Source organism: Ambystoma mexicanum, chromosome 5q (assembly GCF_040938575.1).
Source record: "Ambystoma mexicanum isolate Mex_15411 chromosome 5q, UKY_AmexF1_1, whole genome shotgun sequence".
Taxonomy (NCBI): domain Eukaryota; kingdom Metazoa; phylum Chordata; class Amphibia; order Caudata; family Ambystomatidae; genus Ambystoma; species Ambystoma mexicanum.
In genome coordinates this window covers 1,377,152,233-1,377,222,875 of record NC_090933.1, presented here as the reverse complement: position 1 = coordinate 1,377,222,875, position 70,643 = coordinate 1,377,152,233, and positions in this window count along the sequence as shown.

Sequence of the window (70,643 nt, the reverse complement as noted above, 5' to 3'; positions counted from 1 at the left end):
TATCAGACTGGAGCGAGTCAGGGTTTGGCTTCTAGGCTTCACTTTTCCATCCATATCAGACTGGAGCGATTCAGGATTTGGCTTCTAGGCTTCACGTTTCCATCCATATCAGACTGGAGTGATTCAGGGTTTTGCTTCTAGGCTTCACTTTTCCATCCATATCAGACTGGAGCAAATCAGGGTTTGGATTCTAGGCTTCACTTTTCCATCCATGTAAGACTGTCGCAGTCAGGGTTTGGCTTCTAGGCTTCACTTTTCCATCCATGTCAGACTGGAGCGAGTCAGGGATGGCTTCTAGGCTTCACTTTTCCATCCATGTCAGACTGGAGCAGTCATGTTTTGGCTTCTAGGCTTCACTTTTCCATCCATGTCAGTCTGGAGCGAGTCAGGGTTTGGCTTCTAGGCTTCACTTTTCCATCCATGTCAGTCTGGAGCGAGTCAGGGTTTGGCTTCTAGGCTTCAGTTTTTCATCCATATCAGACTGGAGCGAGTCAGGGTTTAGCTTCTAGGCTTCAGTTTTCCATCCATGTCAGTCTGGAGCGAGTCAGGGTTTGGCTTCTAGGCTTCACGTTTCCATCCATGTCAGACTGGAGCAGTCATGTTTTGGCTTCTAGGCTTCATGTTTCCATCCATGTCAGACTGGAGCGAGTCAGAGTTTGGCCTCTAGGCTTCACTTTTCCATCCATATCAGACTGGAGCGAGTCAGGGTTTGGCTTCTAGGCTTCACTTTTCCATCCATATCAGACTGGAGCGAGTCAGGGTTTGGATTCTAGGCTTCACTTTTCCATCCATATCAGACGGGAGCGAGTCAGGGTTTGGCTTCTAGGCTTCATGTTTCCATCCATGTAAGACTGGAGCGAGTCAGGGTTTGGCTTCTAGGCTTCATTTTTCCAACCATTTCAGACTGGAGCGAGTCAGGGTTTGGCTTCTAGTCTTCACTTTTCCATCCATATCAGACTGGAGCGAGTCAGGGTTTGGCTTCTAGGCTTGATGTTTCCATCCATATCAGACTGGAGCGAGTCAGGGTTTGGCTTCTAGGCTTGATGTTTCCATCCATATCAGTCTGGAGCGAGTCAGGGTTTGGCTTCTAGGCTTCATGTTTCCATCCATGTCAGACTGGAGCAGTCATGTTTTGCCTTCTAGGCTTCATGTTTCCATCCATATCAGACGGGAGCGAGTCAGGGTTTGGCTTCTAGGCTTCATGTTTCTATCCATGTCAGACTGGAGCGAGTCAGGGTTTGGCTTCTAGGCTTCATTTTTCTATCCATATCAGACTGGAGTGAGTCAGGGTTTGGCTTCTAGGCTTCACTTTTCCATCCATATCAGATTAGAGCGAGTCAGGGTTTGGCTTCTAGACTTCATGTTTCCATCCATATCAGACTGGAACGAGTCAGGGTTTGGCTTCTAGGCTTCAGTTTTCCATCCATATCAGACTGGAGAGAGTCAGGGTTTGGCTTCTAGGCTTCACTTTTCCATCCATATCAGACTGGAGCGAGTCAGGGTTTGGCTTCTAGGCTTCACTTTTCCATGCATGTCAGTCTGGAGCGAGTCAGGGTTTGGCTTCTAGGCTTCAGTTTTCCATCCATATCAGAATGGAGCGAGTCAGGGTTTGCCTTCTAGGCTTCAGTTTTCCATCCATGTCAGTCTGGAGTGAGTCAGGGTTTGGCTTCTAGGCTTCATGTTTCCATCCATGTCAGACTGGAGCAGTCATGTTTTGGCTTCTAGGCTTCATGTTTCCATTCATGTCAGACTGGAGCGAGTCAGAGTTTGGCTTCTAGGCTTCACTTTTCCATCCATATCAGACTGGATCGAGTCAGGGTTTGGATTCTAGGCTTCACTTTTCCATCCATATCAGACGGGAGCGAGCCAGGGTTTGGCTTCTAGGCTTTATGTTTCCATCCATGTAAGACTGGAGCGAGTCAGGGTTTGGCTTCTAGGCTTCATTTTTCCAACCATTTCAGACTGGAGCGAGTCAGGGTTTGGCTTCTAGTCTTCACTTTTCCATCCATATCAGACTGGAGCGAGTCAGGGTTTGGCTTCTAGGCTTGATGTTTCCATCCATATCAGACTGGAGCGAGTCAGGGTTTGGCTTCTAGGCTTCAGTTTTCCATCCATATCAGAATGGAGCGAGTCAGGGTTTGGCTTCTAGGCTTCACTTTCCCATCCATATCAGAATGGAGCGAGTCAGGGTTTGGCTTCTAGGCTCCAATTTTCCATCCATGTCAGACTGGAGCGAGTCAGGGTTTGGCTTGTAGGCTTCACGTTTCCATCCATGTCAGTCTGGAGCGAGTAAGGGTTTGGCTTCTAGGCTTCAGTTTTCCATCCATATCAGACTGGAGCGAGTCAGGGTTTGGCTTCTAGGCTTCACTTTTCCATCCATATCAGACTGGAGCGAGTCAGGGTTTGGCTTCTAGGCTTCACTTTTCCATCCATATCAGAATGGAGCGAGTCAGGGTTTGGCTTCTAGGCTTCACTTTTCCATCCATATCAGACTGGAGCGAGTCAGGGTTTGGCTTCTAGGCTTCATGTTTCCATCCATGTCAGACTAGAGCGAGTCAGGGTTTGGCTTCTAGGCTTCATTTTTCCATCCATATCAGACTGGAGCGAGTCAGGGTTTGGCTTCTAGGCTTCACTTTTCCATCCATATCAGACTGGAGCGATTCAGGATTTGGCTTCTAGGCTTCACGTTTCCATCCATATCAGACTGGAGTGATTCAGGGTTTTGCTTCTAGGCTTCACTTTTCCATCCATATCAGACTGGAGCAAATCAGGGTTTGGATTCTAGGCTTCACTTTTCCATCCATGTAAGACTGTAGCAGTCAGGGTTTGGCTTCTAGGCTTCACTTTTCCATCCATGTCAGACTGGAGCGAGTCAGGGATGGCTTCTAGGCTTCACTTTTCCATCCATGTCAGACTGGAGCAGTCATGTTTTGGCTTCTAGGCTTCACTTTTCCATCCATGTCAGACTGGAGCAGTCATGTTTTGGCTTCTAGGCTTCATGTCTCCATCCATGTCAGACTGTAGCAGTCATGTTTTGGCTTCTAGGCTTCATTTTTCCATCCATATCAGACTGGAGCAGTCATGTTTTGGCTTCTAGGCTTCATGTTTCCATCCATGTCAGACTGTAGCAGTCATGTTTTGGCTTCCTGGCTTCATGTTTCCATCCATGTCAGACTGTAGCAGTCATGTTTTGGCTTCTAGGCTTCATTATTCCATCTATGTCAGACTGGAGCAGTCAGGGTTTGGCTTTTAGGCTTCATTTTTCCATCTATGTCAGACTGGAGCAGTCAGGGTTTGGCTTCTCAACTTCATTTTTCCATCCATGTCAGACTGGAGGAGTCAGGGTTGGCTTCTAGGCTTCACTTTCCCATTCATGTCAGACTGGAGCAGTCATGTTTTGGCTTCTAGGCTTCATGTTTCCATCCATGTCAGACTGGAGCGAGTCAGGGTTTGGCTTCTAGGCTTCAGTTTTCCATCCATATCAGACGGGAGCGAGTCAGGGTTTGGCTTCTAGGCTTCATGTTTCTATCCATATCAGACTGGAGCGAGTCAGGGTTTGGCTTCTAGGCTTCATGTTTCTATCCATGTCAGACTGGAGCGAGTCAGGGTTTGGCTTCTAGGCTTCATTTTTCTATCCATATCAGACTGGAGTGAGTCAGGGTTTGGCTTCTAGGCTTCACTTTTCCATCCATATCAGATTGGAGCGAGTCAGGGTTTGGCTTCTAGACTTCATGTTTCCATCCATATCAGACTGGAACGAGTCAGGGTTTGGCTTCTAGGCTTCAGTTTTCCATCCATATCAGACTGGAGAGAGTCAGGGTTTGACTTCTAGGCTTCACTTTTCCATCCATATCAGACTGGAGCGAGTCAGGGTTTGGCTTCTAGGCTTCACTTTTCCATCCATGTCAGTCTGGAGCGAGTCAGGGTTTGGCTTCTAGGCTTTAGTTTTCCATCCATATCAGACTGGAGCGAGTCAGGGTTTGGCTTCTAGGCTTCAGTTTTCCATCCATGTCAGTCTGGAGCGAGTCAGGGTTTGGCTTCTAGGCTTCATGTTTCCATCCATGTCAGACTGGAGCAGTCATGTTTTGGCTTCTAGGCTTCATGTTTCCATCCATGTCAGACTGGAGCGAGTCAGAGTTTGGCTTCTAGGCTTCATTTTTCCATCTATGTCAGACTGGAGCAGTCAGGGTTTGGCTTCTCAACTTCATTTTTCCATCCATGTCAGACTGGAGGAGTCCGGGTTGGCTTCTAGGCTTCACTTTCCCATTCATGTCAGACTGGAGCAGTCATGTTTTGGCTTCTAGGCTTCATGTCTCCATCCATGTCAGACTGTAGCAGTCATGTTGTGGCTTCTAGGCTTCATTTTTCCATCCATATCAGACTGGAGCAGTAATGTTTTGGCTTCTAGGCTTCATGTTTCCATCCATGTCAGACTGTAGCAGTCATGTGTTGGCTTCTAGGCTTCATTATTCCATCCATGTCTGACTGGAGCAGTCATGTTTTGGCTTCCTGGCTTCATGTTTCCATCCATGTCAGACTGTAGCAGTCATGTTTTGGCTTCTAGGCTTCATTATTCCATCTATGTCAGACTAGAGCAGTCAGGGTTTGTCTTCTAGGCTTCATTTTTCCATCTATGTCAGACTGGAGCAGTCAGGGTTTGGCTTCTCAACTTCATTTTTCCATCCATGTCAGACTGGAACGAGTCAGGGTTTGGCTTCTAGGCTTCAGTTTTCCATCCATATCAGACTGGAGAGAGTCAGGGTTTGACTTCTAGGCTTCACTTTTCCATCCATATCAGACTGGAGCGAGTCAGGGTTTGGCTTCTAGGCTTCACTTTTCCATCCATGTCAGTCTGGAGCGAGTCAGGGTTTGGCTTCTAGGCTTCAGTTTTCCATCCATATCAGACTGGAGCGAGTCAGGGTTTGGCTTCTAGGCTTCAGTTTTCCATCCATGTCAGTCTGGAGCGAGTCAGGGATTGGCTTCTAGGCTTCATGTTTCCATCCGTGTCAGACTGGAGCAGTCATGTTTTGGCTTCTAGGCTTCATGTTTCCATCCATGTCAGACTGGAGCGAGTCAGAGTTTGGCTTCTAGGCTTCACTTTTCCATCCATATCAGACTGGAGCGAGTCAGGGTTTGGATTCTAGGCTTCACTTTTCCATCCATATCAGACGGGAGCGAGTCAGGGTTTGGCTTCTAGGCTTCATGTTTCCATCCATGTAAGACTGGAGCGAGTCAGGGTTTGGCTTCTAGGCTTCATTTTTCCAACCATTTCAGACTGGAGCGAGTTAGGGTTTGGCTTCTAGACTTGATGTTTCCATTTATATCAGACTGGAGCGAGTTAGGGTTTGGCTTCTAGGCTTCAGTTTTCCATCCATATCAGAATGGAGTGAGTCAGGGTTTGGCTTCTAGGCTTCACTTTCCCATCCATATCAGAATGGAGCGAGTCAGGGTTTGGCTTCTAGGCTTCAATTTTCCATCCATGTCAGACTGGAGCGAGTCAGGGTTTGGCTTCTAGGCTTCACGTTTCCATCCATGTCAGTCTGGAGCGAGTAAGGGTTTGGCTTCTAGGCTTCAGTTTTCCATCCATATCAGACTGGAGCGAATCAGGGTTTGGCTTCTAGGCTTCATGTTTCCATCCATGTCAGACTAGAGTGAGTCAGGGTTTGGCTTCTAGGCTTCATGTTTCTATCCATATCAGACGGGAGCGAGTCAGGGTTTGGCTTCTAGGCTTCATGTTTCTATCCATGTCAGACTGGAGCGAGTCAGGGTTTGGCTTCTAGGCTTCATTTTTCTATCCATATCAGACTGGAGCGAGTCAGGGTTTGGGTTCTAGGCTTCAGTTTTCCATCCATATCAGAATGGAGCGAGTAATGGTTTGGCTTCTAGGCTTCACTTTTCCATCCATATCAGAATGGAGCGAGTCAGGGTTTGGCTTCTAGGCTTCAGTTTTCCATCCATATCAGACGGGAGCGAGTCAGGGTTTGGCTTCTAGGCTTCATGTTTCTATCCATGTCAGACTGGAGCGAGTCAGGGTTTGGCTTCTAGGCTTCATTTTTCTATCCATATCAGACTGGAGTGAGTCAGGGTTTGGCTTCTAGGCTTCACTTTTCCATCCATATCAGATTGGAGCGAGTCAGGGTTTGGCTTCTAGACTTCATGTTTCCATCCATATCAGACTGGAACGAGTCAGGGTTTGGCTTCTAGGCTTCGGTTTTCCATCCATATCAGACTGGAGAGAGTCAGGGTCTGGCTTCTAGGCTTCACTTTTCCATCCATATCAGAATGGAGCGAGTCAGGGTTTGGCTTCTAGGCTTCACTTTTCCAACCATGTCAGTCTGGAGCGAGTCAGGGTTTGGCTTCTAGGCTTCAGTTTTCCATCCATATCAGACTGGAGCGAGTCAGGGTTTGCCTTCTAGGCTTCAGTTTTCCATCCATGTCAGTCTGGAGCGAGTCAGGGTTTGGCTTCTAGGCTTCATGTTTCCATCCATGTCAGACTGGAGCAGTCATGTTTTGGCTTCTAGGCTTCATGTTTCCATCCATATCAGACGGGAGCGAGTCAGGGTTTGGCTTCTAGGCTTCATGTTTCTATCCATGTCAGACTGGAGCGAGTCAGGGTTTGGCTTCTAGGCTTCATTTTTCTATCCATATCAGACTGGAGTGAGTCAGGGTTTGGCTTCTAGGCTTCACTTTTCCATCCATATCAGATTGGAGCGAGTCAGGGTTTGGCTTCTAGACTTCATGTTTCCATCCATATCAGACTGGAACGAGTCAGGGTTTGGCTTCTACGCTTCAGTTTTCCATCCATATCAGACTGGAGAGAGTCAGGGTTTGGCTTCTAGGCTTCACTTTTCCATCCATATCAGACTGGAGCGAGTCAGGGTTTGGCTTCTAGGCTTCACTTTTCCATGCATGTCAGTCTGGAGCGAGTCAGTGTTTGGCTTCTAGGCTTCAGTTTTCCATCCATATCAGAATGGAGCGAGTCAGGGTTTGCCTTCTAGGCTTCAGTTTTCCATCCATGTCAGACTGGAGCGAGTCAGGGATGGCTTCTAGGCTTCACTTTTCCATCCATGTCAGACTGGAGCAGTCATGTTTTGGCTTCTAGGCTTCACTTTTCCATCCATGTCAGTCTGGAGCGAGTCAGGGTTTGGCTTCTAGGCTTCACTTTTCCATCCATGTCAGTCTGGAGCGAGTCAGGGTTTGGCTTCTAGGCTTCACTTTTCCATCCATGTAAGACTGTAGCAGTCAGGGTTTGGCTTCTAGGCTTCACTTTTCCATCCATGTCAGACTGGAGCGAGTCAGGGATGGCTTCTAGGCTTCACTTTTCCATCCATGTCAGACTGGAGCAGTCATGTTTTGGCTTCTAGGCTTCACTTTTCCATCCATGTCAGTCTGGAGCGAGTCAGGGTTTGGCTTCTAGGCTTCACTTTTCCATCCATGTCAGTCTGGAGCGAGTCAGGGTTTGGCTTCTAGGCTTCAGTTTTTCATCCATATCAGACTGGAGCGAGTCAGGGTTTAGCTTCTAGGCTTCAGTTTTCCATCCATGTCAGTCTGGAGCGAGTCAGGGTTTGGCTTCTAGGCTTCACGTTTCCATCCATGTCAGACTGGAGCAGTCATGTTTTGGCTTCTAGGCTTCATGTTTCCATCCATGTCAGACTGGAGCGAGTCAGAGTTTGGCCTCTAGGCTTCACTTTTCCATCCATATCAGACTGGAGCGAGTCAGGGTTTGGCTTCTAGGCTTCACTTTTCCATCCATATCAGACTGGAGCGAGTCAGGGTTTGGATTCTAGGCTTCACTTTTCCATCCATATCAGACGGGAGCGAGTCAGGGTTTGGCTTCTAGGCTTCATGTTTCCATCCATGTAAGACTGGAGCGAGTCAGGGTTTGGCTTCTAGGCTTCATTTTTCCAACCATTTCAGACTGGAGCGAGTCAGGGTTTGGCTTCTAGTCTTCACTTTTCCATCCATATCAGACTGGAGCGAGTCAGGGTTTGGCTTCTAGGCTTGATGTTTCCATCCATATCAGACTGGAGCGAGTCAGGGTTTGGCTTCTAGGCTTCAGTTTTCCATCCATATCATAATGGAGCGAGTCAGGGTTTGGCTTCTAGGCTTCACTTTCCCATCCATATCAGAATGGAGCGAGTCAGGGTTTGGCTTCTAGGCTCCAATTTTCCATCCATGTCAGACTGGAGCGAGTCAGGGTTTGGCTTGTAGGCTTCACGTTTCCATCCATGTCAGTCTGGAGCGAGTAAGGGTTTGGCTTCTAGGCTTCAGTTTTCCATCCATATCAGACTGGAGCGAGTCAGGGTTTGGCTTCTAGGCTTCACTTTTCCATCCATATCAGACTGGAGCGAGTCAGGGTTTGGCTTCTAGGCTTCACTTTTCCATCCATATCAGAATGGAGCGAGTCAGGATTTGGCTTCTAGGCTTCACTTTTCCATCCATATCAGACTGGAGCGAGTCAGGGTTTGGCTTCTAGGCTTCATGATTCCATCCATGTCAGACTAGAGCGAGTCAGGGTTTGGCTTCTAGGCTTCATTTTTCCATCCATATCAGACTGGAGCGAGTCAGGGTTTGGCTTCTAGGCTTCACTTTTCCATCCATATCAGACTGGAGCGATTCAGGATTTGGCTTCTAGGCTTCACGTTTCCATCCATATCAGACTGGAGCGATTCAGGGTTTTGCTTCTAGGCTTCACTTTTCCATCCATATCAGACTGGAGCAAATCAGGGTTTGGATTCTAGGCTTCACTTTTCCATCCATGTAAGACTGTAGCAGTCAGGGTTTGGCTTCTAGGCTTCACTTTTCCATCCATATCAGACTGGAGCGAGTCAGGGATGGCTTCTAGGCTTCACTTTTCCATCCATGTCAGACTGGAGCAGTCATGTTTTGGCTTCTAGGCTTCACTTTTCCATCCATGTCAGTCTGGAGCGAGTCAGGGTTTGGCTTCTAGGCTTCACTTTTCCATCCATATCAGACTGGAACGAGTCAGGGTTTGGCTTCTAGGCTTCAGTTTTCCATCCATATCAGACTGGAGAGAGTCAGGGTCTGGCTTCTAGGCTTCACTTTTCCATCCATATCAGAATGGAGCGAGTCAGGGTTTGGCTTCTAGGCTTCACTTTTCCAACCATGTCAGTCTGGAGCGAGTCAGGGTTTGGCTTCTAGGCTTCAGTTTTCCATCCATATCAGACTGGAGCGAGTCAGGGTTTGCCTTCTAGGCTTCAGTTTTCCATCCATGTCAGTCTGGAGCGAGTCAGGGTTTGGCTTCTAGGCTTCATGTTTCCATCCATGTCAGACTGGAGCAGTCATGTTTTGGCTTCTAGGCTTCATGTTTCCATCCATATCAGACGGGAGCGAGTCAGGGTTTGGCTTCTAGGCTTCATGTTTCTATCCATGTCAGACTGGAGCGAGTCAGGGTTTGGCTTCTAGGCTTCATTTTTCTATCCATATCAGACTGGAGTGAGTCAGGGTTTGGCTTCTAGGCTTCACTTTTCCATCCATATCAGATTGGAGCGAGTCAGGGTTTGGCTTCTAGACTTCATGTTTCCATCCATATCAGACTGGAACGAGTCAGGGTTTGGCTTCTAGGCTTCAGTTTTCCATCCATATCAGACTGGAGAGAGTCAGGGTTTGGCTTCTAGGCTTCACTTTTCCATCCATATCAGACTGGAGCGAGTCAGGGTTTGGCTTCTAGGCTTCACTTTTCCATGCATGTCAGTCTGGAGCGAGTCAGTGTTTGGCTTCTAGGCTTCAGTTTTCCATCCATATCAGAATGGAGCGAGTCAGGGTTTGCCTTCTAGGCTTCAGTTTTCCATCCATGTCAGTCTGGAGCGAGTCAGGATTTGGCTTCTAGGCTTCATGTTTCCATCCATGTCAGACTGGAGCAGTCATGTTTTGGCTTCTAGGCTTCATGTCTCCATCCATGTGAGACTGGAGCGAGTCAGAGTTTGGCTTCTAGGCTTCACTTTTCCATCCATATCAGACTGGATCGAGTCAGGGTTTGGATTCTAGGCTTCACTTTTCCATCCATATCAGACGGGAGCGAGTCAGGGTTTGGCTTCTAGGCTTCATGTTTCCATCCATGTAAGACTGGAGCGAGTCAGGGTTTGGCTTCTAGGCTTCATTTTTCCAACCATTTCAGACTGGAGCGAGTCAGGGTTTGGCTTCTAGTCTTCACTTTTCCATCCATATCAGACTGGAGCGAGTCAGGGTTTGGCTTCTAGGCTTGATGTTTCCATCCATATCAGACTGGAGCGAGTCAGGGTTTGGCTTCTAGGCTTCAGTTTTCCATCCATATCAGAATGGAGCGAGTCAGGGTTTGGCTTCTAGGCTTCACTTTCCCATCCATATCAGAATGGAGCGAGTCAGGGTTTGGCTTCTAGGCTCCAATTTTCCATCCATGTCAGACTGGAGCGAGTCAGGGTTTGGCTTGTAGGCTTCACGTTTCCATCCATGTCAGTCTGGAGCGAGTAAGGGTTTGGCTTCTAGGCTTCAGTTTTCCATCCATATCAGACTGGAGCGAGTCAGGGTTTGGCATCTAGGCTTCACTTTTCCATCCATATCAGACTGGAGCGAGTCAGGGTTTGGCTTCTAGGCTTCACTTTTCCATCCATATCAGAATGGAGCGAGTCAGGGTTTGGCTTCTAGGCTTCACTTTTCCATCCATATCAGACTGGAGCGAGTCAGGGTTTGGCTTCTAGGCTTCATGTTTCCATCCATGTCAGACTAGAGCGAGTCAGGGTTTGGCTTCTAGGCTTCATTTTTCCATCCATATCAGACTGGAGCGAGTCAGGGTTTGGCTTCTAGGCTTCACTTTTCCATCCATATCAGACTGGAGCGATTCAGGATTTGGCTTCTAGGCTTCACGTTTCCATCCATATCAGACTGGAGTGATTCAGGGTTTTGCTTCTAGGCTTCACTTTTCCATCCATATCAGACTGGAGCAAATCAGGGTTTGGATTCTAGGCTTCACTTTTCCATCCATGTAAGACTGTAGCAGTCAGGGTTTGGCTTCTAGGCTTCACTTTTCCATCCATGTCAGACTGGAGCGAGTCAGGGATGGCTTCTAGGCTTCACTTTTCCATCCATGTCAGACTGGAGCAGTCATGTTTTGGCTTCTAGGCTTCACTTTTCCATCCATGTCAGTCTGGAGCGAGTCAGGGTTTGGCTTCTAGGCTTCACTTTTCCATCCATGTCAGTCTGGAGCGAGTCAGGGTTTGGCTTCTAGGCTTCAGTTTTTCATCCATATCAGACTGGAGCGAGTCAGGGTTTAGCTTCTAGGCTTCAGTTTTCCATCCATGTCAGTCTGGAGCGAGTCAGGGTTTGGCTTCTAGGCTTCACGTTTCCATCCATGTCAGACTGGAGCAGTCATGTTTTGGCTTCTAGGCTTCATGTTTCCATCCATGTCAGACTGGAGCGAGTCAGAGTTTGGCCTCTAGGCTTCACTTTTCCATCCATATCAGACTGGAGCGAGTCAGGGTTTGGCTTCTAGGCTTCACTTTTCCATCCATATCAGACGGGAGCGAGTCAGGGTTTGGCTTCTAGGCTTCATGTTTCCATCCATGTAAGACTGGAGCGAGTCAGGGTTTGGCTTCTAGGCTTCATTTTTCCAACCATTTCAGACTGGAGCGAGTCAGGGTTTGGCTTCTAGTCTTCACTTTTCCATCCATATCAGACTGGAGCGAGTCAGGGTTTGGCTTCTAGGCTTGATGTTTCCATCCATATCAGACTGGAGCGAGTCAGGGTTTGGCTTCTAGGCTTCAGTTTTCCATCCATATCAGAATGGAGCGAGTCAGGGTTTGGCTTCTAGGCTTCACTTTCCCATCCCTATCAGAATGGAGCGAGTCAGGGTTTGGCTTCTAGGCTCCAATTTTCCATCCATGTCAGACTGGAGCGAGTCAGGGTTTGGCTTGTAGGCTTCACGTTTCCATCCATGTCAGTCTGGAGCGAGTAAGGGTTTGGCTTCTAGGCTTCAGTTTTCCATCCATATCAGACTGGAGCGAGTCAGGGTTTGGCTTCTAGGCTTCACTTTTCCATCCATATCAGACTGGAGCGAGTCAGGGTTTGGCTTCTAGGCTTCACTTTTCCATCCATATCAGAATGGAGCGAGTCAGGATTTGGCTTCTAGGCTTCATTTTTCCATCCATATCAGACTGGAGCGAGTCAGGGTTTGGCTTCTAGGCTTCACTTTTCCATCCATATCAGACTGGAGCGATTCAGGATTTGGCTTCTAGGCTTCACGTTTCCATCCATATCAGACTGGAGTGATTCAGGGTTTTGCTTCTAGGCTTCACTTTTCCATCCATATCAGACTGGAGCAAATCAGGGTTTGGATTCTAGGCTTCACTTTTCCATCCATGTAAGACTGTAGCAGTCAGGGTTTGGCTTCTAGGCTTCACTTTTCCATCCATGTCAGACTGGAGCGAGTCAGGGATGGCTTCTAGGCTTCACTTTTCCATCCATGTCAGACTGGAGCAGTCATGTTTTGGCTTCTAGGCTTCACTTTTCCATCCATGTCAGTCTGGAGCGAGTCAGGGTTTGGCTTCTAGGCTTCACTTTTCCATCCATGTCAGTCTGGAGCGAGTCAGGGTTTGGCTTCTAGGCTTCAGTTTTTCATCCATATCAGACTGGAGCGAGTCAGGGTTTAGCTTCTAGGCTTCAGTTTTCCATCCATGTCAGTCTGGAGCGAGTCAGGGTTTGGCTTCTAGGCTTCACGTTTCCATCCATGTCAGACTGGAGCAGTCATGTTTTGGCTTCTAGGCTTCATGTTTCCATCCATGTCAGACTGGAGCGAGTCAGAGTTTGGCCTCTAGGCTTCACTTTTCCATCCATATCAGACTGGAGCGAGTCAGGGTTTGGCTTCTAGGCTTCACTTTTCCATCCATATCAGACGGGAGCGAGTCAGGGTTTGGCTTCTAGGCTTCATGTTTCCATCCATGTAAGACTGGAGCGAGTCAGGGTTTGGCTTCTAGGCTTCATTTTTCCAACCATTTCAGACTGGAGCGAGTCAGGGTTTGGCTTCTAGTCTTCACTTTTCCATCCATATCAGACTGGAGCGAGTCAGGGTTTGGCTTCTAGGCTTGATGTTTCCATCCATATCAGACTGGAGCGAGTCAGGGTTTGGCTTCTAGGCTTCAGTTTTCCATCCATATCAGAATGGAGCGAGTCAGGGTTTGGCTTCTAGGCTTCACTTTCCCATCCCTATCAGAATGGAGCGAGTCAGGGTTTGGCTTCTAGGCTCCAATTTTCCATCCATGTCAGACTGGAGCGAGTCAGGGTTTGGCTTGTAGGCTTCACGTTTCCATCCATGTCAGTCTGGAGCGAGTAAGGGTTTGGCTTCTAGGCTTCAGTTTTCCATCCATATCAGACTGGAGCGAGTCAGGGTTTGGCTTCTAGGCTTCACTTTTCCATCCATATCAGACTGGAGCGAGTCAGGGTTTGGCTTCTAGGCTTCACTTTTCCATCCATATCAGAATGGAGCGAGTCAGGATTTGGCTTCTAGGCTTCACTTTTCCATCCATATCAGACTGGAGCGAGTCAGGGTTTGGCTTCTAGGCTTCATGATTCCATCCATGTCAGACTAGAGCGAGTCAGGGTTTGGCTTCTAGGCTTCATTTTTCCATCCATATCAGACTGGAGCGAGTCAGGGTTTGGCTTCTAGGCTTCACTTTTCCATCCATATCAGACTGGAGCGATTCAGGATTTGGCTTCTAGGCTTCACGTTTCCATCCATATCAGACTGGAGCGATTCAGGGTTTTGCTTCTAGGCTTCACTTTTCCATCCATATCAGACTGGAGCAAATCAGGGTTTGGATTCTAGGCTTCACTTTTCCATCCATGTAAGACTGTAGCAGTCAGGGTTTGGCTTCTAGGCTTCACTTTTCCATCCATATCAGACTGGAGCGAGTCAGGGATGGCTTCTAGGCTTCACTTTTCCATCCATGTCAGACTGGAGCAGTCATGTTTTGGCTTCTAGGCTTCACTTTTCCATCCATGTCAGTCTGGAGCGAGTCAGGGTTTGGCTTCTAGGCTTCACTTTTCCATCCATATCAGACTGGAACGAGTCAGGGTTTGGCTTCTAGGCTTCAGTTTTCCATCCATATCAGACTGGAGAGAGTCAGGGTCTGGCTTCTAGGCTTCACTTTTCCATCCATATCAGAATGGAGCGAGTCAGGGTTTGGCTTCTAGGCTTCACTTTTCCAACCATGTCAGTCTGGAGCGAGTCAGGGTTTGGCTTCTAGGCTTCAGTTTTCCATCCATATCAGACTGGAGCGAGTCAGGGTTTGCCTTCTAGGCTTCAGTTTTCCATCCATGTCAGTCTGGAGCGAGTCAGGGTTTGGCTTCTAGGCTTCATGTTTCCATCCATGTCAGACTGGAGCAGTCATGTTTTGGCTTCTAGGCTTCATGTTTCCATCCATATCAGACGGGAGCGAGTCAGGGTTTGGCTTCTAGGCTTCATGTTTCTATCCATGTCAGACTGGAGCGAGTCAGGGTTTGGCTTCTAGGCTTCATTTTTCTATCCATATCAGACTGGAGTGAGTCAGGGTTTGGCTTCTAGGCTTCACTTTTCCATCCATATCAGATTGGAGCGAGTCAGGGTTTGGCTTCTAGACTTCATGTTTCCATCCATATCAGACTGGAACGAGTCAGGGTTTGGCTTCTAGGCTTCAGTTTTCCATCCATATCAGACTGGAGAGAGTCAGGGTTTGGCTTCTAGGCTTCACTTTTCCATCCATATCAGACTGGAGCGAGTCAGGGTTTGGCTTCTAGGCTTCACTTTTCCATGCATGTCAGTCTGGAGCGAGTCAGTGTTTGGCTTCTAGGCTTCAGTTTTCCATCCATATCAGAATGGAGCGAGTCAGGGTTTGCCTTCTAGGCTTCAGTTTTCCATCCATGTCAGTCTGGAGCGAGTCAGGGTTTGGCTTCTAGGCTTCATGTTTCCATCCATGTCAGACTGGAGCAGTCATGTTTTGGCTTCTAGGCTTCATGTCTCCATCCATGTCAGACTGGAGCGAGTCAGAGTTTGGCTTCTAGGCTTCACTTTTCCATCCATATCAGACTGGATCGAGTCAGGGTTTGGATTCTAGGCTTCACTTTTCCATCCATATCAGACGGGAGCGAGTCAGGGTTTGGCTTCTAGGCTTCATGTTTCCATCCATGTAAGACTGGAGCGAGTCAGGGTTTGGCTTCTAGGCTTCATTTTTCCAACCATTTCAGACTGGAGCGAGTCAGGGTTTGGCTTCTAGTCTTCACTTTTCCATCCATATCAGACTGGAGCGAGTCAGGGTTTGGCTTCTAGGCTTGATGTTTCCATCCATATCAGACTGGAGCGAGTCAGGGTTTGGCTTCTAGGCTTCAGTTTTCCATCCATATCAGAATGGAGCGAGTCAGGGTTTGGCTTCTAGGCTTCACTTTCCCATCCATATCAGAATGGAGCGAGTCAGGGTTTGGCTTCTAGGCTCCAATTTTCCATCCATGTCAGACTGGAGCGAGTCAGGGTTTGGCTTGTAGGCTTCACGTTTCCATCCATGTCAGTCTGGAGCGAGTAAGGGTTTGGCTTCTAGGCTTCAGTTTTCCATCCATATCAGACTGGAGAGAGTCAGGGTTTGGCTTCTAGGCTTCACTTTTCCATCCATATCAGACTGGAGCGAGTCAGGGTTTGGCTTCTAGGCTTCACTTTTCCATCCATATCAGAATGGAGCGAGTCAGGGTTTGGCTTCTAGGCTTCACTTTTCCATCCATATCAGACTGGAGCGAGTCAGGGTTTGGCTTCTAGGCTTCATGTTTCCATCCATGTCAGACTAGAGCGAGTCAGGGTTTGGCTTCTAGGCTTCATTTTTCCATCCATATCAGACTGGAGCGAGTCAGGGTTTGGCTTCTAGGCTTCACTTTTCCATCCATATCAGACTGGAGCGATTCAGGATTTGGCTTCTAGGCTTCACGTTTCCATCCATATCAGACTGGAGTGATTCAGGGTTTTGCTTCTAGGCTTCACTTTTCCATCCATATCAGACTGGAGCAAATCAGGGTTTGGATTCTAGGCTTCACTTTTCCATCCATGTAAGACTGTAGCAGTCAGGGTTTGGCTTCTAGGCTTCACTTTTCCATCCATGTCAGACTGGAGCGAGTCAGGGATGGCTTCTAGGCTTCACTTTTCCATCCATGTCAGACTGGAGCAGTCATGTTTTGGCTTCTAGGCTTCACTTTTCCATCCATGTCAGTCTGGAGCGAGTCAGGGTTTGGCTTCTAGGCTTCACTTTTCCATCCATGTCAGTCTGGAGCGAGTCAGGGTTTGGCTTCTAGGCTTCAGTTTTTCATCCATATCAGACTGGAGCGAGTCAGGGTTTAGCTTCTAGGCTTCAGTTTTCCATCCATGTCAGTCTGGAGCGAGTCAGGGTTTGGCTTCTAGGCTTCACGTTTCCATCCATGTCAGACTGGAGCAGTCATGTTTTGGCTTCTAGGCTTCATGTTTCCATCCATGTCAGACTGGAGCGAGTCAGAGTTTGGCCTCTAGGCTTCACTTTTCCATCCATATCAGACTGGAGCGAGTCAGGTTTTGGCTTCTAGGCTTCACTTTTCCATCCATATCAGACTGGAGCGAGTCAGGGTTTGGATTCTAGGCTTCACTTTTCCATCCATATCAGACGGGAGCGAGTCAGGGTTTGGCTTCTAGGCTTCATGTTTCCATCCATGTAAGACTGGAGCGAGTCAGGGTTTGGCTTCTAGGCTTCATTTTTCCAACCATTTCAGACTGGAGCGAGTCAGGGTTTGGCTTCTAGTCTTCACTTTTCCATCCATATCAGACTGGAGCGAGTCAGGGTTTGGCTTCTAGGCTTGATGTTTCCATCCATATCAGACTGGAGCGAGTCAGGGTTTGGCTTCTAGGCTTCAGTTTTCCATCCATATCAGAATGGAGCGAGTCAGGGTTTGGCTTCTAGGCTTCACTTTCCCATCCATATCAGAATGGAGCGAGTCAGGGTTTGGCTTCTAGGCTCCAATTTTCCATCCATGTCAGACTGGAGCGAGTCAGGGTTTGGCTTGTAGGCTTCACGTTTCCATCCATGTCAGTCTGGAGCGAGTAAGGGTTTGGCTTCTAGGCTTCAGTTTTCCATCCATATCAGACTGGAGCGAGTCAGGGTTTGGCTTCTAGGCTTCACTTTTCCATCCATATCAGACTGGAGCGAGTCAGGGTTTGGCTTCTAGGCTTCACTTTTCCATCCATATCAGAATGGAGCGAGTCAGGGTTTGGCTTCTAGGCTTCACTTTTCCATCCATATCAGACTGGAGCGAGTCAGGGTTTGGCTTCTAGGCTTCATGTTTAAATCCATGTCAGACTAGAGCGAGTCAGGGTTTGGCTTCTAGGCTTCATTTTTCCATCCATATCAGACTGGAGCGAGTCAGGGTTTGGCTTCTAGGCTTCACTTTTCCATCCATATCAGACTGGAGCGATTCAGGATTTGGCTTCTAGGCTTCACGTTTCCATCCATATCAGACTGGAGTGATTCAGGGTTTTGCTTCTAGGCTTCACTTTTCCATCCATATCAGACTGGAGCAAATCAGGGTTTGGATTCTAGGCTTCACTTTTCCATCCATGTAAGACTGTAGCAGTCAGGGTTTGGCTTCTAGGCTTCACTTTTCCATCCATGTCAGACTGGAGCGAGTCAGGGATGGCTTCTAGGCTTCACTTTTCCATCCATGTCAGACTGGAGCAGTCATGTTTTGGCTTCTAGGCTTCACTTTTCCATCCATGTCAGTCTGGAGCGAGTCAGGGTTTGGCTTCTAGGCTTCACTTTTCCATCCATGTCAGTCTGGAGCGAGTCAGGGTTTGGCTTCTAGGCTTCAGTTTTTCATCCATATCAGACTGGAGCGAGTCAGGGTTTAGCTTCTAGGCTTCAGTTTTCCATCCATGTCAGTCTGGAGCGAGTCAGGGTTTGGCTTCTAGGCTTCACGTTTCCATCCATGTCAGACTGGAGCAGTCATGTTTTGGCTTCTAGGCTTCATGTTTCCATCCATGTCAGACTGGAGCGAGTCAGAGTTTGGCCTCTAGGCTTCACTTTTCCATCCATATCAGACTGGAGCGAGTCAGGGTTTGGCTTCTAGGCTTCACTTTTCCATCCATATCAGACTGGAGCGAGTCAGGGTTTGGATTCTAGGCTTCACTTTTCCATCCATATCAGACGGGAGCGAGTCAGGGTTTGGCTTCTAGGCTTCATGTTTCCATCCATGTAAGACTGGAGCGAGTCAGGGTTTGGCTTCTAGGCTTCATTTTTCCAACCATTTCAGACTGGAGCGAGTCAGGGTTTGGCTTCTAGTCTTCACTTTTCCATCCATATCAGACTGGAGCGAGTCAGGGTTTGGCTTCTAGGCTTGATGTTTCCATCCATATCAGACTGGAGCGAGTCAGGGTTTGGCTTCTAGGCTTGATGTTTCCATCCATATCAGTCTGGAGCGAGTCAGGGTTTGGCTTCTAGGCTTCATGTTTCCATCCATGTCAGACTGGAGCAGTCATGTTTTGCCTTCTAGGCTTCATGTTTCCATCCATATCAGACGGGAGCGAGTCAGGGTTTGGCTTCTAGGCTTCATGTTTCTATCCATGTCAGACTGGAGCGAGTCAGGGTTTGGCTTCTAGGCTTCATTTTTCTATCCATATCAGACTGGAGTGAGTCAGGGTTTGGCTTCTAGGCTTCACTTTTCCATCCATATCAGATTAGAGCGAGTCAGGGTTTGGCTTCTAGACTTCATGTTTCCATCCATATCAGACTGGAACGAGTCAGGGTTTGGCTTCTAGGCTTCAGTTTTCCATCCATATCAGACTGGAGAGAGTCAGGGTTTGGCTTCTAGGCTTCACTTTTCCATCCATATCAGACTGGAGCGAGTCAGGGTTTGGCTTCTAGGCTTCACTTTTCCATGCATGTCAGTCTGGAGCGAGTCAGGGTTTGGCTTCTAGGCTTCAGTTTTCCATCCATATCAGAATGGAGCGAGTCAGGGTTTGCCTTCTAGGCTTCAGTTTTCCATCCATGTCAGTCTGGAGTGAGTCAGGGTTTGGCTTCTAGGCTTCATGTTTCCATCCATGTCAGACTGGAGCAGTCATGTTTTGGCTTCTAGGCTTCATGTTTCCATTCATGTCAGACTGGAGCGAGTCAGAGTTTGGCTTCTAGGCTTCACTTTTCCATCCATATCAGACTGGATCGAGTCAGGGTTTGGATTCTAGGCTTCACTTTTCCATCCATATCAGACGGGAGCGAGCCAGGGTTTGGCTTCTAGGCTTTATGTTTCCATCCATGTAAGACTGGAGCGAGTCAGGGTTTGGCTTCTAGGCTTCATTTTTCCAACCATTTCAGACTGGAGCGAGTCAGGGTTTGGCTTCTAGTCTTCACTTTTCCATCCATATCAGACTGGAGCGAGTCAGGGTTTGGCTTCTAGGCTTGATGTTTCCATCCATATCAGACTGGAGCGAGTCAGGGTTTGGCTTCTAGGCTTCAGTTTTCCATCCATATCAGAATGGAGCGAGTCAGGGTTTGGCTTCTAGGCTTCACTTTCCCATCCATATCAGAATGGAGCGAGTCAGGGTTTGGCTTCTAGGCTCCAATTTTCCATCCATGTCAGACTGGAGCGAGTCAGGGTTTGGCTTGTAGGCTTCACGTTTCCATCCATGTCAGTCTGGAGCGAGTAAGGGTTTGGCTTCTAGGCTTCAGTTTTCCATCCATATCAGACTGGAGCGAGTCAGGGTTTGGCTTCTAGGCTTCACTTTTCCATCCATATCAGACTGGAGCGAGTCAGGGTTTGGCTTCTAGGCTTCACTTTTCCATCCATATCAGAATGGAGCGAGTCAGGGTTTGGCTTCTAGGCTTCACTTTTCCATCCATATCAGACTGGAGCGAGTCAGGGTTTGGCTTCTAGGCTTCATGTTTCCATCCATGTCAGACTAGAGCGAGTCAGGGTTTGGCTTCTAGGCTTCATTTTTCCATCCATATCAGACTGGAGCGAGTCAGGGTTTGGCTTCTAGGCTTCACTTTTCCATCCATATCAGACTGGAGCGATTCAGGATTTGGCTTCTAGGCTTCACGTTTCCATCCATATCAGACTGGAGTGATTCAGGGTTTTGCTTCTAGGCTTCACTTTTCCATCCATATCAGACTGGAGCAAATCAGGGTTTGGATTCTAGGCTTCACTTTTCCATCCATGTAAGACTGTAGCAGTCAGGGTTTGGCTTCTAGGCTTCACTTTTCCATCCATGTCAGACTGGAGCGAGTCAGGGATGGCTTCTAGGCTTCACTTTTCCATCCATGTCAGACTGGAGCAGTCATGTTTTGGCTTCTAGGCTTCACTTTTCCATCCATGTCAGACTGGAGCAGTCATGTTTTGGCTTCTAGGCTTCATGTCTCCATCCATGTCAGACTGTAGCAGTCATGTTTTGGCTTCTAGGCTTCATTTTTCCATCCATATCAGACTGGAGCAGTCATGTTTTGGCTTCTAGGCTTCATGTTTCCATCCATGTCAGACTGTAGCAGTCATGTTTTGGCTTCCTGGCTTCATGTTTCCATCCATGTCAGACTGTAGCAGTCATGTTTTGGCTTCTAGGCTTCATTATTCCATCTATGTCAGACTGGAGCAGTCAGGGTTTGGCTTTTAGGCTTCATTTTTCCATCTATGTCAGACTGGAGCAGTCAGGGTTTGGCTTCTCAACTTCATTTTTCCATCCATGTCAGACTGGAGGAGTCAGGGTTGGCTTCTAGGCTTCACTTTCCCATTCATGTCAGACTGGAGCAGTCATGTTTTGGCTTCTAGGCTTCATGTTTCCATCCATGTCAGACTGGAGCGAGTCAGGGTTTGGCTTCTAGGCTTCAGTTTTCCATCCATATCAGACGGGAGCGAGTCAGGGTTTGGCTTCTAGGCTTCATGTTTCTATCCATATCAGACTGGAGCGAGTCAGGGTTTGGCTTCTAGGCTTCATGTTTCTATCCATGTCAGACTGGAGCGAGTCAGGGTTTGGCTTCTAGGCTTCATTTTTCTATCCATATCAGACTGGAGTGAGTCAGGGTTTGGCTTCTAGGCTTCACTTTTCCATCCATATCAGATTGGAGCGAGTCAGGGTTTGGCTTCTAGACTTCATGTTTCCATCCATATCAGACTGGAACGAGTCAGGGATTGGCTTCTAGGCTTCAGTTTTCCATCCATATCAGACTGGAGAGAGTCAGGGTTTGACTTCTAGGCTTCACTTTTCCATCCATATCAGACTGGAGCGAGTCAGGGTTTGGCTTCTAGGCTTCACTTTTCCATCCATGTCAGTCTGGAGCGAGTCAGGGTTTGGCTTCTAGGCTTCAGTTTTCCATCCATATCAGACTGGAGCGAGTCAGGGTTTGGCTTCTAGGCTTCAGTTTTCCATCCATGTCAGTCTGGAGCGAGTCAGGGTTTGGCTTCTAGGCTTCATGTTTCCATCCATGTCAGACTGGAGCAGTCATGTTTTGGCTTCTAGGCTTCATGTTTCCATCCATGTCAGACTGGAGCGAGTCAGAGTTTGGCTTCTAGGCTTCATTTTTCCATCTATGTCAGACTGGAGCAGTCAGGGTTTGGCTTCTCAACTTCATTTTTCCATCCATGTCAGACTGGAGGAGTCCGGGTTGGCTTCTAGGCTTCACTTTCCCATTCATGTCAGACTGGAGCAGTCATGTTTTGGCTTCTAGGCTTCATGTCTCCATCCATGTCAGACTGTAGCAGTCATGTTGTGGCTTCTAGGCTTCATTTTTCCATCCATATCAGACTGGAGCAGTAATGTTTTGGCTTCTAGGCTTCATGTTTCCATCCATGTCAGACTGTAGCAGTCATGTGTTGGCTTCTAGGCTTCATTATTCCATCCATGTCTGACTGGAGCAGTCATGTTTTGGCTTCCTGGCTTCATGTTTCCATCCATGTCAGACTGTAGCAGTCATGTTTTGGCTTCTAGGCTTCATTATTCCATCTATGTCAGACTAGAGCAGTCAGGGTTTGTCTTCTAGGCTTCATTTTTCCATCTATGTCAGACTGGAGCAGTCAGGGTTTGGCTTCTCAACTTCATTTTTCCATCCATGTCAGACTGGAACGAGTCAGGGTTTGGCTTCTAGGCTTCAGTTTTCCATCCATATCAGACTGGAGAGAGTCAGGGTTTGACTTCTAGGCTTCACTTTTCCATCCATATCAGACTGGAGCGAGTCAGGGTTTGGCTTCTAGGCTTCACTTTTCCATCCATGTCAGTCTGGAGCGAGTCAGGGTTTGGCTTCTAGGCTTCAGTTTTCCATCCATATCAGACTGGAGCGTGTCAGGGTTTGGCTTCTAGGCTTCAGTTTTCCATCCATGTCAGTCTGGAGCGAGTCAGGGATTGGCTTCTAGGCTTCATGTTTCCATCCGTGTCAGACTGGAGCAGTCATGTTTTGGCTTCTAGGCTTCATGTTTCCATCCATGTCAGACTGGAGCGAGTCAGAGTTTGGCTTCTAGGCTTCACTTTTCCATCCATATCAGACTGGAGCGAGTCAGGGTTTGGATTCTAGGCTTCACTTTTCCATCCATATCAGACGGGAGCGAGTCAGGGTTTGGCTTCTAGGCTTCATGTTTCCATCCATGTAAGACTGGAGCGAGTCAGGGTTTGGCTTCTAGGCTTCATTTTTCCAACCATTTCAGACTGGAGCGAGTTAGGGTTTGGCTTCTAGACTTGATGTTTCCATTTATATCAGACTGGAGCGAGTTAGGGTTTGGCTTCTAGGCTTCAGTTTTCCATCCATATCAGAATGGAGTGAGTCAGGGTTTGGCTTCTAGGCTTCACTTTCCCATCCATATCAGAATGGAGCGAGTCAGGGTTTGGCTTCTAGGCTTCAATTTTCCATCCATGTCAGACTGGAGCGAGTCAGGGTTTGGCTTCTAGGCTTCACGTTTCCATCCATGTCAGTCTGGAGCGAGTAAGGGTTTGGCTTCTAGGCTTCAGTTTTCCATCCATATCAGACTGGAGCGAATCAGGGTTTGGCTTCTAGGCTTCATGTTTCCATCCATGTCAGACTAGAGTGAGTCAGGGTTTGGCTTCTAGGCTTCATGTTTCTATCCATATCAGACGGGAGCGAGTCAGGGTTTGGCTTCTAGGCTTCATGTTTCTATCCATGTCAGACTGGAGCGAGTCAGGGTTTGGCTTCTAGGCTTCATTTTTCTATCCATATCAGACTGGAGCGAGTCAGGGTTTGGGTTCTAGGCTTCAGTTTTCCATCCATATCAGAATGGAGCGAGTAAGGGTTTGGCTTCTAGGCTTCACTTTTCCATCCATATCAGAATGGAGCGAGTCAGGGTTTGGCTTCTAGGCTTCAGTTTTCCATCCATATCAGACGGGAGCGAGTCAGGGTTTGGCTTCTAGGCTTCATGTTTCTATCCATGTCAGACTGGAGCGAGTCAGGGTTTGGCTTCTAGGCTTCATTTTTCTATCCATATCAGACTGGAGTGAGTCAGGGTTTGGCTTCTAGGCTTCACTTTTCCATCCATATCAGATTGGAGCGAGTCAGGGTTTGGCTTCTAGACTTCATGTTTCCATCCATATCAGACTGGAACGAGTCAGGGTTTGGCTTCTAGGCTTCAGTTTTCCATCCATATCAGACTGGAGAGAGTCAGGGTCTGGCTTCTAGGCTTCACTTTTCCATCCATATCAGAATGGAGCGAGTCAGGGTTTGGCTTCTAGGCTTCACTTTTCCAACCATGTCAGTCTGGAGCGAGTCAGGGTTTGGCTTCTAGGCTTCAGTTTTCCATCCATATCAGACTGGAGCGAGTCAGGGTTTGCCTTCTAGGCTTCAGTTTTCCATCCATGTCAGTCTGGAGCGAGTCAGGGTTTGGCTTCTAGGCTTCATGTTTCCATCCATGTCAGACTGGAGCAGTCATGTTTTGGCTTCTAGGCTTCATGTTTCCATCCATATCAGACGGGAGCGAGTCAGGGTTTGGCTTCTAGGCTTCATGTTTCTATCCATGTCAGACTGGAGCGAGTCAGGGTTTGGCTTCTAGGCTTCATTTTTCTATCCATATCAGACTGGAGTGAGTCAGGGTTTGGCTTCTAGGCTTCACTTTTCCATCCATATCAGATTGGAGCGAGTCAGGGTTTGGCTTCTAGACTTCATGTTTCCATCCATATCAGACTGGAACGAGTCAGGGTTTGGCTTCTACGCTTCAGTTTTCCATCCATATCAGACTGGAGAGAGTCAGGGTTTGGCTTCTAGGCTTCACTTTTCCATCCATATCAGACTGGAGCGAGTCAGGGTTTGGCTTCTAGGCTTCACTTTTCCATGCATGTCAGTCTGGAGCGAGTCAGTGTTTGGCTTCTAGGCTTCAGTTTTCCATCCATATCAGAATGGAGCGAGTCAGGGTTTGCCTTCTAGGCTTCAGTTTTCCATCCATGTCAGACTGGAGCGAGTCAGGGATGGCTTCTAGGCTTCACTTTTCCATCCATGTCAGACTGGAGCAGTCATGTTTTGGCTTCTAGGCTTCACTTTTCCATCCATGTCAGTCTGGAGCGAGTCAGGGTTTGGCTTCTAGGCTTCACTTTTCCATCCATGTCAGTCTGGAGCGAGTCAGGGTTTGGCTTCTAGGCTTCACTTTTCCATCCATGTAAGACTGTAGCAGTCAGGGTTTGGCTTCTAGGCTTCACTTTTCCATCCATGTCAGACTGGAGCGAGTCAGGGATGGCTTCTAGGCTTCACTTTTCCATCCATGTCAGACTGGAGCAGTCATGTTTTGGCTTCTAGGCTTCACTTTTCCATCCATGTCAGTCTGGAGCGAGTCAGGGTTTGGCTTCTAGGCTTCACTTTTCCATCCATGTCAGTCTGGAGCGAGTCAGGGTTTGGCTTCTAGGCTTCAGTTTTTCATCCATATCAGACTGGAGCGAGTCAGGGTTTAGCTTCTAGGCTTCAGTTTTCCATCCATGTCAGTCTGGAGCGAGTCAGGGTTTGGCTTCTAGGCTTCACGTTTCCATCCATGTCAGACTGGAGCAGTCATGTTTTGGCTTCTAGGCTTCATGTTTCCATCCATGTCAGACTGGAGCGAGTCAGAGTTTGGCCTCTAGGCTTCACTTTTCCATCCATATCAGACTGGAGCGAGTCAGGGTTTGGCTTCTAGGCTTCACTTTTCCATCCATATCAGACTGGAGCGAGTCAGGGTTTGGATTCTAGGCTTCACTTTTCCATCCATATCAGACGGGAGCGAGTCAGGGTTTGGCTTCTAGGCTTCATGTTTCCATCCATGTAAGACTGGAGCGAGTCAGGGTTTGGCTTCTAGGCTTCATTTTTCCAACCATTTCAGACTGGAGCGAGTCAGGGTTTGGCTTCTAGTCTTCACTTTTCCATCCATATCAGACTGGAGCGAGTCAGGGTTTGGCTTCTAGGCTTGATGTTTCCATCCATATCAGACTGGAGCGAGTCAGGGTTTGGCTTCTAGGCTTCAGTTTTCCATCCATATCAGAATGGAGCGAGTCAGGGTTTGGCTTCTAGGCTTCACTTTCCCATCCATATCAGAATGGAGCGAGTCAGGGTTTGGCTTCTAGGCTCCAATTTTCCATCCATGTCAGACTGGAGCGAGTCAGGGTTTGGCTTGTAGGCTTCACGTTTCCATCCATGTCAGTCTGGAGCGAGTAAGGGTTTGGCTTCTAGGCTTCAGTTTTCCATCCATATCAGACTGGAGCGAGTCAGGGTTTGGCTTCTAGGCTTCACTTTTCCATCCATATCAGACTGGAGCGAGTCAGGGTTTGGCTTCTAGGCTTCACTTTTCCATCCATATCAGAATGGAGCGAGTCAGGATTTGGCTTCTAGGCTTCACTTTTCCATCCATATCAGACTGGAGCGAGTCAGGGTTTGGCTTCTAGGCTTCATGATTCCATCCATGTCAGACTAGAGCGAGTCAGGGTTTGGCTTCTAGGCTTCATTTTTCCATCCATATCAGACTGGAGCGAGTCAGGGTTTGGCTTCTAGGCTTCACTTTTCCATCCATATCAGACTGGAGCGATTCAGGATTTGGCTTCTAGGCTTCACGTTTCCATCCATATCAGACTGGAGCGATTCAGGGTTTTGCTTCTAGGCTTCACTTTTCCATCCATATCAGACTGGAGCAAATCAGGGTTTGGATTCTAGGCTTCACTTTTCCATCCATGTAAGACTGTAGCAGTCAGGGTTTGGCTTCTAGGCTTCACTTTTCCATCCATATCAGACTGGAGCGAGTCAGGGATGGCTTCTAGGCTTCACTTTTCCATCCATGTCAGACTGGAGCAGTCATGTTTTGGCTTCTAGGCTTCACTTTTCCATCCATGTCAGTCTGGAGCGAGTCAGGGTTTGGCTTCTAGGCTTCACTTTTCCATCCATATCAGACTGGAACGAGTCAGGGTTTGGCTTCTAGGCTTCAGTTTTCCATCCATATCAGACTGGAGAGAGTCAGGGTCTGGCTTCTAGGCTTCACTTTTCCATCCATATCAGAATGGAGCGAGTCAGGGTTTGGCTTCTAGGCTTCACTTTTCCAACCATGTCAGTCTGGAGCGAGTCAGGGTTTGGCTTCTAGGCTTCAGTTTTCCATCCATATCAGACTGGAGCGAGTCAGGGTTTGCCTTCTAGGCTTCAGTTTTCCATCCATGTCAGTCTGGAGCGAGTCAGGGTTTGGCTTCTAGGCTTCATGTTTCCATCCATGTCAGACTGGAGCAGTCATGTTTTGGCTTCTAGGCTTCATGTTTCCATCCATATCAGACGGGAGCGAGTCAGGGTTTGGCTTCTAGGCTTCATGTTTCTATCCATGTCAGACTGGAGCGAGTCAGGGTTTGGCTTCTAGGCTTCATTTTTCTATCCATATCAGACTGGAGTGAGTCAGGGTTTGGCTTCTAGGCTTCACTTTTCCATCCATATCAGATTGGAGCGAGTCAGGGTTTGGCTTCTAGACTTCATGTTTCCATCCATATCAGACTGGAACGAGTCAGGGTTTGGCTTCTAGGCTTCAGTTTTCCATCCATATCAGACTGGAGAGAGTCAGGGTTTGGCTTCTAGGCTTCACTTTTCCATCCATATCAGACTGGAGCGAGTCAGGGTTTGGCTTCTAGGCTTCACTTTTCCATGCATGTCAGTCTGGAGCGAGTCAGTGTTTGGCTTCTAGGCTTCAGTTTTCCATCCATATCAGAATGGAGCGAGTCAGGGTTTGCCTTCTAGGCTTCAGTTTTCCATCCATGTCAGTCTGGAGCGAGTCAGGGTTTGGCTTCTAGGCTTCATGTTTCCATCCATGTCAGACTGGAGCAGTCATGTTTTGGCTTCTAGGCTTCATGTCTCCATCCATGTCAGACTGGAGCGAGTCAGAGTTTGGCTTCTAGGCTTCACTTTTCCATCCATATCAGACTGGATCGAGTCAGGGTTTGGATTCTAGGCTTCACTTTTCCATCCATATCAGACGGGAGCGAGTCAGGGTTTGGCTTCTAGGCTTCATGTTTCCATCCATGTAAGACTGGAGCGAGTCAGGGTTTGGCTTCTAGGCTTCATTTTTCCAACCATTTCAGACTGGAGCGAGTCAGGGTTTGGCTTCTAGTCTTCACTTTTCCATCCATATCAGACTGGAGCGAGTCAGGGTTTGGCTTCTAGGCTTGATGTTTCCATCCATATCAGACTGGAGCGAGTCAGGGTTTGGCTTCTAGGCTTCAGTTTTCCATCCATATCAGAATGGAGCGAGTCAGGGTTTGGCTTCTAGGCTTCACTTTCCCATCCATATCAGAATGGAGCGAGTCAGGGTTTGGCTTCTAGGCTCCAATTTTCCATCCATGTCAGACTGGAGCGAGTCAGGGTTTGGCTTGTAGGCTTCACGTTTCCATCCATGTCAGTCTGGAGCGAGTAAGGGTTTGGCTTCTAGGCTTCAGTTTTCCATCCATATCAGACTGGAGCGAGTCAGGGTTTGGCATCTAGGCTTCACTTTTCCATCCATATCAGACTGGAGCGAGTCAGGGTTTGGCTTCTAGGCTTCACTTTTCCATCCATATCAGAATGGAGCGAGTCAGGGTTTGGCTTCTAGGCTTCACTTTTCCATCCATATCAGACTGGAGCGAGTCAGGGTTTGGCTTCTAGGCTTCATGTTTCCATCCATGTCAGACTAGAGCGAGTCAGGGTTTGGCTTCTAGGCTTCATTTTTCCATCCATATCAGACTGGAGCGAGTCAGGGTTTGGCTTCTAGGCTTCACTTTTCCATCCATATCAGACTGGAGCGATTCAGGATTTGGCTTCTGGGCTTCACGTTTCCATCCATATCAGACTGGAGTGATTCAGGGTTTTGCTTCTAGGCTTCAATTTTCCATCCATATCAGACTGGAGCAAATCAGGGTTTGGATTCTAGGCTTCACTTTTCCATCCATGTAAGACTGTAGCAGTCAGGGTTTGGCTTCTAGGCTTCACTTTTCCATCCATGTCAGACTGGAGCGAGTCAGGGATGGCTTCTAGGCTTCACTTTTCCATCCATGTCAGACTGGAGCAGTCATGTTTTGGCTTCTAGGCTTCACTTTTCCATCCATGTCAGTCTGGAGCGAGTCAGGGTTTGGCTTCTAGGCTTCACTTTTCCATCCATGTCAGTCTGGAGCGAGTCAGGGTTTGGCTTCTAGGCTTCAGTTTTTCATCCATATCAGACTGGAGCGAGTCAGGGTTTAGCTTCTAGGCTTCAGTTTTCCATCCATGTCAGTCTGGAGCGAGTCAGGGTTTGGCTTCTAGGCTTCACGTTTCCATCCATGTCAGACTGGAGCAGTCATGTTTTGGCTTCTAGGCTTCATGTTTCCATCCATGTCAGACTGGAGCGAGTCAGAGGTTGGCCTCTAGGCTTCACTTTTCCATCCATATCAGACTGGAGCGAGTCAGGTTTTGGCTTCTAGGCTTCACTTTTCCATCCATATCAGACTGGAGCGAGTCAGGGTTTGGATTCTAGGCTTCACTTTTCCATCCATATCAGACGGGAGCGAGTCAGGGTTTGGCTTCTAGGCTTCATGTTTCCATCCATGTAAGACTGGAGCGAGTCAGGGTTTGGCTTCTAGGCTTCATTTTTCCAACCATTTCAGACTGGAGCGAGTCAGGGTTTGGCTTCTAGTCTTCACTTTTCCATCCATATCAGACTGGAGCGAGTCAGGGTTTGGCTTCTAGGCTTGATGTTTCCATCCATATCAGACTGGAGCGAGTCAGGGTTTGGCTTCTAGGCTTCAGTTTTCCATCCATATCAGAATGGAGCGAGTCAGGGTTTGGCTTCTAGGCTTCACTTTCCCATCCATATCAGAATGGAGCGAGTCAGGGTTTGGCTTCTAGGCTCCAATTTTCCATCCATGTCAGACTGGAGCGAGTCAGGGTTTGGCTTGTAGGCTTCACGTTTCCATCCATGTCAGTCTGGAGCGAGTAAGGGTTTGGCTTCTAGGCTTCAGTTTTCCATCCATATCAGACTGGAGCGAGTCAGGGTTTGGCTTCTAGGCTTCACTTTTCCATCCATATCAGACTGGAGCGAGTCAGGGTTTGGCTTCTAGGCTTCACTTTTCCATCCATATCAGAATGGAGCGAGTCAGGGTTTGGCTTCTAGGCTTCACTTTTCCATCCATATCAGACTGGAGCGAGTCAGGGTTTGGCTTCTAGGCTTCATGTTTAAATCCATGTCAGACTAGAGCGAGTCAGGGTTTGGCTTCTAGGCTTCATTTTTCCATCCATATCAGACTGGAGCGAGTCAGGGTTTGGCTTCTAGGCTTCACTTTTCCATCCATATCAGACTGGAGCGATTCAGGATTTGGCTTCTAGGCTTCACGTTTCCATCCATATCAGACTGGAGTGATTCAGGGTTTTGCTTCTAGGCTTCACTTTTCCATCCATATCAGACTGGAGCAAATCAGGGTTTGGATTCTAGGCTTCACTTTTCCATCCATGTAAGACTGTAGCAGTCAGGGTTTGGCTTCTAGGCTTCACTTTTCCATCCATGTCAGACTGGAGCGAGTCAGGGATGGCTTCTAGGCTTCACTTTTCCATCCATGTCAGACTGGAGCAGTCATGTTTTGGCTTCTAGGCTTCACTTTTCCATCCATGTCAGTCTGGAGCGAGTCAGGGTTTGGCTTCTAGGCTTCACTTTTCCATCCATGTCAGTCTGGAGCGAGTCAGGGTTTGGCTTCTAGGCTTCAGTTTTTCATCCATATCAGACTGGAGCGAGTCAGGGTTTAGCTTCTAGGCTTCAGTTTTCCATCCATGTCAGTCTGGAGCGAGTCAGGGTTTGGCTTCTAGGCTTCACGTTTCCATCCATGTCAGCCTGGAGCAGTCATGTTTTGGCTTCTAGGCTTCATGTTTCCATCCATGTCAGACTGGAGCGAGTCAGAGTTTGGCCTCTAGGCTTCACTTTTCCATCCATATCAGACTGGAGCGAGTCAGGGTTTGGCTTCTAGGCTTCACTTTTCCATCCATATCAGACTGGAGCGAGTCAGGGTTTGGATTCTAGGCTTCACTTTTCCATCCATATCAGACGGGAGCGAGTCAGGGTTTGGCTTCTAGGCTTCATGTTTCCATCCATGTAAGACTGGAGCGAGTCAGGGTTTGGCTTCTAGGCTTCATTTTTCCAACCATTTCAGACTGGAGCGAGTCAGGGTTTGGCTTCTAGTCTTCACTTTTCCATCCATATCAGACTGGAGCGAGTCAGGGTTTGGCTTCTAGGCTTGATGTTTCCATCCATATCAGACTGGAGCGAGTCAGGGTTTGGCTTCTAGGCTTGATGTTTCCATCCATATCAGTCTGGAGCGAGTCAGGGTTTGGCTTCTAGGCTTCATGTTTCCATCCATGTCAGACTGGAGCAGTCATGTTTTGCCTTCTAGGCTTCATGTTTCCATCCATATCAGACGGGAGCGAGTCAGGGTTTGGCTTCTAGGCTTCATGTTTCTATCCATGTCAGACTGGAGCGAGTCAGGGTTTGGCTTCTAGGCTTCATTTTTCTATCCATATCAGACTGGAGTGAGTCAGGGTTTGGCTTCTAGGCTTCACTTTTCCATCCATATCAGATTAGAGCGAGTCAGGGTTTGGCTTCTAGACTTCATGTTTCCATCCATATCAGACTGGAACGAGTCAGGGTTTGGCTTCTAGGCTTCAGTTTTCCATCCATATCAGACTGGAGAGAGTCAGGGTTTGGCTTCTAGGCTTCACTTTTCCATCCACATCAGACTGGAGCGAGTCAGGGTTTGGCTTCTAGGCTTCACTTTTCCATGCATGTCAGTCTGGAGCGAGTCAGGGTTTGGCTTCTAGGCTTCAGTTTTCCATCCATATCAGAATGGAGCGAGTCAGGGTTTGCCTTCTAGGCTTCAGTTTTCCATCCATGTCAGTCTGGAGTGAGTCAGGGTTTGGCTTCTAGGCTTCATGTTTCCATCCATGTCAGACTGGAGCAGTCATGTTTTGGCTTCTAGGCTTCATGTTTCCATTCATGTCAGACTGGAGCGAGTCAGAGTTTGGCTTCTAGGCTTCACTTTTCCATCCATATCAGACTGGATCGAGTCAGGGTTTGGATTCTAGGCTTCACTTTTCCATCCATATCAGACGGGAGCGAGCCAGGGTTTGGCTTCTAGGCTTTATGTTTCCATCCATGTAAGACTGGAGCGAGTCAGGGTTTGGCTTCTAGGCTTCATTTTTCCAACCATTTCAGACTGGAGCGAGTCAGGGTTTGGCTTCTAGTCTTCACTTTTCCATCCATATCAGACTGGAGCGAGTCAGGGTTTGGCTTCTAGGCTTGATGTTTCCATCCATATCAGACTGGAGCGAGTCAGGGTTTGGCTTCTAGGCTTCAGTTTTCCATCCATATCAGAATGGAGCGAGTCAGGGTTTGGCTTCTAGGCTTCACTTTCCCATCCATATCAGAATGGAGCGAGTCAGGGTTTGGCTTCTAGGCTTCACTTTTCCATCCATATCAGACTGGAGCGAGTCAGGGTTTGGCTTCTAGGCTTCATGTTTCCATCCATGTCAGACTAGAGCGAGTCAGGGTTTGGCTTCTAGGCTTCATTTTTCCATCCATATCAGACTGGAGCGAGTCAGGGTTTGGCTTCTAGGCTTCACTTTTCCATCCATATCAGACTGGAGCGATTCAGGATTTGGCTTCTAGGCTTCACGTTTCCATCCATATCAGACTGGAGTGATTCAGGGTTTTGCTTCTAAGCTTCACTTTTCCATCCATATCAGACTGGAGCAAATCAGGGTTTGGATTCTAGGCTTCACTTTTCCATCCATGTAAGACTGTAGCAGTCAGGGTTTGGCTTCTAGGCTTCACTTTTCCATCCATGTCAGACTGGAGCGAGTCAGGGATGGCTTCTAGGCTTCACTTTTCCATCCATGTCAGACTGGAGCAGTCATGTTTTGGCTTCTAGGCTTCACTTTTCCATCCATGTCAGACTGGAGCAGTCATGTTTTGGCTTCTAGGCTTCATGTCTCCATCCATGTCAGACTGTAGCAGTCATGTTTTGGCTTCTAGGCTTCATTTTTCCATCCATATCAGACTGGAGCAGTCATGTTTTGGCTTCTAGGCTTCATGTTTCCATCCATGTCAGACTGTAGCAGTCATGTTTTGGCTTCCTGGCTTCATGTTTCCATCCATGTCAGACTGTAGCAGTCATGTTTTGGCTTCTAGGCTTCATTATTCCATCTATGTCAGACTGGAGCAGTCAGGGTTTGGCTTTTAGGCTTCATTTTTCCATCTATGTCAGACTGGAGCAGTCAGGGTTTGGCTTCTCAACTTCATTTTTCCATCCATGTCAGACTGGAGGAGTCAGGGTTGGCTTCTAGGCTTCACTTTCCCATTCATGTCAGACTGGAGCAGTCATGTTTTGGCTTCTAGGCTTCATGTTTCCATCCATGTCAGACTGGAGCGAGTCAGGGTTTGGCTTCTAGGCTTCAGTTTTCCATCCATATCAGACGGGAGCGAGTCAGGGTTTGGCTTCTAGGCTTCATGTTTCTATCCATATCAGACTGGAGCGAGTCAGGGTTTGGCTTCTAGGCTTCATGTTTCTATCCATGTCAGACTGGAGCGAGTCAGGGTTTGGCTTCTAGGCTTCATTTTTCTATCCATATCAGACTGGAGTGAGTCAGGGTTTGGCTTCTAGGCTTCACTTTTCCATCCATATCAGATTGGAGCGAGTCAGGGTTTGGCTTCTAGACTTCATGTTTCCATCCATATCAGACTGGAACGAGTCAGGGTTTGGCTTCTAGGCTTCAGTTTTCCATCCATATCAGACTGGAGAGAGTCAGGGTTTGACTTCTAGGCTTCACTTTTCCATCCATATCAGACTGGAGCGAGTCAGGGTTTGGCTTCTAGGCTTCACTTTTCCACCCATGTCAGTCTGGAGCGAGTCAGGGTTTGGCTTCTAGGCTTCAGTTTTCCATCCATATCAGACTGGAGCGAGTCAGGGTTTGGCTTCTAGGCTTCAGTTTTCCATCCATGTCAGTCTGGAGCGAGTCAGGTTTTGGCTTCTAGGCTTCATGTTTCCATCCATGTCAGACTGGAGCAGTCATGTTTTGGCTTCTAGGCTTCATGTTTCCATCCATGTCAGACTGGAGCGAGTCAGAGTTTGGCTTCTAGGCTTCATTTTTCCATCTATGTCAGACTGGAGCAGTCAGGGTTTGGCTTCTCAACTTCATTTTTCCATCCATGTCAGACTGGAGGAGTCCGGGTTGGCTTCTAGGCTTCACTTTCCCATTCATGTCAGACTGGAGCAGTCATGTTTTGGCTTCTAGGCTTCATGTCTCCATCCATGTCAGACTGTAGCAGTCATGTTGTGGCTTCTAGGCTTCATTTTTCCATCCATATCAGACTGGAGCAGTAATGTTTTGGCTTCTAGGCTTCATGTTTCCATCCATGTCAGACTGTAGCAGTCATGTGTTGGCTTCTAGGCTTCATTATTCCATCCATGTCTGACTGGAGCAGTCATGTTTTGGCTTCCTGGCTTCATGTTTCCATCCATGTCAGACTGTAGCAGTCATGTTTTGGCTTCTAGGCTTCATTATTCCATCTATGTCAGACTAGAGCAGTCAGGGTTTGTCTTCTAGGCTTCATTTTTCCATCTATGTCAGACTGGAGCAGTCAGGGTTTGGCTTCTCAACTTCATTTTTCCATCCATGTCAGACTGGAACGAGTCAGGGTTTGGCTTCTAGGCTTCAGTTTTCCATCCATATCAGACTGGAGAGAGTCAGGGTTTGACTTCTAGGCTTCACTTTTCCATCCATATCAGACTGGAGCGAGTCAGGGTTTGGCTTCTAGGCTTCACTTTTCCATCCATGTAAGTCTGGAGCGAGTCAGGGTTTGGCTTCTAGGCTTCAGTTTTCCATCCATATCAGACTGGAGCGAGTCAGGGTTTGGCTTCTAGGCTTCAGTTTTCCATCCATGTCAGTCTGGAGCGAGTCAGGGATTGGCTTCTAGGCTTCATGTTTCCATCCGTGTCAGACTGGAGCAGTCATGTTTTGGCTTCTAGGCTTCATGTTTCCATCCATGTCAGACTGGAGCGAGTCAGAGTTTGGCTTCTAGGCTTCACTTTTCCATCCATATCAGACTGGAGCGAGTCAGGGTTTGGATTCTAGGCTTCACTTTTCCATCCATATCAGACGGGAGCGAGTCAGGGTTTGGCTTCTAGGCTTCATGTTTCCATCCATGTAAGACTGGAGCGAGTCAGGGTTTGGCTTCTAGGCTTCATTTTTCCAACCATTTCAGACTGGAGCGAGTTAGGGTTTGGCTTCTAGACTTGATGTTTCCATTTATATCAGACTGGAGCGAGTTAGGGTTTGGCTTCTAGGCTTCAGTTTTCCATCCATATCAGAATGGAGTGAGTCAGGGTTTGGCTTCTAGGCTTCACTTTCCCATCCATATCAGAATGGAGCGAGTCAGGGTTTGGCTTCTAGGCTTCAATTTTCCATCCATGTCAGACTGGAGCGAGTCAGGGTTTGGCTTCTAGGCTTCACGTTTCCATCCATGTCAGTCTGGAGCGAGTAAGGGTTTGGCTTCTAGGCTTCAGTTTTCCATCCATATCAGACTGGAGCGAATCAGGGTTTGGCTTCTAGGCTTCATGTTTCCATCCATGTCAGACTAGAGTGAGTCAGGGTTTGGCTTCTAGGCTTCATGTTTCTATCCATATCAGACGGGAGCGAGTCAGGGTTTGGCTTCTAGGCTTCATGTTTCTATCCATGTCAGACTGGAGCGAGTCAGGGTTTGGCTTCTAGGCTTCATTTTTCTATCCATATCAGACTGGAGTGAGTCAGGGTTTGGCTTCTAGGCTTCACTTTTCCATCCATATCAGACTGGAGCGAGTCAGGGTTTGGCTTCTAGGCTTCATGTTTCCATCCATATCAGACTGGAGCGAGTCAGGGTTTGGGTTCTAGGCTTCAGTTTTCCATCCATATCAGAATGGAGCGAGTAAGGGTTTGGCTTCTAGGCTTCACTTTTCCATCCATATCAGAATGGAGCGAGTCAGGGTTTGGCTTCTAGGCTTCAGGTTTCCATCCATATCAGACGGGAGCGAGTCAGGGTTTGGCTTCTAGGCTTCATGTTTCTATCCATGTCAGACTGGAGCGAGTCAGGGTTTGGCTTCTAGGCTTCATTTTTCTATCCATATCAGACTGGAGTGAGTCAGGGTTTGGCTTCTAGGCTTCACTTTTCCATCCATATCAGATTGGAGCGAGTCAGGGTTTGGCTTCTAGACTTCATGTTTCCATCCATATCAGACTGGAACGAGTCAGGGTTTGGCTTCTAGGCTTCAGTTTTCCATCCATATCAGACTGGAGAGAGTCAGGGTCTGGCTTCTAGGCTTCACTTTTCCATCCATATCAGAATGGAGCGAGTCAGGGTTTGGCTTCTAGGCTTCACTTTTCCAACCATGTCAGTCTGGAGCGAGTCAGGGTTTGGCTTCTAGGCTTCAGTTTTCCATCCATATCAGACTGGAGCGAGTCAGGGTTTGCCTTCTAGGCTTCAGTTTTCCATCCATGTCAGTCTGGAGCGAGTCAGGGTTTGGCTTCTAGGCTTCATGTTTCCATCCATGTCAGACTGGAGCAGTCATGTTTTGGCTTCTAGGCTTCATGTTTCCATCCATATCAGACGGGAGCGAGTCAGGGTTTGGCTTCTAGGCTTCATGTTTCTATCCATGTCAGACTGGAGCGAGTCAGGGTTTGGCTTCTAGGCTTCATTTTTCTATCCATATCAGACTGGAGTGAGTCAGGGTTTGGCTTCTAGGCTTCACTTTTCCATCCATATCAGATTGGAGCGAGTCAGGGTTTGGCTTCTAGACTTCATGTTTCCATCCATATCAGACTGGAACGAGTCAGGGTTTGGCTTCTACGCTTCAGTTTTCCATCCATATCAGACTGGAGAGAGTCAGGGTTTGGCTTCTAGGCTTCACTTTTCCATCCATATCAGACTGGAGCGAGTCAGGGTTTGGCTTCTAGGCTTCACTTTTCCATGCATGTCAGTCTGGAGCGAGTCAGTGTTTGGCTTCTAGGCTTCAGTTTTCCATCCATATCAGAATGGAGCGAGTCAGGGTTTGCCTTCTAGGCTTCAGTTTTCCATCCATGTCAGTCTGGAGCGAGTCAGGGTTTGGCTTCTAGGCTTCATGTTTCCATCCATGTCAGACTGGAGCAGTCATGTTTTGGCTTCTAGGCTTCATGTCTCCATCCATGTCAGACTGGAGCGAGTCAGAGTTTGGCTTCTAGGCTTCACTTTTCCATCCATATCAGACTGGATCGAGTCAGGGTTTGGATTCTAGGCTTCACTTTTCCATCCATATCAGACGGGAGCGAGTCAGGGTTTGGCTTCTAGGCTTCATGTCTCCATCCATGTCAGACTGGAGCGAGTCAGAGTTTGGCTTCTAGGCTTCACTTTTCCATCCATGTCATCCTGGAGCGAGTCAGGGATGGCTTCTAGGCTTCACTTTTCCATCCATGTCAGACTGGAGCAGTCATGTTTTGGCTTCTAGGCTTCACTTTTCCATCCATGTCAGTCTGGAGCGAGTCAGGGTTTGGCTTCTAGGCTTCACTTTTCCATCCATGTCAGTCTGGAGCGAGTCAGGGTTTGGCTTCTAGGCTTCAGTTTTTCATCCATATCAGACTGGAGCGAGTCAGGGTTTAGCTTCTAGGCTTCAGTTTTCCATCCATGTCAGTCTGGAGCGAGACAGGGTTTGGCTTCTAGGCTTCACGTTTCCATCCATGTCAGACTGGAGCAGTCATGTTTTGGCTTCTAGGCTTCATGTTTCCATCCATGTCAGACTGGAGCGAGTCAGAGTTTGGCCTCTAGGCTTCACTTTTCCATCCATATCAGACTGGAGCGAGTCAGGGTTTGGCTTCTAGGCTTCACTTTTCCATCCATATCAGACTGGAGCGAGTCAGGGTTTGGATTCTAGGCTTCACTTTTCCATCCATATCAGACGGGAGCGAGTCAGGGTTTGGCTTCTAGGCTTCATGTTTCCATCCATGTAAGACTGGAGCGAGTCAGGGTTTGGCTTCTAGGCTTCATTTTTCCAACCATTTCAGACTGGAGCGAGTCAGGGTTTGGCTTCTAGTCTTCACTTTTCCATCCATATCAGACTGGAGCGAGTCAGGGTTTGGCTTCTAGGCTTGATGTTTCCATCCATATCAGACTGGAGCGAGTCAGGGTTTGGCTTCTAGGCTTCAGTTTTCCATCCATATCAGAATGGAGCGAGTCAGGGTTTGGCTTCTAGGCTTCACTTTCCCATCCATATCAGAATGGAGCGAGTCAGGGTTTGGCTTCTAGGCTCCAATTTTCCATCCATGTCAGACTGGAACGAGTCAGGGTTTGGCTTGTAGGCTTCACGTTTCCATCCATGTCAGTCTGGAGCGAGTAAGGGTTTGGCTTCTAGGCTTCAGTTTTCCATCCATATCAGACTGGAGCGAGTCAGGGTTTGGCTTCTAGGCTTCACTTTTCCATCCATATCAGACTGGAGCGAGTCAGGGTTTGGCTTCTAGGCTTCACTTTTCCATCCATATCAGAATGGAGCGAGTCAGGGTTTGGCTTCTAGGCTTCACTTTTCCATCCATATCAGACTGGAGCAGTCATGTTTTGGCTTCTAGGCTTCATGTTTCCATCCATATCAGACGGGAGCGAGTCAGGGTTTGGCTTCTAGGCTTCATGTTTCTATCCATGTCAGACTGGAGCGAGTCAGGGTTTGGCTTCTAGGCTTCATTTTTCTATCCATATCAGACTGGAGTGAGTCAGGGTTTGGCTTCTAGGCTTCACTTTTCCATCCATATCAGATTGGAGCGAGTCAGGGTTTGGCTTCTAGACTTCATGTTTCCATCCATATCAGACTGGAACGAGTCAGGGTTTGGCTTCTAGGCTTCAGTTTTCCATCCATATCAGACTGGAGAGAGTCAGGGTTTGGCTTCTAGGCTTCACTTTTCCATCCATATCAGACTGGAGCGAGTCAGGGTTTGGCTTCTAGGCTTCACTTTTCCATGCATGTCAGTCTGGAGCGAGTCAGTGTTTGGCTTCTAGGCTTCAGTTTTCCATCCATATCAGAATGGAGCGAGTCAGGGTTTGCCTTCTAGGCTTCAGTTTTCCATCCATGTCAGTCTGGAGCGAGTCAGGGTTTGGCTTCTAGGCTTCATGTTTCCATCCATGTCAGACTGGAGCAGTCATGTTTTGGCTTCTAGGCTTCATGTCTCCATCCATGTGAGACTGGAGCGAGTCAGAGTTTGGCTTCTAGGCTTCACTTTTCCATCCATATCAGACTGGATCGAGTCAGGGTTTGGATTCTAGGCTTCACTTTTCCATCCATATCAGACGGGAGCGAGTCAGGGTTTGGCTTCTAGGCTTCATGTTTCCATCCATGTAAGACTGGAGCGAGTCAGGGTTTGGCTTCTAGGCTTCATTTTTCCAACCATTTCAGACTGGAGCGAGTCAGGGTTTGGCTTCTAGTCTTCACTTTTCCATCCATATCAGACTGGAGCGAGTCAGGGTTTGGCTTCTAGGCTTGATGTTTCCATCCATATCAGACTGGAGCGAGTCAGGGTTTGGCTTCTAGGCTTCAGTTTTCCATCCATATCAGAATGGAGCGAGTCAGGGTTTGGCTTCTAGGCTTCACTTTCCCATCCATATCAGAATGGAGCGAGTCAGGGTTTGGCTTCTAGGCTCCAATTTTCCATCCATGTCAGACTGGAGCGAGTCAGGGTTTGGCTTGTAGGCTTCACGTTTCCATCCATGTCAGTCTGGAGCGAGTAAGGGTTTGGCTTCTAGGCTTCAGTTTTCCATCCATATCAGACTGGAGCGAGTCAGGGTTTGGCATCTAGGCTTCACTTTTCCATCCATATCAGACTGGAGCGAGTCAGGGTTTGGCTTCTAGGCTTCACTTTTCCATCCATATCAGAATGGAGCGAGTCAGGGTTTGGCTTCTAGGCTTCACTTTTCCATCCATATCAGACTGGAGCGAGTCAGGGTTTGGCTTCTAGGCTTCATGTTTCCATCCATGTCAGACTAGAGCGAGTCAGGGTTTGGCTTCTAGGCTTCACTTTTCCATCCATATCAGACTGGAGCGATTCAGGATTTGGCTTCTAGGCTTCACGTTTCCATCCATATCAGACTGGAGTGATTCAGGGTTTTGCTTCTAGGCTTCACTTTTCCATCCATATCAGACTGGAGCAAATCAGGGTTTGGATTCTAGGCTTCACTTTTCCATCCATGTAAGACTGTAGCAGTCAGGGTTTGGCTTCTAGGCTTCACTTTTCCATCCATGTCAGACTGGAGCGAGTCAGGGATGGCTTCTAGGCTTCACTTTTCCATCCATGTCAGACTGGAGCAGTCATGTTTTGGCTTCTAGGCTTCACTTTTCCATCCATGTCAGTCTGGAGCGAGTCAGGGTTTGGCTTCTAGGCTTCACTTTTCCATCCATGTCAGTCTGGAGCGAGTCAGGGTTTGGCTTCTAGGCTTCAGTTTTTCATCCATATCAGACTGGAGCGAGTCAGGGTTTAGCTTCTAGGCTTCAGTTTTCCATCCATGTCAGTCTGGAGCGAGTCAGGGTTTGGCTTCTAGGCTTCACGTTTCCATCCATGTCAGACTGGAGCAGTCATGTTTTGGCTTCTAGGCTTCATGTTTCCATCCATGTCAGACTGGAGCGAGTCAGAGTTTGGCCTCTAGGCTTCACTTTTCCATCCATATCAGACTGGAGCGAGTCAGGGTTTGGCTTCTAGGCTTCACTTTTCCATCCATATCAGACGGGAGCGAGTCAGGGTTTGGCTTCTAGGCTTCATGTTTCCATCCATGTAAGACTGGAGCGAGTCAGGGTTTGGCTTCTAGGCTTCATTTTTCCAACCATTTCAGACTGGAGCGAGTCAGGGTTTGGCTTCTAGTCTTCACTTTTCCATCCATATCAGACTGGAGCGAGTCAGGGTTTGGCTTCTAGGCTTGATGTTTCCATCCATATCAGACTGGAGCGAGTCAGGGTTTGGCTTCTAGGCTTCAGTTTTCCATCCATATCAGAATGGAGCGAGTCAGGGTTTGGCTTCTAGGCTTCACTTTCCCATCCCTATCAGAATGGAGCGAGTCAGGGTTTGGCTTCTAGGCTCCAATTTTCCATCCATGTCAGACTGGAGCGAGTCAGGGTTTGGCTTGTAGGCTTCACGTTTCCATCCATGTCAGTCTGGAGCGAGTAAGGGTTTGGCTTCTAGGCTTCAGTTTTCCATCCATATCAGACTGGAGCGAGTCAGGGTTTGGCTTCTAGGCTTCACTTTTCCATCCATATCAGACTGGAGCGAGTCAGGGTTTGGCTTCTAGGCTTCACTTTTCCATCCATATCAGAATGGAGCGAGTCAGGATTTGGCTTCTAGGCTTCATTTTTCCATCCATATCAGACTGGAGCGAGTCAGGGTTTGGCTTCTAGGCTTCACTTTTCCATCCATATCAGACTGGAGCGATTCAGGATTTGGCTTCTAGGCTTCACGTTTCCATCCATATCAGACTGGAGTGATTCAGGGTTTTGCTTCTAGGCTTCACTTTTCCATCCATATCAGACTGGAGCAAATCAGGGTTTGGATTCTAGGCTTCACTTTTCCATCCATGTAAGACTGTAGCAGTCAGGGTTTGGCTTCTAGGCTTCACTTTTCCATCCATGTCAGACTGGAGCGAGTCAGGGATGGCTTCTAGGCTTCACTTTTCCATCCATGTCAGACTGGAGCAGTCATGTTTTGGCTTCTAGGCTTCACTTTTCCATCCATGTCAGTCTGGAGCGAGTCAGGGTTTGGCTTCTAGGCTTCACTTTTCCATCCATGTCAGTCTGGAGCGAGTCAGGGTTTGGCTTCTAGGCTTCAGTTTTTCATCCATATCAGACTGGAGCGAGTCAGGGTTTAGCTTCTAGGCTTCAGTTTTCCATCCATGTCAGTCTGGAGCGAGTCAGGGTTTGGCTTCTAGGCTTCACGTTTCCATCCATGTCAGACTGGAGCAGTCATGTTTTGGCTTCTAGGCTTCATGTTTCCATCCATGTCAGACTGGAACGAGTCAGAGTTTGGCCTCTAGGCTTCACTTTTCCATCCATATCAGACTGGAGCGAGTCAGGGTTTGGCTTCTAGGCTTCACTTTTCCATCCATATCAGACGGGAGCGAGTCAGGGTTTGGCTTCTAGGCTTCATGTTTCCATCCATGTAAGACTGGAGCGAGTCAGGGTTTGGCTTCTAGGCTTCATTTTTCCAACCATTTCAGACTGGAGCGAGTCAGGGTTTGGCTTCTAGTCTTCACTTTTCCATCCATATCAGACTGGAGCGAGTCAGGGTTTGGCTTCTAGGCTTGATGTTTCCATCCATATCAGACTGGAGCGAGTCAGGGTTTGGCTTCTAGGCTTCAGTTTTCCATCCATATCAGAATGGAGCGAGTCAGGGTTTGGCTTCTAGGCTTCACTTTCCCATCCCTATCAGAATGGAGCGAGTCAGGGTTTGGCTTCTAGGCTCCAATTTTCCATCCATGTCAGACTGGAGCGAGTCAGGGTTTGGCTTGTAGGCTTCACGTTTCCATCCATGTCAGTCTGGAGCGAGTAAGGGTTTGGCTTCTAGGCTTCAGTTTTCCATCCATATCAGACTGGAGCGAGTCAGGGTTTGGCTTCTAGGCTTCACTTTTCCATCCATATCAGACTGGAGCGAGTCAGGGTTTGGCTTCTAGGCTTCACTTTTCCATCCATATCAGAATGGAGCGAGTCAGGATTTGGCTTCTAGGCTTCACTTTTCCATCCATATCAGACTGGAGCGAGTCAGGGTTTGGCTTCTAGGCTTCATGATTCCATCCATGTCAGACTAGAGCGAGTCAGGGTTTGGCTTCTAGGCTTCATTTTTCCATCCATATCAGACTGGAGCGAGTCAGGGTTTGGCTTCTAGGCTTCACTTTTCCATCCATATCAGACTGGAGCGATTCAGGATTTGGCTTCTAGGCTTCACGTTTCCATCCATATCAGACTGGAGCGATTCAGGGTTTTGCTTCTAGGCTTCACTTTTCCATCCATATCAGACTGGAGCAAATCAGGGTTTGGATTCTAGGCTTCACTTTTCCATCCATGTAAGACTGTAGCAGTCAGGGTTTGGCTTCTAGGCTTCACTTTTCCATCCATATCAGACTGGAGCGAGTCAGGGATGGCTTCTAGGCTTCACTTTTCCATCCATGTCAGACTGGAGCAGTCATGTTTTGGCTTCTAGGCTTCACTTTTCCATCCATGTCAGTCTGGAGCGAGTCAGGGTTTGGCTTCTAGGCTTCACTTTTCCATCCATATCAGACTGGAACGAGTCAGGGTTTGGCTTCTAGGCTTCAGTTTTCCATCCATATCAGACTGGAGAGAGTCAGGGTCTGGCTTCTAGGCTTCACTTTTCCATCCATATCAGAATGGAGCGAGTCAGGGTTTGGCTTCTAGGCTTCACTTTTCCAACCATGTCAGTCTGGAGCGAGTCAGGGTTTGGCTTCTAGGCTTCAGTTTTCCATCCATATCAGACTGGAGCGAGTCAGGGTTTGCCTTCTAGGCTTCAGTTTTCCATCCATGTCAGTCTGGAGCGAGTCAGGGTTTGGCTTCTAGGCTTCATGTTTCCATCCATGTCAGACTGGAGCAGTCATGTTTTGGCTTCTAGGCTTCATGTTTCCATCCATATCAGACGGGAGCGAGTCAGGGTTTGGCTTCTAGGCTTCATGTTTCTATCCATGTCAGACTGGAGCGAGTCAGGGTTTGGCTTCTAGGCTTCATTTTTCTATCCATATCAGACTGGAGTGAGTCAGGGTTTGGCTTCTAGGCTTCACTTTTCCATCCATATCAGATTGGAGCGAGTCAGGGTTTGGCTTCTAGACTTCATGTTTCCATCCATATCAGACTGGAACGAGTCAGGGTTTGGCTTCTAGGCTTCAGTTTTCCATCCATATCAGACTGGAGAGAGTCAGGGTTTGGCTTCTAGGCTTCACTTTTCCATCCATATCAGACTGGAGCGAGTCAGGGTTTGGCTTCTAGGCTTCACTTTTCCATGCATGTCAGTCTGGAGCGAGTCAGTGTTTGGCTTCTAGGCTTCAGTTTTCCATCCATATCAGAATGGAGCGAGTCAGGGTTTGCCTTCTAGGCTTCAGTTTTCCATCCATGTCAGTCTGGAGCGAGTCAGGGTTTGGCTTCTAGGCTTCATGTTTCCATCCATGTCAGACTGGAGCAGTCATGTTTTGGCTTCTAGGCTTCATGTCTCCATCCATGTCAGACTGGAGCGAGTCAGAGTTTGGCTTCTAGGCTTCACTTTTCCATCCATATCAGACTGGATCGAGTCAGGGTTTGGATTCTAGGCTTCACTTTTCCATCCATATCAGACGGGAGCGAGTCAGGGTTTGGCTTCTAGGCTTCATGTTTCCATCCATGTAAGACTGGAGCGAGTCAGGGTTTGGCTTCTAGGCTTCATTTTTCCAACCATTTCAGACTGGAGCGAGTCAGGGTTTGGCTTCTAGTCTTCACTTTTCCATCCATATCAGACTGGAGCGAGTCAGGGTTTGGCTTCTAGGCTTGATGTTTCCATCCATATCAGACTGGAGCGAGTCAGGGTTTGGCTTCTAGGCTTCAGTTTTCCATCCATATCAGAATGGAGCGAGTCAGGGTTTGGCTTCTAGGCTTCACTTTCCCATCCATATCAGAATGGAGCGAGTCAGGGTTTGGCTTCTAGGCTCCAATTTTCCATCCATGTCAGACTGGAGCGAGTCAGGGTTTGGCTTGTAGGCTTCACGTTTCCATCCATGTCAGTCTGGAGCGAGTAAGGGTTTGGCTTCTAGGCTTCAGTTTTCCATCCATATCAGACTGGAGCGAGTCAGGGTTTGGCTTCTAGGCTTCACTTTTCCATCCATATCAGACTGGAGCGAGTCAGGGTTTGGCTTCTAGGCTTCACTTTTCCATCCATATCAGAATGGAGCGAGTCAGGGTTTGGCTTCTAGGCTTCACTTTTCCATCCATATCAGACTGGAGCGAGTCAGGGTTTGGCTTCTAGGCTTCATGTTTCCATCCATGTCAGACTAGAGCGAGTCAGGGTTTGGCTTCTAGGCTTCATTTTTCCATCCATATCAGACTGGAGCGAGTCAGGGTTTGGCTTCTAGGCTTCACTTTTCCATCCATATCAGACTGGAGCGATTCAGGATTTGGCTTCTAGGCTTCACGTTTCCATCCATATCAGACTGGAGTGATTCAGGGTTTTGCTTCTAGGCTTCACTTTTCCATCCATATCAGACTGGAGCAAATCAGGGTTTGGATTCTAGGCTTCACTTTTCCATCCATGTAAGACTGTAGCAGTCAGGGTTTGGCTTCTAGGCTTCACTTTTCCATCCATGTCAGACTGGAGCGAGTCAGGGATGGCTTCTAGGCTTCACTTTTCCATCCATGTCAGACTGGAGCAGTCATGTTTTGGCTTCTAGGCTTCACTTTTCCATCCATGTCAGTCTGGAGCGAGTCAGGGTTTGGCTTCTAGGCTTCACTTTTCCATCCATGTCAGTCTGGAGCGAGTCAGGGTTTGGCTTCTAGGCTTCAGTTTTTCATCCATATCAGACTGGAGCGAGTCAGGGTTTAGCTTCTAGGCTTCAGTTTTCCATCCATGTCAGTCTGGAGCGAGTCAGGGTTTGGCTTCTAGGCTTCACGTTTCCATCCATGTCAGACTGGAGCAGTCATGTTTTGGCTTCTAGGCTTCATGTTTCCATCCATGTCAGACTGGAGCGAGTCAGAGTTTGGCCTCTAGGCTTCACTTTTCCATCCATATCAGACTGGAGCGAGTCAGGTTTTGGCTTCTAGGCTTCACTTTTCCATCCATATCAGACTGGAGCGAGTCAGGGTTTGGATTCTAGGCTTCACTTTTCCATCCATATCAGACGGGAGCGAGTCAGGGTTTGGCTTCTAGGCTTCATGTTTCCATCCATGTAAGACTGGAGCGAGTCAGGGTTTGGCTTCTAGGCTTCATTTTTCCAACCATTTCAGACTGGAGCGAGTCAGGGTTTGGCTTCTAGTCTTCACTTTTCCATCCATATCAGACTGGAGCGAGTCAGGGTTTGGCTTCTAGGCTTGATGTTTCCATCCATATCAGACTGGAGCGAGTCAGGGTTTGGCTTCTAGGCTTCAGTTTTCCATCCATATCAGAATGGAGCGAGTCAGGGTTTGGCTTCTAGGCTTCACTTTCCCATCCATATCAGAATGGAGCGAGTCAGGGTTTGGCTTCTAGGCTCCAATTTTCCATCCATGTCAGACTGGAGCGAGTCAGGGTTTGGCTTGTAGGCTTCACGTTTCCATCCATGTCAGTCTGGAGCGAGTAAGGGTTTGGCTTCTAGGCTTCAGTTTTCCATCCATATCAGACTGGAGCGAGTCAGGGTTTGGCTTCTAGGCTTCACTTTTCCATCCATATCAGACTGGAGCGAGTCAGGGTTTGGCTTCTAGGCTTCACTTTTCCATCCATATCAGAATGGAGCGAGTCAGGGTTTGGCTTCTAGGCTTCACTTTTCCATCCATATCAGACTGGAGCGAGTCAGGGTTTGGCTTCTAGGCTTCATGTTTAAATCCATGTCAGACTAGAGCGAGTCAGGGTTTGGCTTCTAGGCTTCATTTTTCCATCCATATCAGACTGGAGCGAGTCAGGGTTTGGCTTCTAGGCTTCACTTTTCCATCCATATCAGACTGGAGCGATTCAGGATTTGGCTTCTAGGCTTCACGTTTCCATCCATATCAGACTGGAGTGATTCAGGGTTTTGCTTCTAGGCTTCACTTTTCCATCCATATCAGACTGGAGCAAATCAGGGTTTGGATTCTAGGCTTCACTTTTCCATCCATGTAAGACTGTAGCAGTCAGGGTTTGGCTTCTAGGCTTCACTTTTCCATCCATGTCAGACTGGAGCGAGTCAGGGATGGCTTCTAGGCTTCACTTTTCCATCCATGTCAGACTGGAGCAGTCATGTTTTGGCTTCTAGGCTTCACTTTTCCATCCATGTCAGTCTGGAGCGAGTCAGGGTTTGGCTTCTAGGCTTCACTTTTCCATCCATGTCAGTCTGGAGCGAGTCAGGGTTTGGCTTCTAGGCTTCAGTTTTTCATCCATATCAGACTGGAGCGAGTCAGGGTTTAGCTTCTAGGCTTCAGTTTTCCATCCATGTCAGTCTGGAGCGAGTCAGGGTTTGGCTTCTAGGCTTCACGTTTCCATCCATGTCAGACTGGAGCAGTCATGTTTTGGCTTCTAGGCTTCATGTTTCCATCCATGTCAGACTGGAGCGAGTCAGAGTTTGGCCTCTAGGCTTCACTTTTCCATCCATATCAGACTGGAGCGAGTCAGGGTTTGGCTTCTAGGCTTCACTTTTCCATCCATATCAGACTGGAGCGAGTCAGGGTTTGGATTCTAGGCTTCACTTTTCCATCCATATCAGACGGGAGCGAGTCAGGGTTTGGCTTCTAGGCTTCATGTTTCCATCCATGTAAGACTGGAGCGAGTCAGGGTTTGGCTTCTAGGCTTCATTTTTCCAACCATTTCAGACTGGAGCGAGTCAGGGTTTGGCTTCTAGTCTTCACTTTTCCATCCATATCAGACTGGAGCGAGTCAGGGTTTGGCTTCTAGGCTTGATGTTTCCATCCATATCAGACTGGAGCGAGTCAGGGTTTGGCTTCTAGGCTTGATGTTTCCATCCATATCAGTCTGGAGCGAGTCAGGGTTTGGCTTCTAGGCTTCATGTTTCCATCCATGTCAGACTGGAGCAGTCATGTTTTGCCTTCTAGGCTTCATGTTTCCATCCATATCAGACGGGAGCGAGTCAGGGTTTGGCTTCTAGGCTTCATGTTTCTATCCATGTCAGACTGGAGCGAGTCAGGGTTTGGCTTCTAGGCTTCATTTTTCTATCCATATCAGACTGGAGTGAGTCAGGGTTTGGCTTCTAGGCTTCACTTTTCCATCCATATCAGATTAGAGCGAGTCAGGGTTTGGCTTCTAGACTTCATGTTTCCATCCATATCAGACTGGAACGAGTCAGGGTTTGGCTTCTAGGCTTCAGTTTTCCATCCATATCAGACTGGAGAGAGTCAGGGTTTGGCTTCTAGGCTTCACTTTTCCATCCATATCAGACTGGAGCGAGTCAGGGTTTGGCTTCTAGGCTTCACTTTTCCATGCATGTCAGTCTGGAGCGAGTCAGGGTTTGGCTTCTAGGCTTCAGTTTTCCATCCATATCAGAATGGAGCGAGTCAGGGTTTGCCTTCTAGGCTTCAGTTTTCCATCCATGTCAGTCTGGAGTGAGTCAGGGTTTGGCTTCTAGGCTTCATGTTTCCATCCATGTCAGACTGGAGCAGTCATGTTTTGGCTTCTAGGCTTCATGTTTCCATTCATGTCAGACTGGAGCGAGTCAGAGTTTGGCTTCTAGGCTTCACTTTTCCATCCATATCAGACTGGATCGAGTCAGGGTTTGGATTCTAGGCTTCACTTTTCCATCCATATCAGACGGGAGCGAGCCAGGGTTTGGCTTCTAGGCTTTATGTTTCCATCCATGTAAGACTGGAGCGAGTCAGGGTTTGGCTTCTAGGCTTCATTTTTCCAACCATTTCAGACTGGAGCGAGTCAGGGTTTGGCTTCTAGTCTTCACTTTTCCATCCATATCAGACTGGAGCGAGTCAGGGTTTGGCTTCTAGGCTTGATGTTTCCATCCATATCAGACTGGAGCGAGTCAGGGTTTGGCTTCTAGGCTTCAGTTTTCCATCCATATCAGAATGGAGCGAGTCAGGGTTTGGCTTCTAGGCTTCACTTTCCCATCCATATCAGAATGGAGCGAGTCAGGGTTTGGCTTCTAGGCTCCAATTTTCCATCCATGTCAGACTGGAGCGAGTCAGGGTTTGACTTGTAGGCTTCACGTTTCCATCCATGTCAGTCTGGAGCGAGTAAGGGTTTGGCTTCTAGGCTTCAGTTTTCCATCCATATCAGACTGGAGCGAGTCAGGGTTTGGCTTCTAGGCTTCACTTTTCCATCCATATCAGACTGGAGCGAGTCAGGGTTTGGCTTCTAGGCTTCACTTTTCCATCCATATCAGAATGGAGCGAGTCAGGGTTTGGCTTCTAGGCTTCACTTTTCCATCCATATCAGACTGGAGCGAGTCAGGGTTTGGCTTCTAGGCTTCATGTTTCCATCCATGTCAGACTAGAGCGAGTCAGGGTTTGGCTTCTAGGCTTCATTTTTCCATCCATATCAGACTGGAGCGAGTCAGGGTTTGGCTTCTAGGCTTCACTTTTCCATCCATATCAGACTGGAGCGATTCAGGATTTGGCTTCTAGGCTTCACGTTTCCATCCATATCAGACTGGAGTGATTCAGGGTTTTGCTTCTAGGCTTCACTTTTCCATCCATATCAGACTGGAGCAAATCAGGGTTTGGATTCTAGGCTTCACTTTTCCATCCATGTAAGACTGTAGCAGTCAGGGTTTGGCTTCTAGGCTTCACTTTTCCATCCATGTCAGACTGGAGCGAGTCAGGGATGGCTTCTAGGCTTCACTTTTCCATCCATGTCAGACTGGAGCAGTCATGTTTTGGCTTCTAGGCTTCACTTTTCCATCCATGTCAGACTGGAGCAGTCATGTTTTGGCTTCTAGGCTTCATGTCTCCATCCATGTCAGACTGTAGCAGTCATGTTTTGGCTTCTAGGCTTCATTTTTCCATCCATATCAGACTGGAGCAGTCATGTTTTGGCTTCTAGGCTTCATGTTTCCATCCATGTCAGACTGTAGCAGTCATGTTTTGGCTTCCTGGCTTCATGTTTCCATCCATGTCAGACTGTAGCAGTCATGTTTTGGCTTCTAGGCTTCATTATTCCATCTATGTCAGACTGGAGCAGTCAGGGTTTGGCTTTTAGGCTTCATTTTTCCATCTATGTCAGACTGGAGCAGTCAGGGTTTGGCTTCTCAACTTCATTTTTCCATCCATGTCAGACTGGAGGAGTCAGGGTTGGCTTCTAGGCTTCACTTTCCCATTCATGTCAGACTGGAGCAGTCATGTTTTGGCTTCTAGGCTTCATGTTTCCATCCATGTCAGACTGGAGCGAGTCAGGGTTTGGCTTCTAGGCTTCAGTTTTCCATCCATATCAGACGGGAGCGAGTCAGGGTTTGGCTTCTAGGCTTCATGTTTCTATCCATATCAGACTGGAGCGAGTCAGGGTTTGGCTTCTAGGCTTCATGTTTCTATCCATGTCAGACTGGAGCGAGTCAGGGTTTGGCTTCTAGGCTTCATTTTTCTATCCATATCAGACTGGAGTGAGTCAGGGTTTGGCTTCTAGGCTTCACTTTTCCATCCATATCAGATTGGAGCGAGTCAGGGTTTGGCTTCTAGACTTCATGTTTCCATCCATATCAGACTGGAACGAGTCAGGGTTTGGCTTCTAGGCTTCAGTTTTCCATCCATATCAGACTGGAGAGAGTCAGGGTTTGACTTCTAGGCTTCACTTTTCCATCCATATCAGACTGGAGCGAGTCAGGGTTTGGCTTCTAGGCTTCATGTTTCCATCCATATCAGACTGGAACGAGTCAGGGTTTGGCTTCTAGGCTTCAGTTTTCCATCCATATCAGACTGGAGAGAGTCAGGGTTTGACTTCTAGGCTTCACTTTTCCATCCATATCAGACTGGAGCGAGTCAGGGTTTGGCTTCTAGGCTTCACTTTTCCATCCATGTCAGTCTGGAGCGAGTCAGGGTTTGGCTTCTAGGCTTCAGTTTTCCATCCATATCAGACTGGAGCGAGTCAGGGTTTGGCTTCTAGGCTTCAGTTTTCCATCCATGTCAGTCTGGAGCGAGTCAGGGTTTGGCTTCTAGGCTTCATGTTTCCATCCATGTCAGACTGGAGCAGTCATGTTTTGGCTTCTAGGCTTCATTTTTCCATCTATGTCAGACTGGAGCAGTCAGGGTTTGGCTTCTCAACTTCATTTTTCCATCCATGTCAGACTGGAGGAGTCCGGGTTGGCTTCTAGGCTTCACTTTCCCATTCATGTCAGACTGGAGCAGTCATGTTTTGGCTTCTAGGCTTCATGTCTCCATCCATGTCAGACTGTAGCAGTCATGTTGTGGCTTCTAGGCTTCATTTTTCCATCCATATCAGACTGGAGCAGTAATGTTTTGGCTTCTAGGCTTCATGTTTCCATCCATGTCAGACTGTAGCAGTCATGTGTTGGCTTCTAGGCTTCATTATTCCATCCATGTCTGACTGGAGCAGTCATGTTTTGGCTTCCTGGCTTCATGTTTCCATCCATGTCAGACTGTAGCAGTCATGTTTTGGCTTCTAGGCTTCATTATTCCATCTATGTCAGACTAGAGCAGTCAGGGTTTGTCTTCTAGGCTTCATTTTTCCATCTATGTCAGACTGGAGCAGTCAGGGTTTGGCTTCTCAACTTCATTTTTCCATCCATGTCAGACTGGAACGAGTCAGGGTTTGGCTTCTAGGCTTCAGTTTTCCATCCATATCAGACTGGAGAGAGTCAGGGTTTGACTTCTAGGCTTCACTTTTCCATCCATATCAGACTGGAGCGAGTCAGGGTTTGGCTTCTAGGCTTCACTTTTCCATCCATGTCAGTCTGGAGCGAGTCAGGGTTTGGCTTCTAGGCTTCAGTTTTCCATCCATATCAGACTGGAGCGAGTCAGGGTTTGGCTTCTAGGCTTCAGTTTTCCATCCATGTCAGTCTGGAGCGAGTCAGGGATTGGCTTCTAGGCTTCATGTTTCCATCCGTGTCAGACTGGAGCAGTCATGTTTTGGCTTCTAGGCTTCATGTTTCCATCCATGTCAGACTGGAGCGAGTCAGAGTTTGGCTTCTAGGCTTCACTTTTCCATCCATATCAGACTGGAGCGAGTCAGGGTTTGGATTCTAGGCTTCACTTTTCCATCCATATCAGACGGGAGCGAGTCAGGGTTTGGCTTCTAGGCTTCATGTTTCCATCCATGTAAGACTGGAGCGAGTCAGGGTTTGGCTTCTAGGCTTCATTTTTCCAACCATTTCAGACTGGAGCGAGTTAGGGTTTGGCTTCTAGACTTGATGTTTCCATTTATATCAGACTGGAGCGAATCAGGGTTTGGCTTCTAGGCTTCACTTTTCCATCCATATCAGAATGGAGTGAGTCAGGGTTTGGCTTCTAGGCTTCACTTTCCCATCCATATCAGAATGGAGCGAGTCAGGGTTTGGCTTCTAGGCTTCAATTTTCCATCCATGTCAGACTGGAGCGAGTCAGGGTTTGGCTTCTAGGCTTCACGTTTCCATCCATGTCAGTCTGGAGCGAGTAAGGGTTTGGCTTCTAGGCTTCAGTTTTCCATCCATATCAGACTGGAGCGAATCAGGGTTTGGCTTCTAGGCTTCATGTTTCCATCCATGTCAGACTAGAGTGAGTCAGGGTTTGGCTTCTAGGCTTCATGTTTCTATCCATATCAGACGGGAGCGAGTCAGGGTTTGGCTTCTAGGCTTCATGTTTCTATCCATGTCAGACTGGAGCGAGTCAGGGTTTGGCTTCTAGGCTTCATTTTTCTATCCATATCAGACTGGAGCGAGTCAGGGTTTGGGTTCTAGGCTTCAGTTTTCCATCCATATCAGAATGGAGCGAGTAAGGGTTTGGCTTCTAGGCTTCACTTTTCCATCCATATCAGAATGGAGCGAGTCAGGGTTTGGCTTCTAGGCTTCAGTTTTCCATCCATATCAGACGGGAGCGAGTCAGGGTTTGGCTTCTAGGCTTCATGTTTCTATCCATGTCAGACTGGAGCGAGTCAGGGTTTGGCTTCTAGGCTTCATTTTTCTATCCATATCAGACTGGAGTGAGTCAGGGTTTGGCTTCTAGGCTTCACTTTTCCATCCATATCAGATTGGAGCGAGTCAGGGTTTGGCTTCTAGACTTCATGTTTCCATCCATATCAGACTGGAACGAGTCAGGGTTTGGCTTCTAGGCTTCAGTTTTCCATCCATATCAGACTGGAGAGAGTCAGGGTCTGGCTTCTAGGCTTCACTTTTCCATCCATATCAGAATGGAGCGAGTCAGGGTTTGGCTTCTAGGCTTCACTTTTCCAACCATGTCAGTCTGGAGCGAGTCAGGGTTTGGCTTCTAGGCTTCAGTTTTCCATCCATATCAGACTGGAGCGAGTCAGGGTTTGCCTTCTAGGCTTCAGTTTTCCATCCATGTCAGTCTGGAGCGAGTCAGGGTTTGGCTTCTAGGCTTCATGTTTCCATCCATGTCAGACTGGAGCAGTCATGTTTTGGCTTCTAGGCTTCATGTTTCCATCCATATCAGACGGGAGCGATTCAGGGTTTGGCTTCTAGGCTTCATGTTTCTATCCATGTCAGACTGGAGCGAGTCAGGGTTTGGCTTCTAGGCTTCATTTTTCTATCCATATCAGACTGGAGTGAGTCAGGGTTTGGCTTCTAGGCTTCACTTTTCCATCCATATCAGATTGGAGCGAGTCAGGGTTTGGCTTCTAGACTTCATGTTTCCATCCATATCAGACTGGAACGAGTCAGGGTTTGGCTTCTACGCTTCAGTTTTCCATCCATATCAGACTGGAGAGAGTCAGGGTTTGGCTTCTAGGCTTCACTTTTCCATCCATATCAGACTGGAGCGAGTCAGGGTTTGGCTTCTAGGCTTCACTTTTCCATGCATGTCAGTCTGGAGCGAGTCAGTGTTTGGCTTCTAGGCTTCAGTTTTCCATCCATATCAGAATGGAGCGAGTCAGGGTTTGCCTTCTAGGCTTCAGTTTTCCATCCATGTCAGACTGGAGCGAGTCAGGGATGGCTTCTAGGCTTCACTTTTCCATCCATGTCAGACTGGAGCAGTCATGTTTTGGCTTCTAGGCTTCACTTTTCCATCCATGTCAGTCTGGAGCGAGTCAGGGTTTGGCTTCTAGGCTTCACTTTTCCATCCATGTCAGTCTGGAGCGAGTCAGGGTTTGGCTTCTAGGCTTCACTTTTCCATCCATGTAAGACTGTAGCAGTCAGGGTTTGGCTTCTAGGCTTCACTTTTCCATCCATGTCAGACTGGAGCGAGTCAGGGATGGCTTCTAGGCTTCACTTTTCCATCCATGTCAGACTGGAGCAGTCATGTTTTGGCTTCTAGGCTTCACTTTTCCATCCATGTCAGTCTGGAGCGAGTCAGGGTTTGGCTTCTAGGCTTCACTTTTCCATCCATGTCAGTCTGGAGCGAGTCAGGGTTTGGCTTCTAGGCTTCAGTTTTTCATCCATATCAGACTGGAGCGAGTCAGGGTTTAGCTTCTAGGCTTCAGTTTTCCATCCATGTCAGTCTGGAGCGAGTCAGGGTTTGGCTTCTAGGCTTCACGTTTCCATCCATGTCAGACTGGAGCAGTCATGTTTTGGCTTCTAGGCTTCATGTTTCCATCCATGTCAGACTGGAGCGAGTCAGAGTTTGGCCTCTAGGCTTCACTTTTCCATCCATATCAGACTGGAGCGAGTCAGGGTTTGGCTTCTAGGCTTCACTTTTCCATCCATATCAGACTGGAGCGAGTCAGGGTTTGGATTCTAGGCTTCACTTTTCCATCCATATCAGACGGGAGCGAGTCAGGGTTTGGCTTCTAGGCTTCATGTTTCCATCCATGTAAGACTGGAGCGAGTCAGGGTTTGGCTTCTAGGCTTCATTTTTCCAACCATTTCAGACTGGAGCGAGTCAGGGTTTGGCTTCTAGTCTTCACTTTTCCATCCATATCAGACTGGAGCGAGTCAGGGTTTGGCTTCTAGGCTTCACTTTTCCATCCATATCAGACTGGAGCGAGTCAGGGTTTGGATTCTAGGCTTCACTTTTCCATCCATATCAGACGGGAGCGAGTCAGGGTTTGGCTTCTAGGCTTCATGTTTCCATCCATGTAAGACTGGAGCGAGTCAGGGTTTGGCTTCTAGGCTTCATTTTTCCAACCATTTCAGACTGGAGCGAGTCAGGGTTTGGCTTCTAGTCTTCACTTTTCCATCCATATCAGAATGGAGCGAGTCAGGGTTTGGCTTCTAGGCTTCACTTTCCCATCCATATCAGAATGGAGCGAGTCAGGGTTTGGCTTCTAGGCTCCAATTTTCCATCCATGTCAGACTGGAGCGAGTCAGGGTTTGGCTTGTAGGCTTCACGTTTCCATCCATGTCAGTCTGGAGCGAGTAAGGGTTTGGCTTCTAGGCTTCAGTTTTCCATCCATATCAGACTGGAGCGAGTCAGGGTTTGGCTTCTAGGCTTCACTTTTCCATCCATATCAGACTGGAGCGAGTCAGGGTTTGGCTTCTAGGCTTCACTTTTCCATCCATATCAGAATGGAGCGAGTCAGGATTTGGCTTCTAGGCTTCACTTTTCCATCCATATCAGACTGGAGCGAGTCAGGGTTTGGCTTCTAGGCTTCATGATTCCATCCATGTCAGACTAGAGCGAGTCAGGGTTTGGCTTCTAGGCTTCATTTTTCCATCCATATCAGACTGGAGCGAGTCAGGGTTTGGCTTCTAGGCTTCACTTTTCCATCCATATCAGACTGGAGCGATTCAGGATTTGGCTTCTAGGCTTCACGTTTCCATCCATATCAGACTGGAGCGATTCAGGGTTTTGCTTCTAGGCTTCACTTTTCCATCCATATCAGACTGGAGCAAATCAGGGTTTGGATTCTAGGCTTCACTTTTCCATCCATGTAAGACTGTAGCAGTCAGGGTTTGGCTTCTAGGCTTCACTTTTCCATCCATATCAGACTGGAGCGAGTCAGGGATGGCTTCTAGGCTTCACTTTTCCATCCATGTCAGACTGGAGCAGTCATGTTTTGGCTTCTAGGCTTCACTTTTCCATCCATGTCAGTCTGGAGCGAGTCAGGGTTTGGCTTCTAGGCTTCACTTTTCCATCCATATCAGACTGGAACGAGTCAGGGTTTGGCTTCTAGGCTTCAGTTTTCCATCCATATCAGACTGGAGAAAGTCAGGGTCTGGCTTCTAGGCTTCACTTTTCCATCCATATCAGAATGGAGCGAGTCAGGGTTTGGCTTCTAGGCTTCACTTTTCCAACCATGTCAGTCTGGAGCGAGTCAGGGTTTGGCTTCTAGGCTTCAGTTTTCCATCCATATCAGACTGGAGCGAGTCAGGGTTTGCCTTCTAGGCTTCAGTTTTCCATCCATGTCAGTCTGGAGCGAGTCAGGGTTTGGCTTCTAGGCTTCATGTTTCCATCCATGTCAGACTGGAGCAGTCATGTTTTGGCTTCTAGGCTTCATGTTTCCATCCATATCAGACGGGAGCGAGTCAGGGTTTGGCTTCTAGGCTTCATGTTTCTATCCATGTCAGACTGGAGCGAGTCAGGGTTTGGCTTCTAGGCTTCATTTTTCTATCCATATCAGACTGGAGTGAGTCAGGGTTTGGCTTCTAGGCTTCACTTTTCCATCCATATCAGATTGGAGCGAGTCAGGGTTTGGCTTCTAGACTTCATGTTTCCATCCATATCAGACTGGAACGAGTCAGGGTTTGGCTTCTAGGCTTCAGTTTTCCATCCATATCAGACTGGAGAGAGTCAGGGTTTGGCTTCTAGGCTTCACTTTTCCATCCATATCAGACTGGAGCGAGTCAGGGTTTGGCTTCTAGGCTTCACTTTTCCATGCATGTCAGTCTGGAGCGAGTCAGTGTTTGGCTTCTAGGCTTCAGTTTTCCATCCATATCAGAATGGAGCGAGTCAGGGTTTGCCTTCTAGGCTTCAGTTTTCCATCCATGTCAGTCTGGAGCGAGTCAGGGTTTGGCTTCTAGGCTTCATGTTTCCATCCATGTCAGACTGGAGCAGTCATGTTTTGGCTTCTAGGCTTCATGTCTCCATCCATGTCAGACTGGAGCGAGTCAGAGTTTGGCTTCTAGGCTTCACTTTTCCATCCATATCAGACTGGATCGAGTCAGGGTTTGGATTCTAGGCTTCACTTTTCCATCCATATCAGACGGGAGCGAGTCAGGGTTTGGCTTCTAGGCTTCATGTTTCCATCCATGTAAGACTGGAGCGAGTCAGGGTTTGGCTTCTAGGCTTCATTTTTCCAACCATTTCAGACTGGAGCGAGTCAGGGTTTGGCTTCTAGTCTTCACTTTTCCATCCATATCAGACTGGAGCGAGTCAGGGTTTGGCTTCTAGGCTTGATGTTTCCATCCATATCAGACTGGAGCGAGTCAGGGTTTGGCTTCTAGGCTTCAGTTTTCCATCCATATCAGAATGGAGCGAGTCAGGGTTTGGCTTCTAGGCTTCACTTTCCCATCCATATCAGAATGGAGCGAGTCAGGGTTTGGCTTCTAGGCTCCAATTTTCCATCCATGTCAGACTGGAGCGAGTCAGGGTTTGGCTTGTAGGCTTCACGTTTCCATCCATGTCAGTCTGGAGCGAGTAAGGGTTTGGCTTCTAGGCTTCAGTTTTCCATCCATATCAGACTGGAGCGAGTCAGGGTTTGGCATCTAGGCTTCACTTTTCCATCCATATCAGACTGGAGCGAGTCAGGGTTTGGCTTCTAGGCTTCACTTTTCCATCCATATCAGAATGGAGCGAGTCAGGGTTTGGCTTCTAGGCTTCACTTTTCCATCCATATCAGACTGGAGCGAGTCAGGGTTTGGCTTCTAGGCTTCATGTTTCCATCCATGTCAGACTAGAGCGAGTCAGGGTTTGGCTTCTAGGCTTCATTTTTCCATCCATATCAGACTGGAGCGAGTCAGGGTTTGGCTTCTAGGCTTCACTTTTCCATCCATATCAGACTGGAGCGATTCAGGATTTGGCTTCTAGGCTTCACGTTTCCATCCATATCAGACTGGAGTGATTCAGGGTTTTGCTTCTAGGCTTCACTTTTCCATCCATATCAGACTGGAGCAAATCAGGGTTTGGATTCTAGGCTTCACTTTTCCATCCATGTAAGACTGTAGCAGTCAGGGTTTGGCTTCTAGGCTTCACTTTTCCATCCATGTCAGACTGGAGCGAGTCAGGGATGGCTTCTAGGCTTCACTTTTCCATCCATGTCAGACTGGAGCAGTCATGTTTTGGCTTCTAGGCTTCACTTTTCCATCCATGTCAGTCTGGAGCGAGTCAGGGTTTGGCTTCTAGGCTTCACTTTTCCATCCATGTCAGTCTGGAGCGAGTCAGGGTTTGGCTTCTAGGCTTCAGTTTTTCATCCATATCAGACTGGAGCGAGTCAGGGTTTAGCTTCTAGGCTTCAGTTTTCCATCCATGTCAGTCTGGAGCGAGTCAGGGTTTGGCTTCTAGGCTTCACGTTTCCATCCATGTCAGACTGGAGCAGTCATGTTTTGGCTTCTAGGCTTCATGTTTCCATCCATGTCAGACTGGAGCGAGTCAGAGGTTGGCCTCTAGGCTTCACTTTTCCATCCATATCAGACTGGAGCGAGTCAGGTTTTGGCTTCTAGGCTTCACTTTTCCATCCATATCAGACTGGAGCGAGTCAGGGTTTGGATTCTAGGCTTCACTTTTCCATCCATATCAGACGGGAGCGAGTCAGGGTTTGGCTTCTAGGCTTCATGTTTCCATCCATGTAAGACTGGAGCGAGTCAGGGTTTGGCTTCTAGGCTTCATTTTTCCAACCATTTCAGACTGGAGCGAGTCAGGGTTTGGCTTCTAGTCTTCACTTTTCCATCCATATCAGACTGGAGCGAGTCAGGGTTTGGCTTCTAGGCTTGATGTTTCCATCCATATCAGACTGGAGCGAGTCAGGGTTTGGCTTCTAGGCTTCAGTTTTCCATCCATATCAGAATGGAGCGAGTCAGGGTTTGGCTTCTAGGCTTCACTTTCCCATCCATATCAGAATGGAGCGAGTCAGGGTTTGGCTTCTAGGCTCCAATTTTCCATCCATGTCAGACTGGAGCGAGTCAGGGTTTGGCTTGTAGGCTTCACGTTTCCATCCATGTCAGTCTGGAGCGAGTAAGGGTTTGGCTTCTAGGCTTCAGTTTTCCATCCATATCAGACTGGAGCGAGTCAGGGTTTGGCTTCTAGGCTTCACTTTTCCATCCATATCAGACTGGAGCGAGTCAGGGTTTGGCTTCTAGGCTTCACTTTTCCATCCATATCAGAATGGAGCGAGTCAGGGTTTGGCTTCTAGGCTTCACTTTTCCATCCATATCAGACTGGAGCGAGTCAGGGTTTGGCTTCTAGGCTTCATGTTTAAATCCATGTCAGACTAGAGCGAGTCAGGGTTTGGCTTCTAGGCTTCATTTTTCCATCCATATCAGACTGGAGCGAGTCAGGGTTTGGCTTCTAGGCTTCACTTTTCCATCCATATCAGACTGGAGCGATTCAGGATTTGGCTTCTAGGCTTCACGTTTCCATCCATATCAGACTGGAGTGATTCAGGGTTTTGCTTCTAGGCTTCACTTTTCCATCCATATCAGACTGGAGCAAATCAGGGTTTGGATTCTAGGCTTCACTTTTCCATCCATGTAAGACTGTAGCAGTCAGGGTTTGGCTTCTAGGCTTCACTTTTCCATCCATGTCAGACTGGAGCGAGTCAGGGATGGCTTCTAGGCTTCACTTTTCCATCCATGTCAGACTGGAGCAGTCATGTTTTGGCTTCTAGGCTTCACTTTTCCATCCATGTCAGTCTGGAGCGAGTCAGGGTTTGGCTTCTAGGCTTCACTTTTCCATCCATGTCAGTCTGGAGCGAGTCAGGGTTTGGCTTCTAGGCTTCAGTTTTTCATCCATATCAGACTGGAGCGAGTCAGGGTTTAGCTTCTAGGCTTCAGTTTTCCATCCATGTCAGTCTGGAGCGAGTCAGGGTTTGGCTTCTAGGCTTCACGTTTCCATCCATGTCAGCCTGGAGCAGTCATGTTTTGGCTTCTAGGCTTCATGTTTCCATCCATGTCAGACTGGAGCGAGTCAGAGTTTGGCCTCTAGGCTTCACTTTTCCATCCATATCAGACTGGAGCGAGTCAGGGTTTGGCTTCTAGGCTTCACTTTTCCATCCATATCAGACTGGAGCGAGTCAGGGTTTGGATTCTAGGCTTCACTTTTCCATCCATATCAGACGGGAGCGAGTCAGGGTTTGGCTTCTAGGCTTCATGTTTCCATCCATGTAAGACTGGAGCGAGTCAGGGTTTGGCTTCTAGGCTTCATTTTTCCAACCATTTCAGACTGGAGCGAGTCAGGGTTTGGCTTCTAGTCTTCACTTTTCCATCCATATCAGACTGGAGCGAGTCAGGGTTTGGCTTCTAGGCTTGATGTTTCCATCCATATCAGACTGGAGCGAGTCAGGGTTTGGCTTCTAGGCTTGATGTTTCCATCCATATCAGTCTGGAGCGAGTCAGGGTTTGGCTTCTAGGCTTCATGTTTCCATCCATGTCAGACTGGAGCAGTCATGTTTTGCCTTCTAGGCTTCATGTTTCCATCCATATCAGACGGGAGCGAGTCAGGGTTTGGCTTCTAGGCTTCATGTTTCTATCCATGTCAGACTGGAGCGAGTCAGGGTTTGGCTTCTAGGCTTCATTTTTCTATCCATATCAGACTGGAGTGAGTCAGGGTTTGGCTTCTAGGCTTCACTTTTCCATCCATATCAGATTAGAGCGAGTCAGGGTTTGGCTTCTAGACTTCATGTTTCCATCCATATCAGACTGGAACGAGTCAGGGTTTGGCTTCTAGGCTTCAGTTTTCCATCCATATCAGACTGGAGAGAGTCAGGGTTTGGCTTCTAGGCTTCACTTTTCCATCCATATCAGACTGGAGCGAGTCAGGGTTTGGCTTCTAGGCTTCACTTTTCCATGCATGTCAGTCTGGAGCGAGTCAGGGTTTGGCTTCTAGGCTTCAGTTTTCCATCCATATCAGAATGGAGCGAGTCAGGGTTTGCCTTCTAGGCTTCAGTTTTCCATCCATGTCAGTCTGGAGTGAGTCAGGGTTTGGCTTCTAGGCTTCATGTTTCCATCCATGTCAGACTGGAGCAGTCATGTTTTGGCTTCTAGGCTTCATGTTTCCATTCATGTCAGACTGGAGCGAGTCAGAGTTTGGCTTCTAGGCTTCACTTTTCCATCCATATCAGACTGGATCGAGTCAGGGTTTGGATTCTAGGCTTCACTTTTCCATCCATATCAGACGGGAGCGAGCCAGGGTTTGGCTTCTAGGCTTTATGTTTCCATCCATGTAAGACTGGAGCGAGTCAGGGTTTGGCTTCTAGGCTTCATTTTTCCAACCATTTCAGACTGGAGCGAGTCAGGGTTTGGCTTCTAGTCTTCACTTTTCCATCCATATCAGACTGGAGCGAGTCAGGGTTTGGCTTCTAGGCTTGATGTTTCCATCCATATCAGACTGGAGCGAGTCAGGGTTTGGCTTCTAGGCTTCAGTTTTCCATCCATATCAGAATGGAGCGAGTCAGGGTTTGGCTTCTAGGCTTCACTTTCCCATCCATATCAGAATGGAGCGAGTCAAGGTTTGGCTTCTAGGCTCCAATTTTCCATCCATGTCAGACTGGAGCGAGTCAGCGTTTGGCTTGTAGGCTTCACGTTTCCATCCATGTCAGTCTGGAGCGAGTAAGGGTTTGGCTTCTAGGCTTCAGTTTTCCATCCATATCAGACTGGAGCGAGTCAGGGTTTGGCTTCTAGGCTTCACTTTTCCATCCATATCAGACTGGAGCGAGTCAGGGTTTGGCTTCTAGGCTTCACTTTTCCATCCATATCAGAATGGAGCGAGTCAGGGTTTGGCTTCTAGGCTTCACTTTTCCATCCATATCAGACTGGAGCGAGTCAGGGTTTGGCTTCTAGGCTTCATGTTTCCATCCATGTCAGACTAGAGCGAGTCAGGGTTTGGCTTCTAGGCTTCATTTTTCCATCCATATCAGACTGGAGCGAGTCAGGGTTTGGCTTCTAGGCTTCACTTTTCCATCCATATCAGACTGGAGCGATTCAGGATTTGGCTTCTAGGCTTCACGTTTCCATCCATATCAGACTGGAGTGATTCAGGGTTTTGCTTCTAGGCTTCACTTTTCCATCCATATCAGACTGGAGCAAATCAGGGTTTGGATTCTAGGCTTCACTTTTCCATCCATGTAAGACTGTAGCAGTCAGGGTTTGGCTTCTAGGCTTCACTTTTCCATCCATGTCAGACTGGAGCGAGTCAGGGATGGCTTCTAGGCTTCACTTTTCCATCCATGTCAGACTGGAGCAGTCATGTTTTGGCTTCTAGGCTTCACTTTTCCATCCATGTCAGACTGGAGCAGTCATGTTTTGGCTTCTAGGCTTCATGTCTCCATCCATGTCAGACTGTAGCAGTCATGTTTTGGCTTCTAGGCTTCATTTTTCCATCCATATCAGACTGGAGCAGTCATGTTTTGGCTTCTAGGCTTCATGTTTCCATCCATGTCAGACTGTAGCAGTCATGTTTTGGCTTCCTGGCTTCATGTTTCCATCCATGTCAGACTGTAGCAGTCATGTTTTGGCTTCTAGGCTTCATTATTCCATCTATGTCAGACTGGAGCAGTCAGGGTTTGGCTTTTAGGCTTCATTTTTCCATCTATGTCAGACTGGAGCAGTCAGGGTTTGGCTTCTCAACTTCATTTTTCCATCCATGTCAGACTGGAGGAGTCAGGGTTGGCTTCTAGGCTTCACTTTCCCATTCATGTCAGACTGGAGCAGTCATGTTTTGGCTTCTAGGCTTCATGTTTCCATCCATGTCAGACTGGAGCGAGTCAGGGTTTGGCTTCTAGGCTTCAGTTTTCCATCCATATCAGACGGGAGCGAGTCAGGGTTTGGCTTCTAGGCTTCATGTTTCTATCCATATCAGACTGGAGCGAGTCAGGGTTTGGCTTCTAGGCTTCATGTTTCTATCCATGTCAGACTGGAGCGAGTCAGGGTTTGGCTTCTAGGCTTCATTTTTCTATCCATATCAGACTGGAGTGAGTCAGGGTTTGGCTTCTAGGCTTCACTTTTCCATCCATATCAGATTGGAGCGAGTCAGGGTTTGGCTTCTAGACTTCATGTTTCCATCCATATCAGACTGGAACGAGTCAGGGTTTGGCTTCTAGGCTTCAGTTTTCCATCCATATCAGACTGGAGAGAGTCAGGGTTTGACTTCTAGGCTTCACTTTTCCATCCATATCAGACTGGAGCGAGTCAGGGTTTGGCTTCTAGGCTTCACTTTTCCACCCATGTCAGTCTGGAGCGAGTCAGGGTTTGGCTTCTAGGCTTCAGTTTTCCATCCATATCAGACTGGAGCGAGTCAGGGTTTGGCTTCTAGGCTTCAGTTTTCCATCCATGTCAGTCTGGAGCGAGTCAGGTTTTGGCTTCTAGGCTTCATGTTTCCATCCATGTCAGACTGGAGCAGTCATGTTTTGGCTTCTAGGCTTCATGTTTCCATCCATGTCAGACTGGAGCGAGTCAGAGTTTGGCTTCTAGGCTTCATTTTTCCATCTATGTCAGACTGGAGCAGTCAGGGTTTGGCTTCTCAACTTCATTTTTCCATCCATGTCAGACTGGAGGAGTCCGGGTTGGCTTCTAGGCTTCACTTTCCCATTCATGTCAGACTGGAGCAGTCATGTTTTGGCTTCTAGGCTTCATGTCTCCATCCATGTCAGACTGTAGCAGTCATGTTGTGGCTTCTAGGCTTCATTTTTCCATCCATATCAGACTGGAGCAGTAATGTTTTGGCTTCTAGGCTTCATGTTTCCATCCATGTCAGACTGTAGCAGTCATGTGTTGGCTTCTAGGCTTCATTATTCCATCCATGTCTGACTGGAGCAGTCATGTTTTGGCTTCCTGGCTTCATGTTTCCATCCATGTCAGACTGTAGCAGTCATGTTTTGGCTTCTAGGCTTCATTATTCCATCTATGTCAGACTAGAGCAGTCAGGGTTTGTCTTCTAGGCTTCATTTTTCCATCTATGTCAGACTGGAGCAGTCAGGGTTTGGCTTCTCAACTTCATTTTTCCATCCATGTCAGACTGGAACGAGTCAGGGTTTGGCTTCTAGGCTTCAGTTTTCCATCCATATCAGACTGGAGAGAGTCAGGGTTTGACTTCTAGGCTTCACTTTTCCATCCATATCAGACTGGAGCGAGTCAGGGTTTGGCTTCTAGGCTTCACTTTTCCATCCATGTCAGTCTGGAGCGAGTCAGGGTTTGGCTTCTAGGCTTCAGTTTTCCATCCATATCAGACTGGAGCGAGTCAGGGTTTGGCTTCTAGGCTTCAGTTTTCCATCCATGTCAGTCTGGAGCGAGTCAGGGATTGGCTTCTAGGCTTCATGTTTCCATCCGTGTCAGACTGGAGCAGTCATGTTTTGGCTTCTAGGCTTCATGTTTCCATCCATGTCAGACTGGAGCGAGTCAGAGTTTGGCTTCTAGGCTTCACTTTTCCATCCATATCAGACTGGAGCGAGTCAGGGTTTGGATTCTAGGCTTCACTTTTCCATCCATATCAGACGGGAGCGAGTCAGGGTTTGGCTTCTAGGCTTCATGTTTCCATCCATGTAAGACTGGAGCGAGTCAGGGTTTGGCTTCTAGGCTTCATTTTTCCAACCATTTCAGACTGGAGCGAGTTAGGGTTTGGCTTCTAGACTTGATGTTTCCATTTATATCAGACTGGAGCGAGTTAGGGTTTGGCTTCTAGGCTTCAGTTTTCCATCCATATCAGAATGGAGTGAGTCAGGGTTTGGCTTCTAGGCTTCACTTTCCCATCCATATCAGAATGGAGCGAGTCAGGGTTTGGCTTCTAGGCTTCAATTTTCCATCCATGTCAGACTGGAGCGAGTCAGGGTTTGGCTTCTAGGCTTCACGTTTCCATCCATGTCAGTCTGGAGCGAGTAAGGGTTTGGCTTCTAGGCTTCAGTTTTCCATCCATATCAGACTGGAGCGAATCAGGGTTTGGCTTCTAGGCTTCATGTTTCCATCCATGTCAGACTAGAGTGAGTCAGGGTTTGGCTTCTAGGCTTCATGTTTCTATCCATATCAGACGGGAGCGAGTCAGGGTTTGGCTTCTAGGCTTCATGTTTCTATCCATGTCAGACTGGAGCGAGTCAGGGTTTGGCTTCTAGGCTTCATTTTTCTATCCATATCAGACTGGAGTGAGTCAGGGTTTGGCTTCTAGGCTTCACTTTTCCATCCATATCAGACTGGAGCGAGTCAGGGTTTGGCTTCTAGGCTTCATGTTTCCATCCATATCAGACTGGAGCGAGTCAGGGTTTGGGTTCTAGGCTTCAGTTTTCCATCCATATCAGAATGGAGCGAGTAAGGGTTTGGCTTCTAGGCTTCACTTTTCCATCCATATCAGAATGGAGCGAGTCAGGGTTTGGCTTCTAGGCTTCAGGTTTCCATCCATATCAGACGGGAGCGAGTCAGGGTTTGGCTTCTAGGCTTCATGTTTCTATCCATGTCAGACTGGAGCGAGTCAGGGTTTGGCTTCTAGGCTTCATTTTTCTATCCATATCAGACTGGAGTGAGTCAGGGTTTGGCTTCTAGGCTTCACTTTTCCATCCATATCAGATTGGAGCGAGTCAGGGTTTGGCTTCTAGACTTCATGTTTCCATCCATATCAGACTGGAACGAGTCAGGGTTTGGCTTCTAGGCTTCAGTTTTCCATCCATATCAGACTGGAGAGAGTCAGGGTCTGGCTTCTAGGCTTCACTTTTCCATCCATATCAGAATGGAGCGAGTCAGGGTTTGGCTTCTAGGCTTCACTTTTCCAACCATGTCAGTCTGGAGCGAGTCAGGGTTTGGCTTCTAGGCTTCAGTTTTCCATCCATATCAGACTGGAGCGAGTCAGGGTTTGCCTTCTAGGCTTCAGTTTTCCATCCATGTCAGTCTGGAGCGAGTCAGGGTTTGGCTTCTAGGCTTCATGTTTCCATCCATGTCAGACTGGAGCAGTCATGTTTTGGCTTCTAGGCTTCATGTTTCCATCCATATCAGACGGGAGCGAGTCAGGGTTTGGCTTCTAGGCTTCATGTTTCTATCCATGTCAGACTGGAGCGAGTCAGGGTTTGGCTTCTAGGCTTCATTTTTCTATCCATATCAGACTGGAGTGAGTCAGGGTTTGGCTTCTAGGCTTCACTTTTCCATCCATATCAGATTGGAGCGAGTCAGGGTTTGGCTTCTAGACTTCATGTTTCCATCCATATCAGACTGGAACGAGTCAGGGTTTGGCTTCTACGCTTCAGTTTTCCATCCATATCAGACTGGAGAGAGTCAGGGTTTGGCTTCTAGGCTTCACTTTTCCATCCATATCAGACTGGAGCGAGTCAGGGTTTGGCTTCTAGGCTTCACTTTTCCATGCATGTCAGTCTGGAGCGAGTCAGTGTTTGGCTTCTAGGCTTCAGTTTTCCATCCATATCAGAATGGAGCGAGTCAGGGTTTGCCTTCTAGGCTTCAGTTTTCCATCCATGTCAGTCTGGAGCGAGTCAGGGTTTGGCTTCTAGGCTTCATGTTTCCATCCATGTCAGACTGGAGCAGTCATGTTTTGGCTTCTAGGCTTCATGTCTCCATCCATGTCAGACTGGAGCGAGTCAGAGTTTGGCTTCTAGGCTTCACTTTTCCATCCATATCAGACTGGATCGAGTCAGGGTTTGGATTCTAGGCTTCACTTTTCCATCCATATCAGACGGGAGCGAGTCAGGGTTTGGCTTCTAGGCTTCATGTCTCCATCCATGTCAGACTGGAGCGAGTCAGAGTTTGGCTTCTAGGCTTCACTTTTCCATCCATGTCATCCTGGAGCGAGTCAGGGATGGCTTCTAGGCTTCACTTTTCCATCCATGTCAGACTGGAGCAGTCATGTTTTGGCTTCTAGGCTTCACTTTTCCATCCATGTCAGTCTGGAGCGAGTCAGGGTTTGGCTTCTAGGCTTCACTTTTCCATCCATGTCAGTCTGGAGCGAGTCAGGGTTTGGCTTCTAGGCTTCAGTTTTTCATCCATATCAGACTGGAGCGAGTCAGGGTTTAGCTTCTAGGCTTCAGTTTTCCATCCATGTCAGTCTGGAGCGAGTCAGGGTTTGGCTTCTAGGCTTCACGTTTCCATCCATGTCAGACTGGAGCAGTCATGTTTTGGCTTCTAGGCTTCATGTTTCCATCCATGTCAGACTGGAGCGAGTCAGAGTTTGGCCTCTAGGCTTCACTTTTCCATCCATATCAGACTGGAGCGAGTCAGGGTTTGGCTTCTAGGCTTCACTTTTCCATCCATATCAGACTGGAGCGAGTCAGGGTTTGGATTCTAGGCTTCACTTTTCCATCCATATCAGACGGGAGCGAGTCAGGGTTTGGCTTCTAGGCTTCATGTTTCCATCCATGTAAGACTGGAGCGAGTCAGGGTTTGGCTTCTAGGCTTCATTTTTCCAACCATTTCAGACTGGAGCGAGTCAGGGTTTGGCTTCTAGTCTTCACTTTTCCATCCATATCAGACTGGAGCGAGTCAGGGTTTGGCTTCTAGGCTTGATGTTTCCATCCATATCAGACTGGAGCGAGTCAGGGTTTGGCTTCTAGGCTTCAGTTTTCCATCCATATCAGAATGGAGCGAGTCAGGGTTTGGCTTCTAGGCTTCACTTTCCCATCCATATCAGAATGGAGCGAGTCAGGGTTTGGCTTCTAGGCTCCAATTTTCCATCCATGTCAGACTGGAACGAGTCAGGGTTTGGCTTGTAGGCTTCACGTTTCCATCCATGTCAGTCTGGAGCGAGTAAGGGTTTGGCTTCTAGGCTTCAGTTTTCCATCCATATCAGACTGGAGCGAGTCAGGGTTTGGCTTCTAGGCTTCACTTTTCCATCCATATCAGACTGGAGCGAGTCAGGGTTTGGCTTCTAGGCTTCACTTTTCCATCCATATCAGAATGGAGCGAGTCAGGGTTTGGCTTCTAGGCTTCACTTTTCCATCCATATCAGACTGGAGCGAGTCAGGGTTTGGCTTCTAGGCTTCATGTTTAAATCCATGTCAGACTAGAGCGAGTCAGGGTTTGGCTTCTAGGCTTCATTTTTCCATCCATATCAGACTGGAGCGAGTCAGGGTTTGGCTTCTAGGCTTCACTTTTCCATCCATATCAGACTGGAGCGATTCAGGATTTGGCTTCTAGGCTTCACGTTTCCATCCATATCAGACTGGAGTGATTCAGGGTTTTGCTTCTAGGCTTCACTTTTCCATCCATATCAGACTGGAGCAAATCAGGGTTTGGATTCTAGGCTTCACTTTTCCATCCATGTAAGACTGTAGCAGTCAGGGTTTGGCTTCTAGGCTTCACTTTTCCATCCATGTCAGACTGGAGCGAGTCAGGGATGGCTTCTAGGCTTCACTTTTCCATCCATGTCAGACTGGAGCAGTCATGTTTTGGCTTCTAGGCTTCACTTTTCCATCCATGTCAGTCTGGAGCGAGTCAGGGTTTGGCTTCTAGGCTTCACTTTTCCATCCATGTCAGTCTGGAGCGAGTCAGGGTTTGGCTTCTAGGCTTCAGTTTTTCATCCATATCAGACTGGAGCGAGTCAGGGTTTAGCTTCTAGGCTTCAGTTTTCCATCCATGTCAGTCTGGAGCGAGTCAGGGTTTGGCTTCTAGGCTTCACGTTTCCATCCATGTCAGACTGGAGCAGTCATGTTTTGGCTTCTAGGCTTCATGTTTCCATCCATGTCAGACTGGAGCGAGTCAGAGTTTGGCCTCTAGGCTTCACTTTTCCATCCATATCAGACTGGAGCGAGTCAGGGTTTGGCTTCTAGGCTTCACTTTTCCATCCATATCAGACTGGAGCGAGTCAGGGTTTGGATTCTAGGCTTCACTTTTCCATCCATATCAGACGGGAGCGAGTCAGGGTTTGGCTTCTAGGCTTCATGTTTCCATCCATGTAAGACTGGAGCGAGTCAGGGTTTGGCTTCTAGGCTTCATTTTTCCAACCATTTCAGACTGGAGCGAGTCAGGGTTTGGCTTCTAGTCTTCACTTTTCCATCCATATCAGACTGGAGCGAGTCAGGGTTTGGCTTCTAGGCTTCAGTTTTTCATCCATATCAGACTGGAGCGAGTCAGGGTTTAGCTTCTAGGCTTCAGTTTTCCATCCATGTCAGTCTGGAGCGAGTCAGGGTTTGGCTTCTAGGCTTCACGTTTCCATCCATGTCAGACTGGAGCAGTCATGTTTTGGCTTCTAGGCTTCATGTTTCCATCCATGTCAGACTGGAGCGAGTCAGAGGTTGGCCTCTAGGCTTCACTTTTCCATCCATATCAGACTGGAGCGAGTCAGGTTTTGGCTTCTAGGCTTCACTTTTCCATCCATATCAGACTGGAGCGAGTCAGGGTTTGGATTCTAGGCTTCACTTTTCCATCCATATCAGACGGGAGCGAGTCAGGGTTTGGCTTCTAGGCTTCATGTTTCCATCCATGTAAGACTGGAGCGAGTCAGGGTTTGGCTTCTAGGCTTCATTTTTCCAACCATTTCAGACTGGAGCGAGTCAGGGTTTGGCTTCTAGTCTTCACTTTTCCATCCATATCAGACTGGAGCGAGTCAGGGTTTGGCTTCTAGGCTTGATGTTTCCATCCATATCAGACTGGAGCGAGTCAGGGTTTGGCTTCTAGGCTTCAGTTTTCCATCCATATCAGAATGGAGCGAGTCAGGGTTTGGCTTCTAGGCTTCACTTTCCCATCCATATCAGAATGGAGCGAGTCAGGGTTTGGCTTCTAGGCTCCAATTTTCCATCCATGTCAGACTGGAGCGAGTCAGGGTTTGGCTTGTAGGCTTCACGTTTCCATCCATGTCAGTCTGGAGCGAGTAAGGGTTTGGCTTCTAGGCTTCAGTTTTCCATCCATATCAGACTGGAGCGAGTCAGGGTTTGGCTTCTAGGCTTCACTTTTCCATCCATATCAGACTGGAGCGAGTCAGGGTTTGGCTTCTAGGCTTCACTTTTCCATCCATATCAGAATGGAGCGAGTCAGGGTTTGGCTTCTAGGCTTCACTTTTCCATCCATATCAGACTGGAGCGAGTCAGGGTTTGGCTTCTAGGCTTCATGTTTAAATCCATGTCAGACTAGAGCGAGTCAGGGTTTGGCTTCTAGGCTTCATTTTTCCATCCATATCAGACTGGAGCGAGTCAGGGTTTGGCTTCTAGGCTTCACTTTTCCATCCATATCAGACTGGAGCGATTCAGGATTTGGCTTCTAGGCTTCACGTTTCCATCCATATCAGACTGGAGTGATTCAGGGTTTTGCTTCTAGGCTTCACTTTTCCATCCATATCAGACTGGAGCAAATCAGGGTTTGGATTCTAGGCTTCACTTTTCCATCCATGTAAGACTGTAGCAGTCAGGGTTTGGCTTCTAGGCTTCACTTTTCCATCCATGTCAGACTGGAGCGAGTCAGGGATGGCTTCTAGGCTTCACTTTTCCATCCATGTCAGACTGGAGCAGTCATGTTTTGGCTTCTAGGCTTCACTTTTCCATCCATGTCAGTCTGGAGCGAGTCAGGGTTTGGCTTCTAGGCTTCACTTTTCCATCCATGTCAGTCTGGAGCGAGTCAGGGTTTGGCTTCTAGGCTTCAGTTTTTCATCCATATCAGACTGGAGCGAGTCAGGGTTTAGCTTCTAGGCTTCAGTTTTCCATCCATGTCAGTCTGGAGCGAGTCAGGGTTTGGCTTCTAGGCTTCACGTTTCCATCCATGTCAGCCTGGAGCAGTCATGTTTTGGCTTCTAGGCTTCATGTTTCCATCCATGTCAGACTGGAGCGAGTCAGAGTTTGGCCTCTAGGCTTCACTTTTCCATCCATATCAGACTGGAGCGAGTCAGGGTTTGGCTTCTAGGCTTCACTTTTCCATCCATATCAGACTGGAGCGAGTCAGGGTTTGGATTCTAGGCTTCACTTTTCCATCCATATCAGACGGGAGCGAGTCAGGGTTTGGCTTCTAGGCTTCATGTTTCCATCCATGTAAGACTGGAGCGAGTCAGGGTTTGGCTTCTAGGCTTCATTTTTCCAACCATTTCAGACTGGAGCGAGTCAGGGTTTGGCTTCTAGTCTTCACTTTTCCATCCATATCAGACTGGAGCGAGTCAGGGTTTGGCTTCTAGGCTTGATGTTTCCATCCATATCAGACTGGAGCGAGTCAGGGTTTGGCTTCTAGGCTTGATGTTTCCATCCATATCAGTCTGGAGCGAGTCAGGGTTTGGCTTCTAGGCTTCATGTTTCCATCCATGTCAGACTGGAGCAGTCATGTTTTGCCTTCTAGGCTTCATGTTTCCATCCATATCAGACGGGAGCGAGTCAGGGTTTGGCTTCTAGGCTTCATGTTTCTATCCATGTCAGACTGGAGCGAGTCAGGGTTTGGCTTCTAGGCTTCAT